The sequence below is a fragment of the Trachemys scripta genome, chromosome 8 (assembly GCF_013100865.1).
Source record: "Trachemys scripta elegans isolate TJP31775 chromosome 8, CAS_Tse_1.0, whole genome shotgun sequence".
Lineage (NCBI taxonomy): Eukaryota > Metazoa > Chordata > Testudines > Emydidae > Trachemys > Trachemys scripta.
Window position 1 is genome coordinate 25,355,171 of NC_048305.1, and position 68,961 is coordinate 25,424,131.

The 68,961-nt window shown below is 40.6% G+C and overlaps 1 long non-coding RNA gene across 1 annotated transcript; it reads left to right on the forward strand.

Annotated features, from left to right (window-relative positions):
• Positions 1-16,777: 16,777 nt before the first annotated feature.
• Positions 16,778-40,033, forward strand: LOC117882266. Its single transcript, XR_004646966.1, has 3 exons — positions 16,778-16,857; positions 39,206-39,412; positions 39,976-40,033. It is a non-coding gene; the product is annotated as an uncharacterized LOC117882266 (long non-coding RNA).
• The last annotated feature ends 28,928 nt before the right edge of the window (positions 40,034-68,961 follow it).

Here is a 68,961-nt window from a genome sequence, read left to right on the forward strand (position 1 = left end):
CCATCCAGCTGATAGGGCAGGATGCCAACAACACAAACAGATTGAATCAGTATGGGAACATCTCTGAAAATGACCAGTATAATCACAGATTCCAGCCCTGCAAACACTGTGCCCTAGTATCCATTAATGAGGGTAGGACTGTTTGGCAGTAGAGTCTCTTTACAACTCACATGGACCTTTTGCTGCTGCTTGTGTGATTTGAAATTTTCTATACTTACTAATGACTTTAACATCTGATTATACTTTTAACATCTGCTTTATTGATACCTGATCTTTGCACACTACAACTCTCATTGTAGTGTGCAATGGTATTGTAGTTTTGGGTGCACAAGATGGGTAACATGCACCCTGATGAAGACTGTGCGATACAGGGTTAGGCCAAGATTTTCAAACTGACTAGTGATTTTGGGTACCCAACTTGAGCAACTGGAAAGGTGCCTGATTTTCAGAGGGTGGGTGCTTAGCACTCTCTGAAAATCAGGCCCCATTAAGGTCTCTCTTATTTAGCACCCCAAAAATTGAGGTGTAAGTCATGTGTTTGCACTGGAGCATTTAGTGATTTAAATAAGAGAAGAAACAGTGAGGAGGAGACAGTCTTTGTTTTAGTTTTAGGGGAATCTGTGTGCATTCAAACTTGCCAGACCGAGGGTGTGTGTGTGTGTGTGTGACGGGCCAGAATCATCCAGCAATTGGGTGTGGTGGGCACTAGCGGTGCTCATTAGTTGTTTGAAGCTACTTGGGTGATTTCCATTGTGGGCAAACAGCCTGGAAAGACAGACCCACAATCACTTCCTGAGAATGTAATGAATGGATTTGGGGAGGAGGAGGAGTTTATAAATAAGAGGAATGGCAGCCAGAGTGGAAAACTCACTGATGGAGCAGTGCAGGGATGAGATGTTTCAAGGATTTTGCCAGTTTGTTGGATTAGACTACGGGAGAAAAGGAGGAGGATGACTAGAATTTGCTGCAAGCTGTGGAAATTGCAAAGACTCAAAGGGAGTTTGAAGGAGACAGTGGGACTGTCATTTTTCCCCAGACTTATGGAGCTGGCATGTCCTACAGAGAGTTTGGACACCATTCCACAAAGACTGGGAAGGATAAATCCTGCCAGAGAAGAGTTCTAGAAGATTGCATGTATGTGCATGTACATGATCATATTTTGCATTTGAACTTGTGATAGTAACAAGTTTGAAAAGTTTTGTGCTTTGAAGTTGCATGTTGAGCTAGAGGTCAGGCTCTGAAGCCCAAACATAAACCTATTAAATAACTTATTAAATAAACCTCTCTCTTTTTAATTAAACAAACTTGTTTTACTTTTTATCTGAACTAACCCAGTACTTTGATTCAATTGAAGTGATTGTTAACAGCAATCAAGATAACAAGGTCTTGTTTCTGTTTCTTTAAAGGAACAGCAAACTTAATTTTCTGAGCATGTACAGTGATGGGACTGTGCATTGCAGAGACACATCTCTGTGGGGCTGGAGTTCTCTGATTTGGGCTGGGAGAATCCTGAGGAGTTTACTGGCAAAGCAGACATGCTGGTGTGTCCTGCACTGAGTCGGAGAGGGTTAGTACAGTGTCTCTCAGCCCTGGGTATCCCCAGCAGCTTGTCACAGAGCATACACACAGTAGATATCATCAACTTTAATGCTACAACAATTCATCTGATAAGTGAATCACTTGCCAGCTACTTGGAATCCTTTACTTAATTTTCTATTTCAATTTAATAACAAATCTTTGACTTGAAAAACATATTCCTTCCCTCTTATATTTCTGGTGTGTATGCATGTTTTAGAAGATAATTAGATATTGCAGTAAATGTTGCCTGTGTTCTACATTAGGATTATTACATGTGGCCATGAAAAAAGCTGATTTCATTGTTTTATCAGAGTAGAACTGGTCCTTATAGAATCTTAACTATGTATAAGTGAAACAGAACTCTGCTGGGCACTCATTTGGTAGGTCGTTTAAATGATATATTAATAAAATGAGTCAGATGTATTCACAATAAAATATAAGTCCTTAAATTACAGAGCAAGGACAATTTTGGACAAAAAGAAATATAGTGAAATATTAATTATATTCATAAAGGTGTCCAAGTAACTTCGAAAAGAAATATATTCTTCTCATTTGGATTTGGGGCTGACTGTGATCAACTTTAAAGTACAACTGGTGAGTGATTTTTCAACTTTTTCAGCTTTTCTTCCTTTATATCTATAATTGTAAAATCTCTATTTCTGTAATACTGTCATAATAATTTATGTTCTTATTTTAATAAAATCAAAGTGGTCTGTCTAGCAAAGAAGCCAATTTTTTTGTGATTAGATTTTGAAAAGCAGAAAAGATATCTTACTTTATAAAGCACTCTGCGGGTTCTAATGTTTGACTGTTAACAAGAAAATAAAATGAAAAATATTCAAAAATAAAAACTGATATTGATTTTAAAGTATCTGAGAAAACAAATTTCTCTAATATTTAAGGACAATTTTTTTCTAGTAAAACTATAATACGTTAAGATTATTTTACCTTTTGATGAAAAATAGAAACATTCATGAGGACATTAATGTCATTATCACTGTATCTCTTTAAAAATAAACAAAAAAACTTACTTATGCAACTGTGGGATTATTGACTTGGAGGCTATGTCTAGGTATCAGAGTAATGTCATGTACAGTTTATCTTATGAACAAGTAGCTCTTTAAATCTAATTTAAATTTAATTTTAAAATTCTCTCATGATTTTGAGATGTCAGATTCTGATCTTAGTTACACAGGTGTAAATCATTGTTTTCTCCTGATTTACACCCGTGTAACTGAGATCAGTGATTATTTTACCATGTTACTGTCTGTGCCATTAAAAATACTGCTAATAATCCTTTGCGCTCTTAAAGTATCTTCTACCTGAGGATCTCAAAGCACTATACAAATATAAATAAATGGCGCTTCATCACAACCTTGACAGCTGTTATATGTTATAGATGAGGATGTTAAATGCAAAAACCTTTCTAAGCCCAGCCATCCCAGTGGAGTGGACCATGGCAGAGTGGCTGGCCCAGAGTGCCTTACAAAACAGTGAAGACTGCTGAGGGAGGGTCTCTGTGAAGCCTCCAGGTAGGGCTTAGAATGGTGCTTGCACTTAACATCCTCATCTATAAAATGGAGATAGTGCTGCTTAACAGCTGTCAAGGTTGCGATGATGATGTATGGTTTCCATCCAGCACATTGCACAAGTAGCTCAGTGAGGCTGCAACTCAGTCCCATGTCCTAGGCCAGTGTTTCCCAAACTTGGGATGCCACTTGTGTAGGGAAAGTCCCATGCGGGCCAGGCCGGTTTGTTTACCTGCCGCGTCTGCAGGTCTGGTTGATCACGGCTCCCACTGGCCACGATTTGCTGCTCAGGCCTGCTTGAAGCAGCTCGGGCCAAGGGATGTACTGGCCGCCGCTTCCAGCAGCTCCCATTGGCCTGGAGCAGTGAACTGCGGCCAGTGGGAGCCGCGATCGGCCGGACCTGCGGACGCGGCAGGTAAACAAACTGGCCCGGCCCGCCAGGGGCTTTCCCTAAACAAGCGGCGTCCTAAGTTTGGGAAACACTGGCCTAGGCCAATGTCAGGGAATTGGATTTCTGCACCTCAGGGCCCCTTATCATACTTCTTCCATGTGAAGCCTGATTATTTAGGGACATAGTCACACCTCACTATTTTGTGTGTGTGGCTAAGGATATAATTCCCTTCTCTCTTATAAGATCCAGCCATCATCCTTCTGTTGACCTAGCCATCGCCACTCAAGGAGATGGATTACCTACCTTGATGGGGAAAAAACCTCTTCCATTGATATAGGAAGCCTCTACACATTGGGCTTTACAGCAGAATAGCTTGTGTCCTGGAGAGCAGTGCCTCTGTAGCACCCAGCGTGTAGACAAGCCCTTATTTTCTAGAAATAAAAATCATTTAAGGGCCCAGATACCTGAAGCTCTCTGCTTGAGAACATATTACTGAGGCTAAAAATACTTGCAAAACAGGGTAACAGATAACGCTAATGAACCAAATTTTATTCAACAGTCTTGAGATTTTTTTCAATGACTGCACAAAAGCGTTAAATGGGAATGGCCGAGGGACAGGCATTGAATCAATATGCACCAGTAAGTTTGTGAAATCAATTTTTTGCTCTTCACATACACGAAAATTGATGCAGCCAATGCTGTGTAACTCCTATTAATTGCCCAGAGTGACACAAAATTTATCAATTACTTATTGACTTCTTTGAAGCCATAGGGAAAAAATGGCAATGGCTGCAAGGTTAACTGTGTAGCACAGAAGCATCCTGACTGACTGAATGTGTAAATATAAGCACAGCGGACTGTTGAGAGCTGCAGAATTTGTATCTGTCCTGTCACACACACATTCACTGTTAAAATTTTTACAACTTTGCCTTTGCAAGAAAATGGGGTAATCGTATTATTATTCTCTGAGCTTAGTGTGAGGGAAATTCCTAGGGAAAACTATGAACATTGCGTGATGTTAATCACTCACAAAAGCATTTGTAAAGAATTTAATGGTGACTCTATGTACAGACCTGACATTTTGGCCCCTTTAATAAGAGAAATATGCCTAGAAATTAAAATCAAATGTGCCTGGTGATTTTGGGGGCTCAGTTTCTAGGTGCCCACCTTTGGAGCACTACACTTAAAGGGCCTTGTTTTTCAGAAAGAGCTGAACAGCTGCCTTCTGGAATTCCAGCCCTATAAAGTATTACAAGTTGGGCACCTAAAATCACTAGTCCTTTTTGAAAATCTCAGCCTTGGCCTCTTTCTGTCTCTCCTTATGCTCCCATTCCAGTCAATGGTAAAACTCCATTTAACTTCAGTGACAGTTGGATTAATCCCTTGCCTTACCCCTCTTTTATCCTATATTTACTTTCCTCTTATGTTTTCTGCGTTTCACAGATTCACTTGGCCTAAGACCAGGGCCGGCTCCAGGCACCAGCTTAGCAAGCGGGTGCTTGGGACGGCGAATTCAAAGGGGCGACACTCCGTCCGGTATTGGGGTGGCATATCCGCGTCTTCGGCGGAAATTCGGCGGCGGGTCCCTCATTCCCTCTCTTCCTCTTTGAGCTGCCACTGAATTGCTGCCGAAGAGGAAGAGAGGGAGGACCCGCTGCCAAACTGCCACAGAAGAAGCAGCGCGGTTGAGCTGCCGCCAAAGTGCCGCCACTGGTTTGGGGTTTTTTTTTTGCCATTTGGGGCAGCAGAAAAGCTGGAGCTGGCCCTGCCTAAGACTATCTCCCTCTTATCTGTAGTAAGAGTTAGGATAAGAAGGGAAAATACCAAATTACCAGTAGCTATATTTTAGTCCTAATACAGTACTTCAGCTCCCTTCAGATGTGTACGTGTATAGATGAGTATAGAGAGGCTGTTTTCACTTAGATTGCCTGACCTCCATACTTAAAAAAAAATACAATACAATATGATCCCTTTCCAAAGAAGCATGGTCTTGTGATGAAGGCACTGGATCATGACTCAGGAAACATAGGTTCAGTTCCCAGCTCTGCCACAGCTTTTTTGAGAGACCTTGTTTAAAACACGAATGCCCTGATTCATCTTCGCATTTAATTTCAACTTCAGTATCTCTTAAGCATATGCTTAAAGTTATTCATGTGCTTATGTGTTTTGTTAATAGTGATTTAAGAAAGTTTTTAAAACTAAACAAATATTTATGTGCTTTGCTGAATCAAGGCCCCAGAGACTCTGCCTCAGTTTCCCCTCTGTAAAATGGGAGTAATGATATTTTCTTTTTTCCAGGCTTGTCCATTACCAGATTATGATTCCCTTACTCACACCGAGTAGTTCCTTACTCCACAAGTACTCAGTGGGACTACTTATGGCATAAGAGACTATTCTTCAAGAATAAGGGCATCCCAATCTGTCTCTTAGCATTCTTGGTAAGGGTCATTACTAGCATGTTAGAAGCATAATGCTTCAGATCTAATGGTTTTGAACGTTGGTAGAGGTGAAACTACTCATTAAACTACTAAGAAAAGAAAAAAGTTAAATAACTATATATATATATATCTTCCAAGGCATAAAGAAGATGCTGTGGAATATTAGCTAAACATAAATGTGACACAAGATAAAAAGAAAGGTTGCAAAAAGCAAAGGGAGAAAAAGGCTGGTTTAGGGCTAATAAACTTTCCACTGAAAGATATACCTGACATTTCAAAGCGAAAAAGCACAGACTTACTTTTTGCATCTATAACAAATCACAAATTAACAGAGCTTATTTTGCAATAATAAATTATTTGAATTTCTAATGTATTATTCTACAGCATTTTTGTCATAAGAGACATTTCTGTTTTCTTTTGCTGAATATAGTTAAAAATGATCATTCACAGCCCCTCTGAGTCTAGCTAATCTTCTTCCTTTTATCTCTAACTCACTTCTAACACCTCTTTGAGGTAGTAAATCTATCCAATACCCTTGGTATAAATGCAGACAAGCACCTTGCAGTAAGTTCATCAGACCCTCACATTTTCCCTGCTTTCTAGCATAGAGGCTACATTTCAAAAACTGGTTGAAAATAATCCTCTGTAATAAGATTTTAATGGTAACAAATTATGGCTAGCCCTTCTGTGTAACAGTTAAATCATCAACACACAATCAAAGGAGATAATATATTCAAGGGGAAATTAAACAGATATTTGTAGGTAATGTTCACCTATGATGAATGAAATATATAATGTATGTGGAAGCCATTGATTAAATTAGGGCTCACAGCAGAGATGAAGACAGAGATAAATTTAAGTCACTTGAGACAAGCCTTTTTTAAAAAGGCTTGAATATATAAAATACATAGCATAATCAATAATTTAAAGCAACATCAATAACAGATATATAGGCAAAACATAGCAGCTCCACCTCCAGCTGTTCAGAGCACTGTACAATAAAAAGAAAATCCGAGTTTGGTGGGAAAAGGACTTAACATATTGATTGCGGGGGAGAAAGGAAAGAGCTAGAACCAAGAAGTGTCATGATGAGCTATTAGTCTTAAGGGTTGAATAGACAAGAGAGAGTTGAAGCTGAAAGCTCCTTCAACCTGCTGAATGGTTTTTCTCTCCAAAAGAAGCAGATTTTTTTAAAGGAATACATAGGCATCTATGGGGATCCACACTTGTGTAAACTGCCTTCTATCTTCTGGAAAAACACTTTCTAGCATAGGATATTTTGGAGTAAATCTCATCCCACGTTACATGCTAGCCAATGGGTAATCAGAAGGTAGGTAATGGAATGGGTGGTTTGTCAACATGTTGCTCCAGGGCGCACAGTGTGCTAAATATTGGGTTTGCTCCAAATAGCCAAGCAAGGGGGCAGCAAGTTATGCTGTGGGGTGTGTACACAGCAGCTGGAAAGTGTAATTTTCAGCTTGGGTAGATGACATACATGCATTAGCTCTGCTCAAGCTAGCGTGCTAATAATATCAGTGTGACTGGGGCAGCATGGGCAGCAATTGGGCTGGATACCCAAATATGTACCAAGGGGTTATGTGGGACTGTACCCAGGTGGCTAGCTTGAGCCATCACCCATGCCACTGTAGACACTGCTATTTTAACACTCTGCTCGAATGAGCATGTGTGTCTCTACCAGGGCTGGGAATTACACCTCCCAGCTGCAGTGTAGGCACATTCAGCGTGTCCCCTTCCCAATGTGTCTGCCTCCATATGCTGTCCCATATCTTATACTTAGATTGTAAGCTTTTTGAATCAGGGACCATCTTTTTGTTCTGTATTTGCACAGTGCCTAGCACAATGGGGCCCTGATCCATGACATAATGTACAGAGTAAATAATAATGTGCTTTCTCAGCAGTAGCCACGGAAGCAGATTGTGAATCCCTTACTTCCACTGGTAAGCAGTTACTCATATGGGTTGACCTATTTGAGTCAATGGGACTACTTATATTAGTAAGTGCTCACCAGTGGCACTAAGGTGTTCACAATCTGGCCTTCACTTGGATACATAAACGTGAAGTTGCCTAGACAAATTGTCGCAAAACTGCTGGAGCAAATTTAGCAGCCATTGAAAAATGTGCCAGTTGAAATCTTACTAGAACCAAGGCACACATTTTTAATCAGAGTAATTAATGGTTGGAACAATTGACATAGGGATGTGGTGACTTCTCCGTCACTTGAAGTCTTGAAATCAAGATAGGATGTATTTCTAACACACATATTCTAGCTGAAATTACCATTGTGGACTTGATGCAGAATCCCTGGGTGGGATTCTGTGGTCTGTGTCATTCAGAAGGTCAGACGACATTATTATAATGGTCCCTATTGGCCTTAAAATTTATGACTCTATTAATCTTACTAGAAATGCTGCTCTGATTCTCATTTACACTATGACCTGTATGTACTATGTTGGCAATGTAAAATAGATGTAAAGTGAGAGCAAATGTAATATATGGCCACTTTAAGACTCCTATGCACAGATAGAATAGTGTACAGGGGATTTAATGTAAATAAGAATCAAGCCCACAGTTCTAGTCCATTTTCATGCTTGTTTTCAAATTATTTGAAAAATGGATTCCCTTTCAAATCTATTTCTTTTTTTTAGCAGATTCTGGTTTCTTAAAATCCCAAACTGAAAATCATTCTTTCTATTCTAAAGGTAAGGGAAAAGCCACTGATGCATTTTTGTCCTTGTTTTTATTCAGGGCCAATATTTTGAACCTAAAGATGAATCACATTTTAATCTTTTGTGCTCCTATTTTACTTTGAAACTTTCCCCAACTTTAAAAAAGTATTCATACTTGCATTGTGGAGTCAAATTTTTCAGTGTGATTCTAGGTGAATAGGATTAAACAGCTGAGGTCAAACTACTTACTTAATCACTGTACATTCTTGATGCAAGTCTATTTCATACAGCATTCTTTCCAGTCTGAAGATTTAATATTCTAAGAGAAGAAAAATGAAAGGCAAATATCATGACCTTTTGTATCTCGATGACCTGCAACTAGAGATGGGTTGCAGTTTAAATACTAAATTAATTCCTACCTTTATAGTATCCATAGGCACTTGCAATATGCACCTGGGACATTCAAGACAGGAGGTTTATACTGTAATATCCTCCCAGGGAGCAGAGTTATGAAAATTGTCAGATTTTCGTTCATAAGTTAAGGTACTTCCTGATGAAAATTCATGAATTTGATCAAGAAGGAAAAGTACCATGTCTGCTGTAAGCAAAGTTGTTGTTTTTTGTTCTTTCTGTATGTGCAATTCCCCCTCTCTCCAGTGGTAAATGGATGGTTGATGGTACAATTTCATTATGGAAAAAAAATCAGAGTTTTCCACACCTTTGCCTCAAACAAAATGTTGTCATTTAACCCAAATATGAAAGTGTCCATGTCAATTTCCTCATAACACTCTTCAGCAGGATGAATGAGCAGAAAAATAGCTGCTTCACTTGTGAATCCACACCAACCCAGTATGCAGATATGGAGAGGGGTGAAGCCACACCACCGTGATGTCATCCTCTCTGATCTCACAAGCTAAGTAGGATGAAGCAACAACAGTATTTAGATGCTGCAGGAAGGGGTGGTGATCATTCAACAAATGATGGTCTGCTGTCTGAGGCGCTGATTCAGGAAAGCAACTCTAGTCAGGTAAGCACTTTGGCACGTTCTCAAGTGCATCCTTATTTAGATAACACGTAAGGATGTGTTTCACTTAGGGTACTAAATTCTCATTGGCTCCAGTGGGATTTTAGCAGATGCTGAAGTGCTTTCCTGAATGAAATCCCATTGAAGTCAGTGGGACTGGAGCACCTGCTTTAAATTAAGCACACCCATAAGTGTGTGAATGGGAATGGACTTAAGCACATACTGAATAGGGGACTCAGTAAAGCATTTAATCAATCTCATTGACTTAGGTCCAATTGACTTCCAGAAAAAAGAATTCCATCGACATAGTGTAAAATAAACATCAGGAACACATAAACTTTCAAGAAAGGGCCTTTTTCTGAAAACATGTTTTACTAATGAAGGATGCTTTCTATATTTAGTGCCTGGATCTAATACTGAGTGCAGTTGCATGCACTCCACACCCTTTAAACCTTTCATGTCTGCTTTACCCTGCAGAATTTTATTGATGACTTGGGGATGCCCCTCTGGATGCAAAATGCAACTTTCTTCTTCAAGTGCTTGCTCATGTTGATTCTATTCTAGGTTTGTGCACGCCCACATGCAGAGCTGTCCAACATTTTTGCCTTAGCGGTATCCATAGGGTCAGCTGTGGTGCCCCCTTGCGTACTGCGCCCATGCACTGATATATAGGTGCCACCATCCCTATGCCCTCTCAGTTCCTTCTTCCAGCCGTGACGGTTGGTCGGACTGCCTTGTCTTGCAATCGCAAGAGCATTAGCGGTTCTTCAATAGCCCATTGTCTGTTTTCTTTGTGTGTAGTTTAGGTTCTTAGTTAGCCTTTAAGTTAAGTGTTAGGTAGTTTGGTCATTAGAGTCCTGGCTAGGACTTCGCCTCAGAGTGAGGCATGTCCCGCTCTCCTGGTTTCAAACCATGCTCGTCATGCAACAGGCTGATGCCTTTTAGTGACCCCTATGACAGTTGTCTGAATTGGTTGTGGGGAGTCCCAAAGGAAGGACAAGTGCAGAATCTGTAAGAACTTTCTCCCTACAACCCAAAAGAAGCGGGATATCCACTTGAGGGCCCTCCTCATGGAAGCTGCGCTTCATCCTGTGTCAGAGCCTCCCTGCTCGGATCCCATGCCAAGCACATCGGCATTGGAGTGGAGCGCACAGCCAGCGCCGGGCTCTGCCCGGCACTGTTCCACCTCGCTGGTGCTGAAGACGCAACAAAAGAAGACGAGCCCCCCCAGCACTGGAAGGGAAAGGGGCCTCAGGAGAAGAACCTATGTCAAACTATGTGACCGCTCCAGGGCTTCATGGAGTACCACTAAGGTTGGATCCCCCTGCCAGCAAGGGATCCTCTTCTGATTCCCGGGAGTGGCAGGGGACCCCGGCATCTCCTAGGGCCTCATTGCCCGAAGTGGCGCCAGTGGCTAAAGAACAACAGATACAAAAGGCAGGTAACCACTTTATCTTCAAAGGATGCCATTACAGGGAGTGAAGCATCTCCAATAGCAGATTATGGTGATCCCTCAGCAGACTAATGCTAGACATGAAAGCCAAGATTTAAAAATGTGACTATTTGGGTGCTTCAAATTTTTGGGTGGCCAACTTGAGACCCCTCAATTTCCAAGAATTCCTGAGCACCCTCTCTCTGAAAATCAGACTTCTATAAAGTGTCTCAAATTGAGCACCCAAAATCATTAGTCACATTTTGAAAATCTTCAATGAGGTTCATCTTGTATCTTTCTCTTTCTTCTCACAGTTCTCAATTGATTCCTTCTAGCCAGTTTTGTAAATATCCCATTATTTACAGAGTTGGGAACAGGGCCGGCTCCAGGCATCAGCTGAGCAAGCAGGTGCTTAGGGCGGCCAAGGGGAAGGGGCGGCACGTCGGGCTCTTTGGCGGCAATTCGGCGGAGGGTCCCTGTCCCTCTCGGAGGGAAGGACCTGCTTCCAAATTACCTCAGAAGAAGAAAGCGGCGCAGTGGAGCTGCCGCCGATCGTGATCGCGGCTTTTTTTTTTCTTTTTATTTCCGCCGCTTGGGGGGGCAAAAACCCTGGAGCCGGCCCTGATTGGGAAGCAGATGTATTTCTCCTTGAAGCCATCTTGAAGAATGGACCATTTCGTGGCTTAGTCATAAGAGTCTTCCAAGCAAATCAGTCTTAGTTCTTAGCAGACCTTCATCTTGAAAATGTCCATCTTTATGAACCTGAAGGCTCATAAAGGCAGTTGAACAAGGTGAGACTTCAATTTTATTTAAAATTACCTGGGTGTACCATTCATAGTTGTTATATTTTGAGATATCATACCCCTCTCTTCCTGTTTCAGTTTCTAATAATTTATGATCTGTAGTTAGGTGCAATTGAATTTTTTTGTCTTAAGGAATTTGATTGAAATCCATGTGAGAGACGTATGATTGTGCAACAGTGTTCTGTACAATTCTCCTCCAGAATTCCAGTTCTTCTGACTGTTCTGCTATATAACAATAATTTGCCCACTCAGTGAGATCCCAGAATCTATACATGTTAAATCCCAAATGTTCTGTATTGACAAGAGGAATACTTGCTGTATTCAGAGTATTAGATTACACAGAACTATGTACAGTAATTTATATTCTCTGTACTGTTCTTTATATACCCAGCATCCCTTCTCTCCTGCATGGGCACACTCCTGCATCTGGCCCATAGTTATCAGTTATGTATCCTGACCTTAAAAAAAAATAATTAGGAGCAATTTATATTGTGTTTCTGGGCAAAGAGCTGGAGGGAAAAGGTAACTGGCCACCAGGTGTCACATTTGTCTATGGTGAGACAGGGCAGCATTAGATGATCTCAACTGGTGCAGATGACTCAAACAGAGAGAGAGAGAGAAAGAGAGAGTTTAACATTCAGAAGATCTTTTTAGGTCCTCACCTGGAAGGTCTAACATAGCCAGTGTTGCAGTTATGTGCTTTCTTTCCACTTGGTTCCAGGTAGAGTCCTAGCAAGGGAGCTATGCTCTCCTAATTTTGTGTGTAGGGAGACCAGAAAAACTGGTTATATGATATTCTAATTGACGCTGCTGCAATCGATGCAGCAGGGATCCATTTCGCAGGTCTAGTGAAGACCCGGTAAACTGATGGCAGAGTGCTCTCCGATCGACTCTGGTACTCCAGCTCTCGGAAAAGAGTAAGGGAACTCAACCAGAGAGAGCCTCCTGTCAACTCGGTGCTGTGAAGACACCAGGGTAAGTTGACCTAAGCTACATTCACTCCAGCTACATTATTAATGTAGCTAGAGTAGTGTAACTTAGGTTGACTTACCTCCATAGTGAAGACAAGCCCTGAGCAAGGAGGAGGTAGATTTTACTACAGCAAACGTGTGCCATTCAAATGTAAAAGCAGAATCTAACTGTACTTTGGTGTCTGGATCCAGGAGTGACAGCTATAAATATGAACCACTGACAGACAGATGCTGCTATACAAGACATCATTTTATTTTGGTTGAATTGTATTTTTAGAAGTTCCTAGACATCCATTCCACTATACATGCAAAAGAAAAAAATAGGGATTATATTTTTGTATATCATATTTTAATGTTCCCTCTTTACTTATATCCTATATAACAGTGCAGCTAAACATAGCCTTCAAATAATATACATAGTGCTGCAGCTAGAAGTCCTTTAAACATGTTAACACATGAGACTTGAAAGAGCTTTTCTTAAAATTTGCTTAGTGGGTCAGGTTTTCAAACTCTTTTATTGGAGACAGCTTGTGTCTGTACATCTGTTTTATGTGACATAAAACACATCTCTCAGGCATTGTGTGTGAAGGCAATCCGTACATAACCCCCTTAAAGGAAGTAATTTCAGCTGAATCCTGAGATCCCTTTAGTCTGCAGTCTGAATTTTGCTTGTAAGGCTTGATTGAAACCCATATGTAGCTTATGAAATTCTTTTTGTCTAACTTATCTATTTATTATTATATATTTGTATTACTGTAGGCCCTAGGAGTTCTAGTCTTACTATGTCCATTACTGTAGTATCCAGGAGCAATATCTTGTGATATGAATTCCAGCTTATATTAGAATAAACTTACAGTTGCCACCATCTTGTTGGAATCAAACACTGAGTATCATTATAATAATCTGCAATTTTGATTACAAATATGCTATGTTGGTAACAACAGTGTTTCTCACTTCAGCTTACAAGTATTCCCATCTCAGCCACTTCCTCACAACTAAATACAACAATCCACAAGTTAAAGAGGATTGGACAGGTGGAGAATATCAGAAATGGATTCTGATGGGGTCCTGTGATACTCTTACATGACTTTCCAGTCTGCTTATTGATGGATTAGCACAAACAGGCAAAATCCCTGGAATAATGATGCAGGCACGAGTTCAGTAAACAACCGAACCAGATTTATTTATTAGTGGAAAAAGATACCAAGTCAACTCCCCTCTTGCTGCTGATGTTGCTGTAACAAAGCAATTTCCCTCACTCCAAGAGGCAGGAAATAGACCTACCCCTGAATGTCCTCGCGGAATTTCTTCCTGAGTCCAATATTAGTTGCAATATTTGTTATTTTTCTTAAAGCCCCAATTCCTGGGGTCATGTAGTTACATGAGAATTTTTGTTTTGAAAACATGAACCCTAAAGGCTCAAAAACCAGAAGGCAAATGAAAAGGGCCCCAAATAATTCCCTACTGAATTATTTTAAAACTCCAATTATTTTTAAGATATGATTTTGGGGGCCTGATTCATGACTTTTGAATGCTTGGGGTTGGTGGTACAGTGAGCCAGGAGTTCCTTCTTCTATGGGAGGATCTACACCCTACAGGAGCTGAGAACCATTCAGTCAGCCAGCACCATAACCCCATTACAGTACTTCATACGAAGGAGACTATAGAACCATAAATGATATCATGAGCCAGATTCTCTTCTCCTTTGGTGTTATACCAGTGTAACTCCACAGACCTCAATGGAGTTTGTCTGGATTTACACTGATGTAAGTGAAAGCAGAATCGGGTCGTCTTTGTGTACCAATAAATAAACCGTGAACTTAGCTTAGTTTGTTAAGAAAACAAACATAGAATGAGAAATAAATGGGTATTATTGAAGCAAGGATCAGGCGCTGTGTCTCAGTTTACCCATCTGTAACATGGGTATATTAATACGTCGCTTAAGGAAAAGTCCTGTTGAATTTAACGGAAAATGGTAACTGTACTTTTTTGAGTTTTGTAGACCTGTCTACAGAATTCAATAGAAAAAATATGTCCATGCTGTATACTATAGGGAAAAATTATTCACCATTGAATACTATAGGGGATTTTCAGTAGAACTCTGTTCAGTTTGTATAGAACTCTGTGGGGTTATTCTTAGTAAATTCTATAGGATTTTTCCATCCAACTCATTTTAGAAGATGAGACTGAGTTAATTAATGTTCATAAAATGCTTTGAGATCCTGGTGTGGGGATCTGTGGGCCTTCCACACCACTGTACGACAGCTCTGGTGAAGCAGGGAACAGAAGCCTATAAGCCCTACGGGTTCAAAAACCACTGAGTGTCCTGCCTACAGTGGTCCTGACTTGTGGAGCCTACTGCATTCCCTGATTGGCCCACACTCACTATTTAAGTCCCAGAGAAAATACCTGGAGGCTGTCTGTGCAACTAGGTGTATCCCTGGCTTGCTGCTGCAAACAGACCTTGCGGTGTAGTCTTGATACCTTTCCTTACTCCTGGTTTCTGACCCCAATGACAGTTCTTGATCCCCTTCTCTGCACCTGACTTCTTGCCCGGCCTCTGTTTCACTAACCCTAATTCAACTGACTCATTTGGCTCCCACCTAGTGCAGCTCTTTGACCTCAACTCCAACCTGATTCTATGACATGACATTGGTACAGACTGTTGCTTCTGGCCTTGATGCTTTTGACTGAACTTGGACCACATTTTCAAGTCCCTTCCAACCCAGGCTCTGGCCTCACCAGCATGCTTGTAGGCAGCTCCTGACACCTGGAAGTAAAGGAACTTATATAAATATAAAATATTAATTCTTTAAAGAAAAGGAAAGTTGCCTTTTCTGAAAACAACTGTGAGAAGAGACTCCAGTATAAATAGGGCATAGTGAAAAGGAATGATTGAATCAATTGTTCCTACTCTTCCTTCTTTTAAAATTGAATTATTCATTATTTCCTAATAAAAAACAAAGACTAAACCATTCTTCTTTTTTTTAAGACCTCATTGAAATTGCATATGAAAAAAAAATCTATACATAGGAAGCATCCACAGATTCTCTGACTGATTAGCATACTTTTAGACTCTTGTGTTTTGTGTCTTCTGTGGGTTTCCATTTGAAAGCAAAATCAGATGCAGTTTCTCAATTGAAGTTTAAACCTTATCACTGTATTTCTTTAGATGTTTTCAAATGATAGCTTCCTGCCATTTTCCTTTTAGAGTTGTGATATTATAATTTTGTTCTATTTCAGATTCGGTCTTGTTCTCATCAACTTGCATTAACCTAGATTGATAGAGTAGAAAAAAATACAGTGCATGAATATAAAATATTTTAGTCTCTCCAAAGCCTAAATGTGTTACTTGGAATGCTATAAAATGGAGTAACATTACTATAGAATAATGTATTTCTCAGTGGGTGGTTAGCATCCCTTCCATGTGTGAATGTAACCCCTAGTGATAGTAACTGAGAATAGTGGGCGTTATGCATGTGTATTGGGGCATATCCCAGTAAACTCTAATTATGTTTCATTACAGAATATTTTCAGGTAAAAAAATTGGTAACTTCTGCATCAGAGTGGGTTACAGGAATGAATGCTTGCATCCAATTGGAACTGACTAGATAACAACTATAGGGACATCCAGAAATATTTAAGATGATGTGGGTCACATTTCTCACCTAGAAATAATCTCTCTGAAACTCTTCAGCTATTCATTGTTCCATACAGGAAGGAACATAGCTGGCATGGGACACTGTCATTGTAGAGGAAGATGCAATCTCTCAGATAGCTAGGGCCAGTCCCATGGAGGGCTTTGAATTTTGGGACAGAGACCTTGAACTGCACTGTCCATTCAATGCACAGCCAGAGCAAACAACGGAACGCTGAGGTAATGTGTGATTTGTGTGGCTAAACAAACAGGCTGCTGCATTTTGTACCTTTTCATTTTCAGGTTGTCTGGATTAATTCTTACAAAAGATTTGAAATAAGGAAGCCTGGAAGGCATGGATTGATGGGTAGGTGTATCTGATAGAATGGCTTTCTATATATAAATCAACATGATTTAAACTTGGTAATTTTGGGTCTGTCAGGGCTATGAATGAGACCTGGATCCCCATTGAGAAGGGGGAATCTCCTATCCCAAGGGCATGAAGTCAGTAGTTCTAGTTATTCTAGAAGTCCAAAGGATATTGGACTTTAAATCTTGCACTGGCTCAGTACTGAATCTTACCCAACTGGAGCCTCTGGAAGGGGTAAGAATGGTGAAATTCCACATTAGAGGGGAAAAGGAAGGAATATTTCTTCAAAATGTTGCTTTAGAATAAATGGTGGCTGTTTGAATCTGCTTAGTTGAGTGGAATGTTAGAATAAGACTCAGGGGAACATGGAATAAGTAGGCAGTAAGGCAGTGAAAGGTGCATGAAAAAAATCATCGCATAATTCTGCAACTTCTCTTGAGGATTTCACCTTCACACGAGGAGTGGGTTTGTGTATATGGAGAGAGTGAGTGTGTACATGTGATACAGTGTGTATCATTTATACACGTGCGCACATACACATACTTTTGTAATTATGTTGTAAAAGTATATTTTAAAATATCATTTAAATAATAACAAAAGTGTTCCTTTGCCATTTCATAAGCTTTAGAACTTTTTTCTGTGTGAAAAGAATAAACTTCCTCTGGCTTGCAGTAGCCTGTGAGTGTTGTCTTCCCATGTTAAGAAAAATTAAAATTCATACCAGCAATATCCAACCTTCACTGTGGTTAGTGAAAGAATATTCATTTGCATCTTTATATGATCATCCCTCTATTTTGCACCAAGGAAGCAGCTGTTGCCTTGTCCATTGTGTTGGGAAAACATTCTTCATTTCTATTTATGTTCAGAGAACATCTTGTACAATATTTTTCTGTCTTAATTTATGACCTATAGCAATAATCATCATCATTATAATGCACTAATAAGATTAATTATGGTTATTGCATGTTGTTGTTATTGCTGTCATAATCATTGTGAAGAAAAGTTTAAATATTAGGAATCAAGAATTCTAATATCACCATTCTAATTAATAATCTGTGAGTACTTCCACTGTAAACCCCATTTATGAAGTGTTAATAATGGGGGGAGGGATAGCTCAGTGGTTTGAGCATTGGCCTGCTAAACCTAGGGGTGTGAGTTCCATCCTTGAGGTGGGCCAGTTAGGGAACTGGGGTAAAAATCTGTCTGAAGATTGGCCCTGCTTTGAGCAGGGGGTTGGACTAGCTGACCTACTGAGGTCCCTTCCAACCCTGAAATTCTATGAATGATTTCAATTCAAAATTCAGTTGACAATTCATACATAGATTTTCAACCTCCTTTGTCCCCCCTCCATATTATTTTTTGAGGGCTGCAGCCATTTTTGAGCTAGAGGAAAACTGGTTGAATTTTGATAAACATGATTTTGTTAGTCCTTTCTGTAGCTAGTGTTTTCCATTAGTGGTAAATTTGATTGAGAGTTTCAAAGCCTCCTAGAGGATTTAGACACCATATTCCCATTGACTGAAACATTTGAAAGGCTGCCAAAGATCCTACAACTTTGTTGTGCACGGGCATACCACTGTATCTGGGGAAAGCTCTATTGGCTTCAGTTTATATATAACACGTGTGTGTGTGTGTGCGCGCGCGCGCGTGCACATATGAGAGATGGGGTGGACTCACCCTGCTAGACAGAGAAGGGTTAACTCCTCACTGTGGTCAGAGGAAGCCACGACCCCACGTCCCTACTGGGCATGCTCCGGATGTAGCACCAGTATAAGAGGGAGCAGCCCAGCTCTCTGGGCTGACCACTGGAGCCTTACTGGCTCCAGCCCAGGAACCCCAGAAGCCAGAGGTGCTGAGACACAAGCAGATGTCCAGCTACTTGCGGATGTCACAGGGAGGTCTGAACTACAGGGAGTTGCATTGGCCTAGAAACCCGGAGACCCCGAAAACACACACACCGCCACCAAGAGAAGGAAGTAGCCCAGTGAGGAACTAGCCATTGTCCTGAGGAGGGTCAGTATGTGGTGGGCGGCTCCCCGCTGACCCACTGGTGGACACACTCGCCACTGACAGGGCTCTGGGCTGGGACCCAGTGGAAAAGGAAGGGCCCGGGTCCCCCTACCTGGCTGCCACACTCTCCCCCCAAGTGGTGGCCCCCAGAAATCCCAACTGGCTGCAAGGCCACACAGCCCTGCCTGGAGGGCAACTCTATTGACTCCAGCCGCTAGGCCATACAGCCCTGCTCAGAGGGCAACTCTGTAGACTTGGGCCACTAGGCCTCACTGCTCTGCAGAGAAGGGCTAACCCGCTTGATGTAGGTTATGGGACTTGACTGTCTTGTGTATCAGGGCGACTACATAGACTTCGGCCATTGGGCTGTAGAACCAGGGCAACTCTATGGACTTCAGCCCTTAAGTTTCATTGCCTAGAGACAGAGGGCAGTTTGAAGGATGGGGTGGACAGGATGGGATCTCCCCCTCTCCCCGGCACAGTGTTTCTATGTCTCTCTCTCTATACGAATTGAAGGGGAGGTGTGCATGATAGAAGGGCTTTCAGTAGGGCTTTACATGAGTTCAGGGGTCAACTCACACAGTCGTTCGTAGTATTAGGACCTATTTGTGTAACAAAAGTCAGCAACTAAAATGATCAGAGATGCAATGGTGTTATTGTAATATTTTTAACATCTATTAGCAATATTCTGATCCTGCAATCTCCTCTGCCCAGGGAACTCCCACTGATTTGATGAAAACTCTGCATGAAATTCCTGATCCAAAGCCCACTGGGAATCTTACCACTGACTTTGATGGGCTTTGGATCAGACTCTGGAAGGGGAGGTGGGGCTTGTGAGATTGTTCCTATAATGGATATTTCATTCTGTGTGGAGGGAGGGGGTTGGAAACAGTTAACTTACTTAGTGTTTGAGCTTGGGTTTGTTCAAGGTTTAGGACATTTCTTATTTTAACCCAAAACTTTTATCTTTGTCCTTATCTTTCTTTTTTGAGATGCAGGCAGGGCTAATATGAGTCAGCGCTTCCAGGATCACTCAAATGTATATTTTTCTAAAGGTTTTTTTATTTTCCCCATCTACTAGAAATATTAAGACAATCAATATTTATTAGTGTACCCCAGACACAACCACCCTCCTTGCACCTTCTTATTTGTCTTGTTACCCTATCCACTATTCGCTTTCAATGGATAAAAATTCTTCAGTCCTTGTTAGATCTCACTGAGTTGAGGAAAGTTTTGGGTGCTGTTCGTATGCCGGATTGGACCCTTCAGTTCTGAATCAGGCAAAATGCTTTGAAATCAATGAGCAACACCAGTAGGATTTGGCCCCAAATTTTTAGAGCTATACCATTATTTATAAATAAACAAAAACACAGTAATGTGTTACTAATGTTCTTACTTATTTCGTATTAAGGTGCAAATATTTCCACAGTTATATTTACATACATATGTATATACACACCCTTTACTCTTTACATACCTATACACTACAGTATGTCTGTTCCCAGAATCTGAAAACTATATTTAGTATTGAACTGTAAAAGAAGAGGTCTGCATTTTCTTTGATCTTGTACTTTGCTCACATAAAATAAAATAACATAAAAGCCAAAGACAGACAAACAGGAAAAAGGTAAGCCAATTAAACTTAAAAGAAAAGGATCAAAACTATTCAACACCGGAATTCAGAGAATGTTCAAAAAGTATAAAACAAAAATATAGGCAGAAATGGCCTGTGTGAATGAGAATATGATGCATAGGAGAAGAGTAATATTAAAACATAATTTTGGTGAAAACACCGAGAAATAAAATAGAATGGTGACTGCTGTTCCCTCTTTTGTGAATATACAAAGACGTCTGCATACAGACATAGTCACTGATTATAATTAGTTGAAGATTTTATTTCCATCTTTTAAATGCAAATTAATGGTTTCTATGACAAAAAGAGTCCTTGACACCTCTTGAAGAAGGATTCAAGTAAAATGAATAATCAGTTGAGATGAGCAGCCAAAAGTTATAATGAAAAGATAGAACCTTCTTTCCAATAAAGCAGACTAACAGTGTTGAAAGATAACACTAATTTCAAAAGACCCAATTCCTTATGAATAGGTAAAAAAAAATCTAATCATTTTCTAGTGAAATGTAATGCTTGGGTGCACATGGTTGGAGTCTGGGTTTTCCAGTGCTAGCTGCTCACTTCTCAATTATTACAGAGGACTTAATATTGATTAGTAAGTACTGTACAAAAATCTAAATTATTGTAACATTGGAACTAATTCTGTAGTCATGTCTTTCAAACACTACCATGTGCTTAAAAATGGACAAAAGCCTTTGATTTAATTGCTTTTCTAGGAAGGTAATTATCTTCATGGACTAGTCTAACTCATGTCGAATGCTCGTTTGAATGATGTATTTACAAAGCTTATTTTCTAACTTGGTTTTCTTTCTCTCTCTCTCTCTCTCTCTCTCTCTCGCTCTCTTTCTCTCTCATATATCTGAGGCAAATTAGTGGTGTGATTTATCTTTGTTTTTCTTTTCCCCATTTATCTGAATTTTTCCCCCTTTTTGTTTCACACATGTTGCAGGCATTGTTGGACAAACCTCAGGTTCCAAAATGCACTGACTTAACTTCTCGTGCAATTCTTGTTGGTTTCAATAGAGTATAAGTGAGTGCAGAAGTCTACCCTGTATGTTCTGAGGTTCAGGTTGAAATGCTTAACTCAGCTTATTTCAAGGGCTTGATCATGCAAAGTACTGGGCATCATTGACTTCCATGACAGGTGAGGGCACTTGTTTGAGGAGGTGTTCAACAATGTACAGGATTATTCCCCAAAACCTCATGAGCTTGTGCTTTCTTGAGAGTTTTTCAGTACTTCTGGGATCATGGATAGGCTGAAAATACCACAAGAACATCTTTCCTATTAGTATTTAGGTATTGCTGCTTCTAGTCATGGCGAAAACCAAGAAGCATGCAGCTAACATAAAAGAGAATCCAAAATGTTCAGGTTCATTCTTAATGTGTTTGATCTCTAGTTTCAGTCTTGGAAATAAAACAATGGCTCTACTTGGAAATGGTAATTATGTTGTTTCAAAAGGCTTTCCCTTGGCCAAGTCCTGTATTATTCGGTGGCTGCTCTGCATATTCACTGGCATAAGGTTTGTCAAAATACTTTGTCCCTTGGACTTTTTTGTCCCACAACAGAGGGCAATCAAGGAGACACTCTTAATCTGGGGAATCAAGACATATTGCTTTTGACAATGGTTTTGAATGTGACTATTCAGCTGGTAGTACTGAATGCTGAACTGCAATTCTCAAGAGCCATACAACTCTGTGTGCTAATATCATAGTTCAGTGAACCATTGCAGCTGTTACATATTTATACTTTTTTAAAATACTACATTGTGTAACAGATCAGGCTTTCTTTCTGCTAGAATGTTTAGGGAAATAAGTATTGTTTCTCTTGAATGTATGTAATGATAAATTGTGTCTCTGCCAAGGGATACTCCAGTGTTGAACATTGTGCCTTTTTATTGTCTACAAACATATGGTAGGCAACTAGTCAGTGCCTGGAAAATACAATGGTTTACATGCATTACTAGACTTAAACTAGTGCCCAAGAGAATGAAGTACAATAGGCAGCAGACTGAATTCTACTGTGTTGCTGATGTCGGTGTATTCCACCTTTGAAGGTCTGTGACATTGGTGACTGAGGGAGTCATTGCTTGATCAATCCACTCTAAGTTATTTTTCAAGTCAGATTTTTGTGCCCTACAATAATTTCAGCACAGCACAAGCCAGTTCCATACTGCGAACACTGCAGTATACATACATTGGGGTGAGACTCTATGCTGCAGCTCTTACTGAACTCAAAGCCCAAGCTGCTGGTGGTGGTGGGTTCTGAAATACTCAGCTGATCTTGGGTTGCTCTGAGGATTAGAAAAGCCCCAGCAGGCCTGTAAGTTATGGCAGCCTCCGAGCTGCACTATGGCCCAGAAGCTCCACAGGGCTTTGCTCTGAAACCAACTATTCTCCTCCAGCTCTGAACCTGCTTCTGGCATGCCCCCTTGACTGGACTTGTGAGGGGGTCCTTAAAGCTAGTCTTTTGGCTGACTTCCACCATGCCTGGGCCAGACAAATCCTTCCCTTGCTGGATGGGTTGTTTAGGATGCAGCTCTTTTAGCTGGAATGGGAGTGAGATAGCCACCCTAGTTGCCTTCTCACCACAGGGCAATGGCGTGAGTTTGGGCTGGTCATACAAGTTGAGATACAATGTAGTTTGGTTTGGATTCTACCTGAATAACTGTTAGCATTTACATTTAATTTGTTTAATGGCACATGCATAATAGTCATTTCACTAGCAAATTTATAGTATGATGCAAACTGGGTTGGCCAAATTAACACACAGGTGTATTGAGTATCACTGTAAAGCAGTGCATTATATTATACAATACCTGATTCAGTGGGCTACCCACATGCTTAAAGGGTATGTCTACACTACGAGATTAATCTGAATTTATATAATTCGAATTTTGGGAACAGATTGTATAAAGTCGAATGTATGCAGCCACACTAAGCACATTAATTCGGCGGTGTGTGTCCATGTACCGGGGCTAACGTCGATTTCTGGAGTGTTGCATTGTGGGTAGCTATCCCATAGCTATCCCATAGTTCCCGCAGTCTCCCCTGCCCATTGGAATTCTGGGTTGAGATCCCAGTGCCTGATGGGGCAAAAAACATTGTTGCAGGTGGTTCTGGGTACAGCCTCACCCCTCCCTCCATGAAAGCAACGGCAGACAACCATTTTGCGCCTTTTTTCCTGGGTGAACACTGCAGTCTCCATACTACGGCAAGCATGGAGCCCGCTCAGCTCAAGACAGCAGTCATGAACATTGTAAACACCTCGCGCATTCTCGTGTAGTTTATGCTGAGCCAGGACCAGAAAAAAGAGGCAAGGAGGCGGTGGCGACAGCAGCGCAGTGACAAGCGTGATGAGGACCTGGACATGGATACAGAATTCTCTCAAACCGCGGGCCCTGGTGCTTTGGAGATCATGTTGTTAATGGGGCAAGTTCTATCCGTGGAACGCCGATTCTGGGCCCGGGAAACAAGCACAGACTGGTGGGACCGCATAGTGTTGCAGGTGTGGGACGATTCCCAGTGACTGCGAAACTTTCGCATCCATAAGGGCACTTTCATGGAACTTTGTGACTTGCTGTCCCCTACCCTGAAACGTCAGAATACCAAGATGAGAGCAGCCCTCACAGTTGAGAAGCGAGTGGCAATAGCCCTGTGGAAGCTTGCAATGCCAGACAGCTACTGGTCAGTCAGGAATCAATTTGGAGTGGTCAAATCTACTGTGGGGGCTGCTGTGTTGCAAGTAGCCAAAGCAATCACTGAGGTGCTGCTACGAAAGGTAGTGACTCTGGGAAATGTGCAGGTCATAGTGGATGGCTTTGCTGCAATGGGATTCCCTAACTGTGGTGGGGCGATAGATGGAACCCATATCCGTATCTTGGCACCGGAGCACCAGGGTACCCAGTACATAAACCCCAAGGGGTACTTTTCAATGGTGCTGCAAGCACTTGTGGATCACAAGGGACATTTCACCAACATCAACGTGGGCTGGCCGGGAAGGGTTCATGATGCTCGCGTCTTCAGGAACACTAATCTGTTTAAACGGCTGCAGCAAGGGACTTACTTCCCGGACCAGAAAATAACCGTTGGGGATGTTGAAATGCCAATAGTTATTCTTGAGGACCCAGCCAGCCCTTAATGACATGGCTCATGAAGCCATACACAGGCAGCCTGGACAGGAGTCAGGAGCTGTTCAGCTACAGGCTGAGCAAGTGCAGAATGGTGGTAGAATGTGCATTTGGCCATTTAAAAGGTCGCTGGTGATCGTTACTGACTCGCTCAGACCTCAGCCAAACCAATATCCCCATTGTTATTTCTGCCTGCTGTGTGCTCCACAATCTCTGTGAAAGTAAGGGGGAGACCTTTATGGTGGGGTGGGAGGCTGAGGCAAATCACCTGGCTGCTGATTACGCGCAGCCAGACACCAGGGCAATTAAAAGAACACACAAGGAAGTGCTGTGCATCAGAGAAGCTTTGAAAACCAGTTTCATGACTGGCCAGGCTACAGTGTGAAATTTCTGTTTGTTTCTCCTTCATGAAAACCCGCCCCCTTTATTGACTCATTCTCTGTAAGGAACCCACCCTCCCCCTTCCCCCAGCTTGCTTTCAAAGGAAATAAAGTCACTATCATTTAAAAATCATTTATTCTTTATTAATTGATTATAAAAAGAGGGAGAGAACCTGGGTGGGGTTTGGGAGGAGGATCGTCAGGAAGGAAAAAGCCACAAAAAAAAAGGTTTAAAAAATGACAGCCTTTTGCTTGGGCTGTCCACTGGGGTGGAATGGGAGGGTGTATGGAGCCTCCCCCCGCATTCTTACTCGTCTGGGTGAGGAGGCTATGGAACATGGTGAGGGAGGAGGGGGGGTTATACAGGGGCTGTAGCGGCACTCTGTTATCCTGCTGCCATTCCTGAAGCTCCACCAGATGCCGGAGCATGTCTGTTTGCTCACGCAGCAGCCCCAGCGTTGCATCCTGCCTCCTCTGATCTTCCTGCCACCACCTCTCATCTCAAGCGTCTCTCCTCTCCTCACATTGGTTCCTCCTGTCCTCACGTTCACTGGCTTCTTTCCTATACTTTGAAACCTTGTCCCTCCACTCATTCGGCTGAGCTCTTTCACTGTGGGTGGATTCCATGATTTCTGCGAACATCTCATCTCACGTCTTCTTTTTCTGACACCTTATCTGAGATAGCCTTCGGGACGGAGGAGGGAGGCTTGAAGAATTTGCAGCTGCCGGAGGGAAGGAAAAAAGGAGAGAATTTTTTAAAAAGGTACATTTTGCAGAACAATGCTTATACTCTTTCACGGTGACCAACACTATTCACATTACATAGCACATGTGATTTCTGTGCAAGGTCGCATTTTGCCTCTTAATATTGAGTTCCTGTGGCTTTGCTGCTAGAGATCACAGACGCAGGTCCGGGCAACAGAATTCCGCTTGCATGTGGCCATGGTAAGCCATTGTCTTTCGGCTTCTTCACCCTCCTTTCCCACATACCAAGCAAACCCCATTGAGTATTGCGGTTTTCCTGTTAACCTTCAGCAGCAGAAAACAAACTAACCACCCCCCATCCAATTCTCTGGATGATCGCTTTATCCCTCCCCCCACCGTGTGGCTGGTATCAGGGAAGATCCCTGCTAGCCAAACGCGAAAAGCTCTGGGCCAATTCCCCCCCCCCACACACACACTGCGCTTGGCTAACTGCAGGGAAGGATTTCTTTTCAGCCACAGGCAAACAGCCTAGTAGGAACGGCCACCTCTGTCCCCTTAATTAAATTCCTGTATTTCAAGCAGGTTACCATGAGCGATATAACTCTCCTGAGGATTACACAGCGAGATAAAGAACGGATGTTGCTTGAATGCCAGCAAACACCGGGACCATACGCTGGCAGGCTTTGTCATGCAATGATACCAGATTACTTGCTGCAAGCATGGCGCGGTCAAGTGTCCTACCATGGAGGACGGAATAAGGTTGCACTGCCCAGAAACCTTCATGGAGATGTCCCTGGAGGATTTCCGCTCCATCCCCAGACACGTTAACAGACTTTTCCAGTAGCTGTACTGGCCGCGAATGCATCCCAAGTCCTCAGGGCAAAGTAATCATTTAAAAATGCTTGCTTTTAAAACGAGTTTTATATTTTAAAAGGTAAACTCACCTGAGGTCCCTTCCATGGGGTCGTGGTCTTGGATACTGGCTTGGGAGGGTTGGGAGAGTACTTCAGTCAGGCTGAGAAAAAGATCCTGGCTGTTGGGGAGAACGGAGTGCTGGGTGCTCTCCACAAGCTTGTCCTCCTCCTCCTTCTCTTCCCCGTCCGCAGAATCCTCAGGTGTAGCTGATGAGATTATCCCCGCCTCGGAATCCATGGTCAGAGGTGGGGTAGTGGTGGTGGCCCCCCCAGAACTGCATGCAGCTCGGTGTAGAAGCGGCATGTCCGTGGCTCTGACCTGGTGCGACCGTTTGCCTCCTTTGTTTTTTGATAGGCTTGTCTGAGCTCCTTGACTTTCATGCAGCACTGATCTGAGTCCCTATTGTGGCCTCTCTCCATCATGCCTTTGGAGATTTTTTTCAAAAGTTTTGGCATTTTGTCTTTTCGAACTAAGTTCTGCTAGCACTGAATCCTCTCCCCATATAGCAATCAGATCCAGTACCTCCCCTACGGTCCATGCTGGTGCTCTTTTTCGATTATCGGCCTGCATGGTTACCTGTGCTGATGAGCTGAGCTATCTGTGGTCACCTGTGCTCTCCACGCTAGGAAAACAGGAAATAAAATTCAAATGTTCGCGGGGCTTTTCCTGTCTACCTCGCCAGTGCATCCGAGTTCAGATTGCTGTCCAGGGCGGTCACAATGGTGCACTGTGGGATAGCTCCCAGAGGCCAATACCATTGAATTGTGACCACACTAACCCTAATTCAAAATGACAATATCAATTTTGGCGCTACTCTGCTCGTCGGGGTGGAGTACAGAAATCCATTTTAAGAGCCCTTTATTTCGAAATAAATGGCTTCGTTGTGTGGATGGGTGCAGGGCTAATTCGATTTAACGCTGCTAAATTCGAATTAAAGTCATAGTGTAGACCAGGCCATAGTTAGGCACATACTTAAATACTTTGCTGAATTGCAGCCAAAGTCTCTTGGTGGGACAGTGCCCCTAGATGGAGACAGCCCTTAGAACCAATTTGGGTATAGTTACTGGTTTTTGGTACACCAAATCCTTCCATGATTTTTATAAATTGAAGAAGAAATGACTCTTGAGAGCAGCAATGGCAGCCGAAATAATTATACTGATGAACTAGGAAAGCGAAACAGTGTCATGCAGTGATTTATAGACTGCTGCTTTCCTGGGATATTACAAAATATGAGAAAAATCCCTTTATAACTATTAATCAGATTTTCTGTGGTAGCCATTTCTGGAGATGTATTGTGTGTATTTGGCATCTGGGATGGCCCGATCTCTGCATGCCTGTCATGTTTGTTCATTTGACCTATTTGTTTCGGGAGTTGAGGTGAATATTGAATTTTGGTGCAGGGTTTTGGTTTTTTTCTCCTAACCTGCCTCTATTATCTTCTTACCTATACTCTTTTGTTATAAATCGGGCATTATATAATGATATGGTTGTTTTATTTATGTAATAGGCTCTCTCAGTACTCTATTTTCCATACTAGGAAAGATACATTTGCATTTTCATGTTAAGAGAATTCAATGAAAGTAAAGTCAAAGAATGCAGATGTCTCTGTGGATGTGGCCCTTACTTTATTCATATCAGATTAAAAGTTGTAAAGAATTTACAGTCATGTTGAATCTTTTTATTCACCTGTTATCTCATGTCTTGAATAAATTGTGAGCTCTGAAACAGGGACTGTCTTGAGTAGACTTATGTGTGTCTAGCACAATGGGGCTCTGATCATTGTTAGAGTGTCCAGGAGTAGTCATGATCATCATCATCATAATAATTCATAATTAGACCATTTTCTTCACGTTAGCATCTTTTTACAAGTCCCATTGAGAACTCCTGGCCAGATGTCACAGGCTGTGATAAGAGGCGTTGTGAGAATAATTTTCAGACTAACATCTGAAGAAACTGGGAACATTAGGGCAAGATGAGGAGGAAGAGGAGGAGGAGGAGGGGGAGGAGAAACCCACTTGCAAACCAGAACAAGAAGGAAGCAGTGAAAAGTATAGGTAAGTGTGGCTACGACAGAAAAAAATTATGCACCTGGTTCCTGGAAAACCTATTCATATTACACAGGATGAACAAACATGATATGTCAGCAGTCACTCTCTGTCAGGACAAGCCCTTTGCAGAGGATAGCATTGGTGGAATAGCGTCAGTACAAATGAAACAAGGTGAAGGATTATAAAGCACAAGCTGTGCACTTGACCCAAGAAGTTGAGAAACAGCTAATGGTACAAAATTTTGTCTGATCCTTTCTTTAACATTTAGTGCTCTGTCATAAGATGGGAAAGCAAAAAATGAGACTTAGTTTAGGTTACATTTCCTTAGAATCCTTACTTTGGTCCCAGACCAGACAAAATTCCTAATGACTTCAAGGAAAGTTTTGCCTGGAAGACTGAATCCTTTGTCTATGCTCTGATACTGTGTGTCTGTCACTGGGGTCTCCCCGAAAATAACTAATGAGTGTGTTGGGGTATGTTTGACAGGAGATGAGTTATTGCTAGACAAGAGAGGGGATGGCAAAACTTGATGTTTCATTATGAACCAGGTCAGTTTCACTGAGTTTCCATTGAGATTAATTTGGAGTAATGGAGTTACCATGAAATTGCAATTCAAAGTGAGCTTCTCAGGTGGCTCTTTGAGAGATCCAAATCCAGCATGTTGCAAAGAGCAATGTATGAGTTTTGCACAGTTTTAGGTTTCTGAAGTTAAAGTGTAGTCCCTTAACCAGATTATAATGCTGCTCTTTGTTTGTGCATTTACTTTTCTAAATTTTGGATTAGAGGCTAGCTGGGCAGGCTAATTTATTTATTGGCATAAAGTTGTAAATATGAGCCATATGATTTGTCATTCTTGTTCTATTATATTTTGGGGTTAAAAAAACAAACAGATCTGTTTTGTAAAGTCTTGCCTTGATTTTCCATTTCAGCCACACTGTGAATTCTAAAGACTTTAATCTTTTTATGTACAATTTAGGAAAAGGCAAATGCACTTGGAAAATGAGAGCACTTTGCCCGTATGTGTGAGATGAACATGAACAACAATAAGTTAGCTCATTTATATAATGACACACCAATTTGTGTTTAGATATGAAGACACTCTGCTGTTGGAAAGGTCTCAAATAGAATGGTAAACTGATGATGAATCCTGAAAATGTATGATCCAATATTTGCATTTCACCTCCACACCTAGCACAGAATGATTTCAGAATTCAATAAAATCCACAGCAAAGTTGTAGTACCTCAAACTTGACTATAAAGGAGGCTTTTTATGTGCAATTTCACAATCACTCAATAGGTAAATAGAACATATTTGATTTAGTTGTGCCATTTTTAAATTGTGTTACCTGACAAATTTAGTACAGAATACATAATTAGATCATGCTAGTGTATTTATGATAATGAATGTTGCATTTGCAATACTTGAAGTCTCATGTTAGACAGGTATTTAATTTTTTATGGCTATTTCTGACAGGTAACATTTTTTATCTTGCACATAAATCTGTCCAGGAATTCTATTTCTGCTCTCAGCTCATATATAGTATATTACAAGTTGACTTTTAACTTGAGGATTTGAGCAAGTATTTTATTTTACAAAAACGTGAGTTTAAAAAAAATATTTGTCTAATTAGTTTTCTTATCATGCAACTTTATTTACAGTACAAGACAAGTCTATGGGCATAAAAAATTATGGGGTTTTCCCAAACATTATTTTGTTCAAGAAACAAAAGACTTTTGAAGTACAAAAAAAATTGTTTGTAATGTTTATTTAGGATTAATGGAGTAAAAATGAGTGAAATGGAAAAATCTGCCAGTTTGGATCGGATAAGTTTAACTTGGTTCTGTGTCTTTGAAATAGGCATATCGTTTTCCAGTTTAATTTCAGTAGGCAGTAGAGAAGCAAAGAGCATGTGAGGATGAATATAAAGAGAGAGACTATAAGGGTCTAAACCTGATATGTTCAGAACACCTTTCATTCTCAGGAGATGGTCTGCACCTCCCGGAGTTGGGCCCCTTGGTCGTGATCCTAAGTAGTACTGAACATCTCCTACTGACTTCAACACGCTTGTGATTCACAGCTCCTGTTGATTTCTATTGGTACTGTGGGTGCTCAACACACCCCTGGACCATGCCTTTCTAGCCCAATTTTCAAAGTTGCTGCGCACCTGCAAACACAATTGAAGTTCAAAAGGACCAGGAGAGTAGATCACAAGCACATCGTTTATTACTAGATCTGCAGTGAAGATGATGCCAAACAGTTGGATTCATGGAGCCAAATTCTGCTCCCAGCTATACTTGCATAACTCTTTTTGGCTATTGGTCTCCACCTTCCAGTCACCAAAAGTGCATAAATGTAAGAAAATAATTCAGTCATTTTGCAGAAAGCCATTTTAAGATATCATGTAAAGCTTTGAGCCAATCTTCGAGATGGTTGCTGTAACTGGGAACGAAAATGAGAAAGGAGGTCACACAGAGAGAAGCTTATCATTACATGTCCCTCTAGCTAGGAATGGCTTGACATGGTACCTTTGGATTTAACATAGCTCCTTATTCAGTCACAGATGGGCAATTCAGAACAGTGGAAGGTGATCCTTCCCTGCAACAGTTTAGTGTTCTGCCTCCATAGAGCTCCTGTCCTTTGTAGGTTCAGTAATCAAGGGCCTGATCCAATGTCCAGTACAGTCAATGGAAAGCCTTCCATTGACCTAAGATTGGCTTGGGTCAGGCCTTAAGGGAGAAAGTAAAGGGCTGACCTAGTAGCTGAGAATTTTAATAAACTTCTCTTTCTTCAAAATGTTATAGAAGGCACACAAGTTTATCATTGGGAGCTTGAAGAGTGTGCATACAGGTACATGGAAGAGTAGGTTATCTAAAAATAAGTCTGAGAAGGGGAAGATTATATTTATTATAAAGCGATTGGGAAATGTTATGTGTCTGTGAATCAGATACTACATCTTTTTTCTTATGTGTGGAATAGCTGGAGAAACACTGGGACTTCTTTCCCTGTGTGTTTTGCAGCCCAACCTGTAAATGAAAAAGTCTCACAAACCCATGAAACGGTGACACAAAAGTGATATTACCTTTAGAGACTAAAATATCTTCATTATATTTTATTTAATCAAATGAAAGCCTTTTTAACGTCTTAAAAAAAAAAACCACCCAAACCAAAGGCAAAAAAACAATTAGCATAACTTCTCTGGGACCTTGAGCACAGATACTGTACTCTCCAAGATCACATGCTGTCAGAATTTACTGCCCTTATAGTCTGAAACATGAATATTTTATTCTAAATACTTTGGTTAAAATCTGTATCTCACGGTATGGTAGAATTTAATGAACGTGTTTTTCCCAATAATTTTATATCTTTTAGTGCTTTAGTGAAAAGATGATGGCACTTAATTCTAAGATGTGTCAAGTAAATGTATTGTGCTGATTATTTAAATTGTACTTTGAATCACTAGTGCCATATCTCTGCAGTTAATTAACAACTCCTGCATCTTGCTTTTTTCCTAGAACAGTTCTCCTAGATTTTGTTTCTGAATTTTATAACTCTTCCACTCACCATTTCTTCTAAGTTTCTAAGAATTGCTAAAAAAATTCAAAGGCAAACAATAGTGCAGAATGGTGACGGTAGACAGCAAATGGGTGGTAGAGGGGAGGTATAATGGGAACAGTTTCAAGGATAACTCAGCCATTATCCGATGGAAAAATTGGCCTTCAAAAATATTTAGATGCTGAGATGGGGATTACCATTTCAGCCTAGTACATAAGAAATAAGAAGTCCGGGTTATTGCTGATAGGAATTATGGAGGACACCTTTGAGAATTCAAAGCTATAGCTGACAAAACCTCTCTGGTGAAGTAGTAGTTGCCCCTCACATTTCTTTTAAACTTATAAGGTGTCAGACCTGGTCCTGCAAAGACTTCAGAATGAGAGTAATTTTACTGAGATGAGTAGTGCTATTTAAATCACTGGGGCTACTCACATAAATAAAGATACTGTTGTGCTTGAATCTTTGCCAAATAGATCACCCAGTTTGTTAGTCTAAATCAGGGATGGTGAAACTGCTTTGATTAATTAACTTTTGCTGAATCCAAATGGAGCCTTCATTAATGGTATGTGTTGATCTCTCAGGAGAGAATAGGTGAAATCCTGACCAAATTGTAGTCAATGGCAAAATTCCCATTGACTTCAATGGGGCCAGGGTTTCATCCAGCATTTTTTGAGAGGCATTGGGTTGGGAGGCAGAGTGTCATTTGTCAAAACTTAGGGTGAGTTCATAGCTTGTGCTGAATAGCTTGCACACCTGAGGGTTACAGCATAGTGGGAAGAGCACCTTCCAATGCCCTCCTATGCAGGGTAGTGAAGTTGGCAGCAGGGATGGAATGTGGGTGCAACTTTGACATACCACTGAGCCTGCACAGAGGAGGAAATCTGGAGTAGCTCCTGCCTGGAGCCAGGTGGGAGCCAGCTCCCAGATGGGACATCACTAATCACAGTTCAATCTCTGGGGAAGTGTAGCTCCTGATATTCTTCCTCAGGGGTCTTGGTAATGCCACTCCAGCCGAGAAAGAAGAACCGGGGGGGGGGGGGAAGGGGGAATGAATTTCCAGTTAAATAAAAACCAGTTTGAAACAAAATACCATGTTAAAATAAACAAACAAACAAAAAACCTAGACAAAACTAAATGCATCTCTGTTATTCTAAGTCTATTATTCAATGTCCCAGAGGACATAGCAGGTAAGAAACAGAAGTCCAAAAAGCTGCTTCAGCAGCTCAGAAAGTAAACAGCACATTCAACAAAACAAACTCAGCGAAAGATTTCAGCAGGTTGGACAGAGTGTGGGGCTCTTTTGTTATTTAGAAAGATAACAGTCAATGTAGTGGTCACAAAATGTATACTGGAAATTGCTGAGAGGATAAGCAGGGACAGAATTGTTCTAACCCTCCCATGCTCATCTCTCCAACCAAGCCTCCCACTCTCCCTTGAGGCCTGATTCTGATCTCACACTTATTTTACACCAATGGAAGGACTCCATTAACTCTGAGTTACCTCTTACTCACATTGGTGTAACTGAGAGCAGAGTCAGGCATTGATTGCTTCTCCCTCATCTCGGAGAGGAAGGATTTACTAGGACTTAGGAGATCTGGGTTCAAGTCTCAACTCAGCCACAGACGTCTTGTGTGATTATGATGTTGCACCCCATAATGCTTTATAGAAATATGCTTATGAGTGTAAATATGACATAACTGGAATATGTTTTATGCTAGATATGCCATGTAACACATCTTTGCAAAGGTTATGATCTACTGAATATATTCATCCTGTTTGTATGCATGTATCATTTTTATATCTGAAGTTATGAGCATTGGCTCTATGTTTGTATTTAAAGAGTTTGCTGTAGGAAGCGCATAAGACAGATTTGGTCAACACAGTGGGAAGGGGTTATTCAAGTAATTGGGAGTACTTAACTAACAATGGACTTTGGAGATGCCAATCCTCATCTGAGCTTTCCTGGGAACATTCAACCTAACAAGTAAACAATGGTGTCACAATCCAAACAAAAGCACATTCAAACAAATGGAAAAACGCCAATTGATTTCAGCAAGCTTTGGATCAGCCCCTCAATTTATCTGGGCTTCAGTTCCCCTCTGCATAAAAAAGATGATTGATAATACACCCTTTCCTCCACCCTCTGTCCATCTTCTCAATTTAAATAATAAGCATGTGGGCCAGGGACTGTCTTTGTGTTTTTAAAGTGCCCCCTAGACCAGGGATCAGCAACCTTTGGCCCCTGGCCCACCAGGGTAGGCACCCTGGCGGGCCGGGCCAGTTTCTTTACCTTCCGCATCTGCAGGTTCGGTCGATTGCGGCTCCCAGTGGCCGCAGTTCGCAGGAGGTAAACAAACCGGCCCGGCCCACCAGAGGGCTTACCCTGGTGGGCCGTGTGCCAAAGGTTGTCGATCCCTGCCCTAGACCAATATAAGCTCAGCGGGACTGGTGCAGAAGTCCACCACAGCAGGTTTGTCTCCCTAGCGGGGCAGAGAGAATAGCTGGAGCAGGAGCCAACTCTGCCAGCATTATGCCAGCAAAGAGTTATTCTTCACCAGCAGAATGCTCTGCTAACCCTGACTTTTTCTATGGGCCACTTAAGGCCAGAATTAGGCCCCTTTCCATCATTTATGCAGTACATAGGAGCCTGAAGGAAAACAAGAATCTGGCATATTAATGGCATCACTTGGGACCACACATGTTGTTTGGATTGGCAAAACTTTTGTAAATTGAAGTACATTTTTTGCCAGTAGCATGTGGTGATACAGCCACACAGCCCTAAATATAATGGGCAAACTGTGGGCCATTGCTCAGAACAGTGAGAATTTGCTCATTTGAATGCTCAGCACATCTGAAAATCAAGAAAATTATTTTGGTGCCTAAATATGGACGTAGAGTCTAAATTCAGACATCTACTTTCGAAAGTTTTCATAGAATCATCAAAATGTAGGGCTGGAAGGTACCTCGAGAAGTAAACAACTTCAGCCCGCTGTGATGAGGCAGGACCACATAAACATAGACCATCCCTGCCAGCGTTTGTCCAATCTATTTAAAACGCTCCAATGATGAGTTTTTCGCAGCCTCCCTTAGAAGCCTATTCCAGAGCTTCACTACCTTTGTAGTTAGAAAGATTTCCTAATTTCTGACCTAACTCTCTCTTGCTGCAGATTAAGCCCTTTACTTCTTGTCCTATATTTAGTGGACACAGAGAACAATTGATCACCATCCTCTTTATAGCAGCCATCAACATTTGTGAAGATTGTTATCTTCTCCTTCCTCAGTTTTCTTTTCTCAAGGTTAAATATAGCCAGGTTTTTTTAACCTTTTTCTCATAAGTCAGGTGTCATGCTGACTTGTGTGGGACACAGCTAAGAGTACCTATCTCAGGTCAGACTGTGAAAATACAGGGCATGTACCCCAAACAGGTGGTATATTCTATCATAAGATTTCACCAAGCCAGTAACAAATGTGTGCTGCCAAAATACAATACTAATTAATATGAAGATAATCCCCTTCAGGCCCTCTAGTCCCTCATGCACCACCAAGACAAACCAGACTTCTGTGACAAATGATTATTAAAACCAGAAATCACATATATTAAGTTCTTCCAGTTCCAAGGAACCGGACACACACCCCAGGTTGAAAATATATTTTGAGATCCTACCCAAAAACCACACTGGTAGCCAATTCTTTATTAACTAAAAACTAAAGATTTATTCATATATAAAAAAGGAAGAGAGTTATTAAGAGATTAAAATGAAATCATATATATATTACAGCTGATTTCAGAGTTGGTGGATCAGGATAATAGCAGTGATGTTAAATCTGCTAGTTTGCAATGAATCTCTCTGGATCATCCAAAAAGATTGGGGATCATCAGTCCTTTGTTTAAAGCTTCCCTTTGTTAGAAATCATAGTCTGGAGATGTGGAGCAGGAATGAGGACAAAGAATGATGTCATAGTCTGCGATTTATATCTCTTAGTCCAGGTGCATGGAAAGTTACTGGCACAAACATGGACTCCTGGGTCACATGTGCCTTGCTGAGTCATGAGGCATTCATTGCCTCCATGCTGCCTGAAGAGACCTTGGGAGGGGTCCCTGGAAGAGCTGATTGTCCTTAATGGGCCATCAAGCAGGCTGGCTAGCCTTGATGTAAATCTGTTTTGGGGGTGTTACCCAGAAATCATCAGGTTTGAGATAAAAACACATAGCAAAGTTTCATAACTTCATATACAATGATGATACAAGCATATAAACAGGATATCGATACCTTACACAACATACTTTGTACAAGATTTATCACAATTGTGCATCAGTGGTGATACATGTAAACATGGTCAACTTTCTTTTATATAGCGTCACATCAGGTGTTCTAAATCTTTTATCATTTTTGTTGCTCTCTTCTGAGCTCTCCAATTTGTCCACATCTTTCCTAATTATGCAACCCAGAATTGGACACACTACTACAGCTGAGGCCTCACCAACACTGAATAGAGTGGGGTAATTATCTCCTGTGTCTTATATACAACACTACTGTTAATATACCCCAGAACGATATTAGCCGTTTTCATAGCTGCATCACATTATTGACTCTCATTCAATTTGTAATCCACTATAACCTCCAGATCCTTTTCAGCAGTACTACCACCTAGCCAGTTATTCTCCATTTGGTAGTTGTGCATTTGATTTTTCCTTCCTAAGTGAAATACTTTTCACTTGTCTTTACTGAATTTCATCCTGTTGTATTCAGACCAAATTTTAAAATTTGTCAACATCATTTTGAATTCTAATCCTGTCCCCCAAAGTGCTTGTAAGCCTAATAGTTGTTATGCAACTCAGTCAGCCCTTGAAAACTCACATGGCAAAAATGGACAAAAAAAATCAGTCATAATACCAAAAAGTAGGCCTGGCAACAACCAAAGAAAATCATAGAAGTATATGTGATGGACTTCCCCGGGGGTGCAGCCAGGAACTGGGGAACCCCTGGCATATCAATCTAGGTCCCCGCTCACACTGTGAGGTTGTGACAAGCTGCAGACCACTCCTGGTCCTGCACTCACACAAACCTTTACACACGTGGGGACACACCCAACTGCAGTTACATGAAGGCTTCACCTCAACCACTCATGAACTAACAATAGAGAGATTCCAGTGAGCTCAACCCTACAGCTCCACAACTTAGGACCCCAGAGCTGTACTGTCTTGCCCTGGTCAAAAGTCTGGCCAGTATAGGTTTTTACTCAGTCCGCCACTCCCTCAAAGTGGAGAGGACAATGCACCAGTTTTTGTCCCTATGCAGATTCCTCAAGCACTTCTAGCAAAACACACTGTTTTAGGTAAAAAATACAAAACAGATTTATTAACTACAGAAAGTTAGATTTTAAGTGATTATAAGTAGTGAGCATACAGATCAAAGCAGATTACCTAAGAAATAAAACAAAACACAATCTAAGCTTTATAAACTAGATAGGATTTGTATCAAGCTGTGTCTCACCCTGTTACCTAGTACAAGTAGGTTACTGCTTTTGCACACACGGGCAGGAATTCTTCTGTCTCATCTGGAACCCCCTTCCCCAATTCTGTCTCAGGTGTTTACAGGTATTGTGTTATAGGGGGAGTGAGACCCAGTGATGATGTCACTTTGCCCTTTTACATCTTCTTCCAGCTTGCTGGAAAGATCTTTTGCTATGCCATTAGTCAAACAGTCTCCATTGCTGCTGTGCTATCTCTGAGAGATTTCCTTTGTACACAGTTCCTGGGGTAATCCTTATGCTCTTTCTGAGAGGTTTCCATTGTTCACAGTTCCTGGAATAATCCTTGTGAGTGTTTGTATTCTCCTCAATGGGCCATCAATGTTGTTTGGCCTTTTTATTGTTGTACCTGAAAGACTGCTTGTAGGTGTTCCCAACTTCATAACATGTTTCAGTGGCACGCACATAGCAAAACTTTGTAACTTCATATACAATGATAGCACATACAACTTAACAGGATATCAATGTTCAACCGATTAAAACTTTAAAAATGATACCTCACAATGCATATTTTGTACAAAACTTATCTTAATTATATCACCATGGTGAATATGGGGTGCAAAATGTCACTTTTTTAAAAAAATGGAGATATTCTATCTCCTAGAACTAGAAGGAACCTTGAAAGGTTGTTGAATCTAGCTCACTGCCTTCACTAGCAGGACCAAGTACTGATTTTGCCCCAGATCCCTAAGTAGCCCCCTCAAGCATTGAACTTACAACCCTGGGTTTAGCAGGCCAGTGCTCAAACCACTGAGCTATCCCTCCCTCCTTTAGGGCACAGAGTTTCTCAGAGGAAAATGTGAGCAAACACAAGAGGGGGGGCCATCACATACTCTGTTTTCATAATTGAGTGGTGGCCCCATCTGCAGAATTGCAGATGAAATATGGATAATCTTAGGGCTATAAATGCATGTGAATGAATGAGAATCCAATTCTGTTGACTATCTGATCTTCCTTGAAGAAGGAAGGAGGAGGTTTCCTAGCTATTTATTGTTATGGTCTGTTTATATGTAAGCCATCCACATGCTATTATGGGTCTGAACTTCAAAAGTGAGATCTGGATTTATACTTCCCAATTTTCTGGGATGTTCAGATCTGGGGTTCACACTTTCTACCTATCCCAGGTAGAGGGGCAAGCTGTGGCGTCTGGGTCAAGACCAGAACTTTTTAAAAGTTCATTGGGTTTGGAGCCACAGTTTTGGCTCTGGTCTGTCTGTGGTTCAGAAGTTGGGTTAAGTACCCAGAAGTTCAAGTGCTTAGTTGAACTTATCTATACATCTTGAATCAGCAAATATAAGGTTGGAAATCTTGCAAGTGTGTGTTCGCTCATGAAATACCTGAGATTATCACTGCCTGTCCCAGCTGAAAAAGAAAAATACACAGGCATACAAGAGAGATTAAAATATAATATTCTCTTTCTTTCATCATTTTTTGTTTAAATCCAGGTTCATCCTGCCACAAAATAAATACAGAAACAAAAAGCTGCAGGTCCAGATTCTTTGTGCTGGAAAACCACCATCAGTTGCCTTCAGTGGAGTTAAACCAAAGCTGAATTGAGGACCAAATTATTTGCTGGTGAAACTTTATTTGTTGACTTCCATTTGTGTCAACTAGCAAGGAATTTGGCCTTAAATGCAGATTCGGTTTATGAGGTAGGTAATATGTAGGGTCAGTTTTTATTTTATCTGATCTGGTTGGACCATCCTGTGATGGTGCACCCCATAAGGCTTTATGGAAAGGTGCTTATGAATGTATATATGACATAACTAAAATATTTTTATGCTACATATGTCATATAAAATATCTCTGTAAAGGTTATGATCTACTGAATCTATTAATCCTGTTTGTATGCATGTATAATTTTTGTATTTGAAGTTATTAATGTTGGCTGTGTACTGGCTTGATTTTTAAGTAGCCTTTGTAAAGCATTTGGTCAGCTTCTTTGAGAAAGGAATGTGCAAATTAAGTGCCCAATCAAGAAGCACTTAAGGGACAATCTTGGAAGGCTCCAATCCACGTAAGAAGTCAACATGAGGACATTCAAGGTAGCAGGTAAGCAATGGCTGCTGCCTGTAAAAACTGGGTCATGCGTGGACATATGACTTGCCCATGTGACTCCAAAACTCCATGTTGGAGCTGGACTTTGCATAGGAGAGAGGAGGGGGTCTCCATCCACAAGAGAAAGTCTACTTAAACCCCTCTATTTTGTCTTCAGCTGGCTAAAGAGAGAGCCTCTCCATCCCCAAGGATACCTGAAAGAACTTGGAACAAAGGACAATAATTACTGGGAGTGTGAGTGATTGCTGGGCCCAGACTAGAAGGAGACTAGTCTCTAAAAGGAAGCTTATTGGAATTCCTCTAAGGGTGAGGTTTTTATCTGTACTTGGTTTTCTTACTGTGTTAGACTCAGACTTGCGTATGTATTAATACCTGGGAGGGGCCAACAGCAGTGCATATCTCTCTATCAGTGTTATAGAGGGCGAACAATTTATGAGTTTACCCTATATAAGCTTTATACAGAGTAAAACAGATTTATTTGGGGTTTAGACCCCATTGGGAGTTAGGCATCTGAGTGTTAAAGACAGGAACACTTCTGTAAGCCGCTTTCAGTTAAGTCTGCAGCTTTGGGGAACGTGGTTCAGACCCCTGTGTCTACGTTGGAGCAGATGGGCATGTCTGGCTCAGCAAGACAGGGTGCTGAAGTCCCAAGCTGGCAGGGAAAGCAGGGGCAGAAGTAGTCTTGGCACATCAGTTGGCAGCCCCAGGGGGGTTTCTGTGATCCAACCTGGCACAGGTCCCCAATATTAATCTTATTCATAGAATCATAGAATATCAGGGTTGGAAAGGACTTCAGGAGGTCATTTAGTCCAACCCCCTGCTCAAAGCAGGACTAATCCCCAACTAAATCATCCCAGCCAGGGCTTTGTCAAGCCTGACCTTAAAAACCTCTTTATTAAAGTATACAACCACAACTACAACTATTGTTTTCTGCTCAATCATTTACGTTACTTCCATGCTTATAATCTTACTTTTATGATTGTATGGTGTTTTGTTTTTTAACTTTATGCATATGTTTAGCCAAGAAAACAGGAATAGTCATATTAGTTTTTTCTCCTCAACCTCTTGTATAGTTCAATTACAAATGTAGAAATTTAATACTGAGTTAAAAATAGTATTAGCCAATGTCTGCTTTAATGCCTTTTATTATTATTTTTCTCTTTTAATTTTAAACCATCCCTTTGAACAGCTGGAGGCTAATAGGAGCACAACTGACAAGAATTCAATTATCTCATTTAACTAGAGACCAGCGGTTGAATTGCTTGAAGCATTATTTAGTAGCATTACAGTCCCTAAGCCTTAAACACTTCAAGATGAAATATGAGTAATCCTGTGCTATTTCCACTTTGTCTTAGATCTCTAGCTACAGTATTCTTCTTACAGCTTTCCTACTTATACCCACACTATTGAGGGAGGAAGAAGGAAAGAAAGATACAAATAAAGTAAAATAAGAACATCTATCCCAAGTGAACTCTCCTCTACCAAGGAAAATCAAAGAGCAAAACATTTACATGCCTTAATCCTTGTGTATGTCTTGGTGTGCGCACAGGATTCAACCTGAGTTTGGGGCAAAGGTGGCTGCCTGACACCTTTGCCATATTTGGGACTGCCAGAAACCACTTTGGCTGCCAAGTGTAAATTAAAGCAGCTTCAGATTGCTTTGACTTACATTGTCAGGTAAAAAGAATGAGGAGTACTTGTGGCACCTTAGAGACTAACACATTTATTTGGGCATAAGCTTTCGTGGGCTAAAACCCACTTCATTACATGCATGCAGTGGAAAATACAGTAGGAAGTATATATATACAGAGAACATGAAAAAATGGGTGTTGCCATACCAACTCTAACGAGACTAATCAATTAAGGTGGGCTATTATCAGTAGGAGAAAAAAAACTTTTGTAGTGATAATCAAGATGGCCCATTTCAAACAGTTGACAAGAAGGTGTGAGTAACAGTAGGGGAAAAATTAGCATGGGGAAATAGTTTTTCCTTTATGTAATAACCCATCCACTCCCAGTTTTTATCCAAACCTAATTTAATGGTGTCCAGTTTGCAAATTAATTCCAGTTCTGCAGTTTCTCATTGGAGTCTGTTTTTGAAGATTTTTTGTTGGAGAATTGCAACTTTTAGGTCTGTAATTGAGTGACCAGGGAGGTCGAAGTGTTTTTGAACGTTATAATTCTTGACGTCTGATTTGTGTCCATTATTCTTTTGTTTAGATACTGTCTGGTTTGGCCAATGTATGTGGCAGAGGGGCATTGCTGGCACATGATGGCATATATCACATTGGTAGATGTGCAGGTGAACGAGCCACTGATGGTGTGGCTGATGTGATTAGGTCCTATGATGGTGTTCCTTGAATAGATCCATGGACAGAGTTGGCAACGGGCTTTGTTGCAAGGATAGGTCCTGGGTTAGTGTTTTTGTTGTGTGGTGTATGGTTACTGGTGAGTATTTGCTTCAGATTGGGGGGCTGTCTGTAAGCAAGGACTGGCCTGTCTCCCAAGATATGTGAGAGTGACGGATCGTCCTTCAGGATAGGTTGTAGATCCTTGATGATGGAGAGGTTTTAGTTGGGGGCTGAAGGTGACGACTAGTGGCGTTCTGTTACTTTCTTTGTTGGGCCTGTCCTGGAGTAGGTGATTTCTGGGTATTTTTCTGGCTCTGTCAATCTGTTTCTTCAGTTCAGCAGTTGGGTATTGTAGTTTTAAGAATGCTTGATAGAGCTCTTGTAGGTGTTTGTCTGTGTCTGAGGTATTGGAGCAAATGCGGTTGTATCTTATGCCCAAATAAATTTGTTAGTCTCTAAGGTGCCACAAGTTCTTTTTGCTGATACAGACTAACATGGCTACCACTCTGAAAATTGTCAGGTAGTTATCAATGGTTCAGTATCAAACTGGGAGGACATATCTAGTGGGGTCCTGCAGGGGCCAATCCTTGGTCTGAGTACTATTCAATATTTTCATTAATGACTTGGATAACCAAGTGGAGAGGGTACTTATAAAATTAGCAGATGACACCAAGATGGGGAGGGGTGGGTTGCAAGCACTTTGGAGGACAGGATTAGAATAAACAATGGCCTGGACAAATTCCAGAATTGCTCTGAATTTAATAAAGATGATATTAAATAAAGATAAGTGCAAAGTACTTCACTTAGGAAGGAAAAATCAAATGCACAACTACCAATAGGAAAAAACTGGCTAGGTGGTAGTACTGCTGAAAAGATCTGGGGACTATAGGGGATTACAAATTGAATAAGAGTCAAAAATATGATGCAGTTGCAAAAATGGCAAATATCATTCTGGGGTCTGTTAACATGACTGTAGTATGTAAGACATGGGGGGGGGGTAATTTTCCCGCTCTACTTGGCACTGGTGAGGCCTCAGCTAGAATACTGGGTCCCATTTGGGGACCACACTTTAGGAAAGATGTGGACAAATTGGAGAGAGTCTAGAGGAGAGCAAAAGAAGTGATAAAAGGTTGTGGTGTCCCTAGCCTCTGTTTGTCAGAGGGTGGAGATGGATGGCAGGAGAGAGATCACTTGATCATTACCTGTTAGGGTCACTCCCTCTGGGGCACCTGGCATTGGCCACTGTCAGCAGACAGGATACTGGGCTGGATGGACCTTTGGTCTGACCCAGTACGGCCATTCTTATGTTCTTATGTAAGGTTTAGAAAACCTGACCTACAAGGAAAGGTTAAAAAAACTGACTGTGTTTAGAGAAAAGAAGACTGAGGGTGGACCTGATAACAGTCTTCAAATATGTTAAGGGCTGTTATAAAGAGGACTGTGATCAATTATTCTCCATGTATAGTGAATGTAGAAAAAGAAGTAATGGGCTGAATCTGCAGCAAGAGAGATTTAGGTTAGATATTAGGAAAAACTCTCTAACTATAAGGGTAGTTGAGTACTAATTATGCTCAGTCACCAGTCAAAATTCTTGACTTCGTGTTGCAGAACTAATCAATCCAAATGAATGAATAGAGTATATTTACTACAGCTGATTGGAAACTGGAAAAAAAAATTGGATGCATTTTTCTTTTGAGATTTTGTATTCTTTGAAAAGATACTTTAAATTTCAATACCCAAATTCAGGGGAAGGGAGTCAAGAGTGGAGCTAAAACTCTGAGATTCTATCAGACTAGCTCCCACTGTCTAATCAAGGGATTACTCTATCGAAGTAATACTCCACTGCTAAATATAAATTTTCATCCAGGTCCCATTGGGCCAGTCTAGAATCTGAGTTCAACATTTTAAAATAACATTTAATGCTTGGCCTTTATTTGAACATTCCTCTAGTAAAAAATAAAAAGTCAATTCCAGATAACACAAAGCATACTGTACCCTATCACATTCCAGTGAGATAGTCTAGGAAGCCGGCAGTGCTGATAAAAAGTTAAGCCTTCTCCTTACTTAAAAGAGATGAATTGCCTGTATAAATCTTCAGATGTGAAGGGACACAAGGAGATGAGTTCTCCAGTGTCTCCGATTAAATACAATAAATTAGTGGAACTACACTACTGAGCTTTAATCTTGCCATCTAAGAAAAGTTTAGGACTTGTATGAGACTATGAAATGTAAATGAATTGCAGCTCTGGCAACCTTGAATCTTAGTTTAAAAAAAATATGGTAGAGGAAAGCTTCAGATAAAGCTTCAAGAAGGAACAGGTGGAGTTATGTGATTCACATTCATATTAGAGGCGAGGTAATCTGCAGGAATTTCCTGGTATTGATAAACAAGAATAAAGATCCCAGTGACAGCAGGTTGGTATATCAAAGGTATGCATGTGACTAGTTAATGACTGAAGTGCCTATATGTATGGAGACCCCCATACTTTCATACTGTGAAAGAGAGACCTTTACCACCACCTGAAGTTCTGACTAATCAGGATGAGGGAAGAGAAGTGAGCAGCCCCTGTGCCCCCAGAGCCCTGGCTGGAAGGAGGCCTATGGCAGGACAAGTGGCATATGTTGCTGATGCTGCAAAGAACAGGCCCAAACATAGATTGGAACCAGAGCTTAGAGATTGGCTGAGGAAGAAGTCCAAGTGCACAACCAAGCTGGCAGAGAGATCCAGATTCAATGGAGGAAGCCCTGGCAAGTACAGATGCCTGGTGAGGCAGCGGAGACTGGCACTCACCACTCCAAATTCACACCACACCCAAGCATCAGTGACCCTGGCAACAGGAAAGAGGAACCCTATTTTGGACCTAAGGGCTTGAGTCTGGAGTTCATTTTGGACTCTCTCTCTCTATATATATATATAACCTTCTTATTGTGACTCGTGTGTTTCTCTGATTGCAAATGTCCCTGCCAGCACTACTCCTGAACTGGTGCATCTTATGCACCATCCCTTACTCTAGTCTTATACAGAGAGTTGAAAATTCAGTGTGTTCTGATTCCAAGATAATACTAATCCCACTTCAAATTTAAATGTTTCAGGTATAATTGAAACATCAAATTGTGTTTTATTTGTGATAGGCTAATGATTATATACATGCACACACACACACACATTTGTGCACACTATTAATTTCTGTGTAAATTCCTGTCTTCCCAAAAGTAGTGGATGGAGAGAGAGAGATTTGGGTCTAAGAGATTTTTTTTCCACCCCAAGAAGCATGCATTGGAAACAGTTTAGCACACCAGGGTGGCTGCCCTACATGTGTATATAGGCACAATCTCACTATAAACCTCATTACTGGACTGATGCTCAAGCATGCCTTGACTTAGGAGGATGGGAGATGTAATGTGTTTGCTAGAGATCATAGAATATGAGGGTTGGAGGGGACCTTAGGAGATCATCTATTCTAACCCTCTGTTCAAAGTAGGCCCAATCCCCAGATAGATTTTTGCCCCAGATCCCTAAATGGCCCCCTCAAGGATTGAACTCACAACCCTGAATTTAGCAGGCCAATGCTCAAACCACTGAGCTATCCTTGCCCCCATACCCCTGTTCTCCACTGGAAGGAGTTGAGTGTCTGGAGAGAGAATACAGGCTTGTGTTTAGTACCACCTGCCCTGTTTCTACCACCATCAATTAATGGACATTCTCCTTCAGCTCGTATCACAAAGACCTGTGTTGTTAGCCTGGGGATCTGTACATATGGCTACACATGTGTAGTGTGCACTCACAGGCTGAGAGAAAGGTATTGAAAGTTTAGCCAATAGAAATCAATTAATAAGGACATGAATGAACACTCTCTTTTTAATATAAAAGTGCAATATTTAGAGAAATCTGAAGAAACATTCTGGTGCAATCTCCCCAAATACCAATATATCCTTAATAACAACATCCTCAGTCCCCACTACAGCAGTACTATGCCCTTGTATATTTTCAACAAAGAAGAAAGACTTAGCTGTTCCTACTTCTGATCTTTAACATTGGTCTATTGGTTAATTTCATTTTTATTTCATTTGGTTTTTAATCGCAGCATGTCCATCTCAGCTTTATGTGCATACAGGCTGGGAATGCTATGAATGAGCGGAAGAGCAGACAGGAATGTCCCCAAGCTGAGAACCCCTTCCCGGGAGGTTAAGTTTTCTTTGGAATCACTGTAGGCACCCAACAAGACAATTCAAATATACACCTGCCAAAATACCCTTTAGCAGAGCACTGGAGACTAGCTAATTAGAGGTACTTGTACAGCCCACGAAGATAATGTGGCTCCGCCTCTACTAGGGTTGCCAACTTTCTAGTCACACACAACCGAACACCCTAGCCCTGCCCCTTCCCTGAGGCCCCGCCCCCGCTCACTACATTCCTCCTGCCTTGGTGGCTTGCTCTCCCCCACACACACTCACTTTCACTGGGCTGGGGCAGGGGGTTGGGGTATTGGAGGGGGTGAGGGCTCTAACTGGGGGTGTGGGCCAAGGTCCCTTTTCGACTGGGTGTTCCGGTCGAAAACCAGACACCTGGTTACTCTAGCCTCTCCGTCCATAGATGGGACAAGCAGTGGAGCAGAAAGGACCTTACTGCTTAAGGAGGCATAAAACCTGTCAGAGGACTTATTTTCTTTTGAGATTCACTCCTCTACGTACTGGTTCTTTTAGTGTAGGTGGTTCTTCTAATTGTCATGCCTGTACTGCTTCCTTTCTCATAGTCCATGCCATCTTCTGACAGGATTGCATTCCCATTAAAAGTTGATCTTAAAGAGGAAGGCAAAGCTGCTCACTCTACCTACCAGTGCAATTCTGTAAGGTTTTCCATATGTGCTGCAGGATTTTTCTATTTTATTCCTAGCAACCTCCTCCAAACAGGTGCTAAGTGGGCTCAAAAACTTGTTGTCCTGCCCCACTGTTGATTTATAGCATGTTCATCTTGGATTTCACATGGCTCCCTAATGAATATACATGCTGTGAATGAAAAGAGAACCAACTTTTCATTGCCAGTGATAAACATCTAGGCCAAAGCATTGAAATATAGGTGCCCAAAGTTAGCTCCAAAATTCATAATTAGTCCTCTAAGTGAAAGGTGATTTTCAGAGGTGCTAAGATGTCACAAACCCCACTGACACCAGTGGGAGCTGGAGATGCTCAATGCGTTTGAAATCAGGCAACATTACTTACATTGTGAGCTCTTGGTGACAGGTACTATTTTTGTGTTCTGTGTCTGTTCAGTGCCTAACACAATGGGGCCCTGGTATACGACTGGGACTTGTAGGTGCAACAATAATAATAATTAATAACAACAATGATAATATTGTAGGTGCCTAAATACAGACTCAGGAGCCTAACTTTGAGCACCCAGAATTGAAAAGGCTGGCCCTAGGTCCTAATTCTACAGCACCATTGAAATGAATACGGTTCAAAGTGAGTAGCAGCTACAGAATTGTGCCCCCCAAAAGTAAAAGTTAGATGATCTTACTAACAAGAGAGAGCAGGAGTAGAAGTGTGTTTGGTTGATATTTCTCACCAATCTATACCAGCCAGCACGACATTCCTATCAGGATATACATTGCAAAGACAGTGCCAATAAATCTAGATTGGCTTTCAGCCAAAAAAAGTTATCACTGCGCTCAAAGATCTTGGCTTCTCCTCAGGAAATAAAAAAGCCTCATTCTCATACATTTCTAGCTGCACAGTTTACATTAAATTAAAATATATGTTTCATCCATTTAGTAGACTGAATCATAAAAGCTGTATACTGCTGCACTAGCTCTTTGCTATGCATTTCAATGACAGGTTTGTGACTAGACCAGAATTTTAACTGCACTTCAAATATTTTTTTTAATTCATTACAGATATTTTATTTTATTTTTTTTTAAATTGAGGTAAATAGAGTATACGCTTTTAATAATTTCTATGAAAGAGGGTTAAAGCGAGAGAAATAGTGAAATTGTATGTTTTCAGATTGGGAAGCATAATTATTTTGCCAAAACACGATTCAAATAACTGTCTAAATATTTGGAACATCTTCAAATAAAAATCTATCCAACCTGCTTTTGACATTTAAATTAATTTGAGCAGAAAATGTGACACACAGTTCAAAAGAAGGCGTTAGTTAAACCATAGAGTACTATGTTGTTCTCTACCCAGAATTATGATTTAGCATTCAGACAGACTTTTGAATGTTGGTGCATTTTTACCAGCTGCTTAGCTAGTCAGTCTAAGCCATTGAAACAAAGTGACAGTAAGAACTGTGCAAGGCTGTTTTCACTGATGGTGAAATCAGCAAAACAAAATAGACACAAGAACAAAATATGCAAATTGCAAACTTTTTTCACATCAATGTCTTTCCCAATAGAAAATGCAGTGTCTAGAGCAGGAAATCTATCATTTGTTCATGGAAAGACTCAAAGATTAAAAGTTGTTAAACTCATACAGTTTGCACTCATGTAAAGTGGGATGTTGTCCCTTTAAGAATCTTAAGTATAAAGGATCATCCTTTTTGGTGACATCATTTCCCTGCACGTGTGGAACAGACATACATTCTAAAGATTCCATGGCCAGACACCAGTCCTTACAGTTAGCATAAGGGAGAGATTTTCTGCTTTAAAACTTGAGCTACCTACCATATGAGTCAAAGGCAAATCTGTCAACCACATAGTTTACGTAGGACCTGAGATGGATGAAGCAGAAGAGAAATGACTAGAGCAGAAGTGATAGAGCTTTCATGGCAATTCAGACCAATTATGACACACAGAATATTTTTAATCCTGTGTTGTGGCTATGAAGAAGGCAAAGAAATGTTCTTTTGTCTTCACTATTGCATCTGTGCCACCTTGCACTGTGGAACTGTTCCAGGTGGTAGGTAGCCTGGTTAATCTGGGCTGTTTGCATTTAATTATGGTGTCAAGGTAATCTTGCTGGTAGGAACTTACATATCACTTTGATGGTAAACTCACTCACTTACTACTAGAATGACTTATCTGCATCTGTAGAGACAGAGTAATGACACAAGGGAACAAATGCTGTGTCTTTTCTGTTTCGGTCACAGCTGGTGTTAGCATATATTGGGGGTTCATCATTCAGCAGAGGATGCGACAAGGGGGATGCAAAAGTAGTTTTAACCACCTTTACACTTCTCTGGTCCTGGAGTCCACCCCAGCCCTTAGTATAACCTAGAGCAGACTCCAGAGATTCTTACAGCCAAGATTTCCTTGGCCATGCTCCCCTTGGCCATGCTCCTTAGGAATGGGAGGTAGCACAAGAACTGCTGCATCACCCAGGGATTCCCTAAGAGAGAGACCCTCCATCAGCTAGCTAAGTTGCCTTTATAGCCAGTGTGAGGGCCAGAATCTGTTCATAAAGCTCCAACTGTTTTGAAGACATGGATAGAATCATAGAATCATAGAATATCAGGGTTGGAAGGGACCTCAGGAGGTCATCTAGTCCAACCCCCTGCTCAAAGCAGGACTAATTCCCAACTAAATCATCCCACCCAGGGCTTTGTCAAGCCTGGCCTTAAAAACCTCTAAGGAAGGAGATTCCACCACCTCCCTAGGTAACCCATTCCACTGCTTCACCATCCTCCTAGTGAAAAAGTTTTTCCTAATAGCCAACCGAAACTCCTTGTTCTGTCATCTGGTACCACTGAGAACAGTCTAGATCCATCCTCTTTGGAACCCCCTTTCAGGTAGTTGAAAGCAGCTATCAAATCCGCACCTCATTCTTCTCTTCTGCAGACTAAACAATCCCAGTTCCCTCAGCCTCCCTCAGTCATGTGTTCCAGCCCCCTAATCATTTTTGTTGCCCTCTATTGGACTCTTTCCAATTTTTCCACATCCTTCTTGTAGTGTGGGGCCCAAAACTGGACATAGTACTCCAGATGAGGCCTCACCAATATTGAATAGAGGGGAATGATCACGTCCCTCGATCTGCTGGCAGTGCCCCTACTTATACAGCCCAAAATGCCGTTAGCCTTCTTGGCAACAAGGGCACACTGTTGACTCATATCCAGCTTCTCATCCACCGTAACCCCTAGGTCCTTTTCTGCAGAACTGCTACCTAGCCATTCGGTCCCTAGTCTGTAGCAGTGCATGGGATTCTTCCAGCCTAAGTGCAGGACACACCTGGTCAGAAACAGAAAAAATATTTTCAGCAAAAAAATTCAAAAGAAACAACAAATGTGCAGTTCTTGAAAACTCATTCCCCACCCTCATGCCCCGAAAACGGACACATTTGTGTTGTCAGTTTCTCCAAAAACTGGAAAAATTAGAAAGAAATGAACATTTTCTATGAAACTTTTCATTCCTCCCCTCTCCCCCAGTAAAAAAGGCCATTTTTAATGGAAAATAATTCTTTACTGAAAACTTTTGACCAGCTCTATTTTGCTATTTCCCTTTTGATGTTTTCTGCCATTGTTTAGCTTTGCTTATACTTGTACATTCCTCCTACTCTAGCTCCTTTTTTGTACATACCAGAGGAGTGTGCAGAGTTCTATCACAAATCTACCTGTGATAAATCTGACTAGGCAAAAATTGCAGAGGATTTTTTTCCCCATTATATTTCTGGTTAGCAAATGCAGGAATTCTGTGTTACGGGGGACTCACATTTCAGAACAGGATAGTCTAATGGGAAACAAATTCTGCTCTAACATCAGTAACTCCTAGCCACCCCATCCTGAAGAAGTGAGATGAAGCTAAGTATATATTAAAGATTACATAATAAAACCTGCTGCCATCAAACCCCAGAAGCCTATTACTCACCTCCACTATTAGTAGGCATTTAGAGTTTAGACTTCACGCCATAAAAAGCTCAGATTTATTTAGCTTACTTGAGCCTTGAAGCTTGAGTGGGCTCCAATTTGGGGCATGTAAATTTTGCTTCCTTTTAAACTTAAATAATGATTCAATTTTTAACTCTTGTCATAACCTTTCCACTCCTTTTGCATACAAAGTGCTGAAGTACACATACTCGGTAATGTTTCTAGTAGGATGTAGTTACCGCACAGCAACCTCAGGAGAGCTGTGCCCGTGACGGCAAATGCTTCACTTGCACATTCTGTCCATTTATAAATGAGATGTGAAAACAATTCCTGCTCATCTCCACATTCCCAAAGAGACTCACGTGTTAGTAAGCAATAGAATGAATGTGTGCTTAAGCCTGTGTTTCAAGGCAGTTTCCAATACATTGGAAACGTGTTTCTAGGGGTGGATGCTACTATTTAGAGAGTTTTAATGTAGAGATGCAAAAAATAAGCTGTGTAGAGAGCAGCTAATGTTCGATTCACATCACCCGTCTTAAACAAGGCAAGGGAGTCCCCTCCAACATAGGTAGGACTTGCTGGGAGACTCACATTGCCGGCCATTGGATGTCACTGTTGCTCTGCTCAACTCCTGCTTCTTAGCGTATGCACAACGTGTCTCAAGTGGCACGTGACCAGGATTCATCACTGAATTTGGTCCACTGGTTGGATCATTGGCTTCCCCAGCCCGAGCTGGGAAATGATGGGGACTGTGACATAAACACTGATTCATGCCCCCAACTCCTGCTGAAAGAACATGTTTCTAGTGAAAATAGTGTTTATTAAAGAAGGCAAAAGATTGAGAAATTGGCGGTTGTAATTTTTGCTTGAGTTGATCAAGGAAGAATGGGTCAGGTTCATCCCTTATGTACCTTGAAGCCAATGGTTTAAAGTAGCTTGAAACAGGTCAGGGAACTCTCAGTGTACCAACCCTGGAGAGGGGAGCTGTCCCCCATGCCATGGAGAAAAGGGGGAGCCCTCCATGTTCCTTCAGCAGAGGAGCGGGGAGGGAGCTGTGCTTCTTCTCCATTCCCCGTTACTTTAATCCCTCCCTGTAGGATCCTGACCTGACAGTTTGTTAAATATATATATGACAGGATCATTGTACAGGTGAGATGGCTACAGACGGGAGTTGAAGTAAGAGGGAATGAAGATTGGAGGAAGCAGAGGGAGAGCTCCACCTCCTCCGGGACTGGTACAGGGAGAGTTCCCCTTCCTGTTTCAATCTACTTTACGCTATTGGGAATTGATCCCTTCTGCCTGTTGCTGGCATCCCAGATGGCTATTGGGTTTTTCCCAAAGATGTTTGATTTTTGTGCATCTGGGCTCATTGGCTTTTCTTTCAGACTGGTTAAATGTTGTGCAATATGATTTTTGTATGGCACTCTGATGCCTTCTATAGGTGCCTTGCAATCTGATCAAAGCATATAAAACAACAATAAGAGTCAGGGGCATGTTAAGAACAAAGCATGCCAGCAAAGAGTGTCTCCTTTTTTAGGCATGTGTGTGTGGATTTACATCCCAAAAATTAGAGCTATAAGAAAATGCAATAGGTGTAGATAAATCTGGGCTCTTATTACAGTTGGCTACATTTTCCTTACACTTTACACTGGTGGCACTTCACTGAAATCAGCTTAGTTTCCCAGTATATCTGAAAGGAGAACGTAGCCTATTATCCCACTACATCTTATTTGAAAAATGAATTCAAATTAGTTTGGAGCATTGTGTCTCTCAGGTAAGTTGGTAAATGAATGTGTATGGGAAGTTGTCTAGTAGATCATTGTTAGGCCTGGTTTTATTTAACACCTTAATAATCTGGAAGAGAAGGTAAACAGCATACTAAATAAATTCATAGATGATATTAAATGTTGGAAGAGCTGTGAATACGTGTGAGGTCAGATAATAACACAAAGAAAAGTAGAGAGGTTAGAAATTTGACAGGAAATAAAAAAAGAGACAGCCTGAAAGCATGCAGGCAAATATACATGAGAAGCAGATATTTAATGGGAAGGAAGACAGCAATACTTTAAGGGAACTGGGAGGAGAGTAGATAGCATATTAAGTACGAATTTAAAATGCAGAATGGAGGAAAAAAACTAATGGGCTTTTGGGAATTATACACAGAGTCATCAGATCATAAATCAGGAAAATAATAGTCTTTTCTATAGCAATGAAGAGACCACCCCTACAATGCTTCCTTAGCATTGCTAACTCTTGCAATTTTTATTGCAAGTCTCACAATAGTCGGGGTTATTCCCTTAAAGACACAGCTCTTAGAGTCAAATGATCACGTGAGAATCTCAGTTTTCATTAAAAATTAAGATTCTAGCTCCCATAATTGTAGATAAAAACTTGAAAATATGAATCCTAAAGGCTCAAAATCTAGAGGCTAATAAAAAGAACCCAAGCTTCTTATGTTTTAAGCTAGTCTCATGATTTTTTGGATCCTGATGTGTAAATTTTGAACATGTAGAATTGGCAGTACTGCTTCCTTCAGTTCTGGTCATCTCAACAATTGAAAGCTGTCAACAAATTGGAGGCAGGTTAGAAAAGATCAACAAAAATAATTAGGGAACTAGAAAGGTGAATTTAAGAAGAAAGAATTCAATAAGAGTAGTTAGCCCAAATGATGACTGTGAGGGAATATAATAACTATTTACAAGTATTTGAAAGGAATACACTTCAGAAAGAATGATGAAATGTCTAAGATGTCCAAGGTGGTAATTCAGAGTAATGGGATGACATTAAGCAATAGTTAATTTAGAGGTAATAACAAGAAAACTTTGTTATCAAGAGGGAATGGTGAGTGGAGTAGATTCCCCAGGGATGCAGTGAAATGACTGGCACTTAAAACTCAACACTGAAGAACATACTACAGGAAATAATCTGGCATGGACATGGAGATAGATGAGATGATGTTCTTTCCATTCCTAATTCTTGACTAGGATGTTCTGAAGCTTTTGAGGTTCATACATTACAAGTTATCTTTCCTTTTTATTGTCTGGTGTTTTTTCTAAAAAGAAAGAACAAACCTTAAAATGAATATTATTGCTGAGGAGTATAATGATACATCAGAGGCCAGTAATCCATTGCCAACAGGAGGTTATATATTAGAGCCATTCTTGGAAATATGTATTAAGAAATAGCATTTAAAAACAGATGGATCAGGATGTTAGAAAAGAGAGAGCTCTCATAGTAAACTTACAAATTCAACTAGGCTTTGCAAAACTCTTTAGAAATTTCATAACTGGGAAAAAAGTGGCAATGCAAACAGAGTCTGGTAGAGAGCCCTGATAATTGAAAACTGGCATCTTGAGTCAACGGTGCCGCCCTATTGAGTGTTACTATCTGTATGTAGTCTCAAAAAAAGAAGGAAATAGAACTCCTGCTTTTTTTTATAATAAGAGTAGGTGGAGCTGAGGAGGGAGATGAAGGCTTATCCCTTTTTTTTTTTTTTTTTTGGAAAATTGTGGCCTTCTGGCCTTGGTGTTTGACATTTTGTGTGTGTGTGTGTGTTCAGAAGAATGTAGGAAAATGTCTAACAGCTGGAGACTTAAAGTAAAAATATGAAGGCACCTGCTGTAATGGGGCTAATTTTGCTACCAGGAAAGTGGTACTGACTGTTGCATAAGAGACAGACAAAATAGAAGATTGGAAAAAGAATGATACTCCAGATTCTGCAAGTTGAAGAAGAAGGAGTCTTCTGAAACATCAAAGCAGCACAAAGTATTGTGTCTGTAGGTAGGTGAGTAGGGAAGATGTGGGTTTACCTTAGGGTATATAAATTAGGAGCAGGACCAGAAAGCTTGTATATTCAGTTTCCCAATAGATTTAGAGTTATGATCTCTGAATATATATAATACAAATATTAGCTCCCAACAGAAATTAGATTATCATCGAGTCTATGGGCCACAAGTATCTGTAAAAAAGACACGCTTTGGTATATTTTTTATTAATGTGTTTTTGTGTTTATAACTTTTCTGTCTGACCAAGTTTGGACAAGCAGTTACCTATATGCGTGATCATATTTTAAAAGCCCAATTTCTAACTGAGATGGATGGTGTCTTTATCTGCTTTAATCTGGAGCATCTTTGCTTTTGACCATGTATAAATTGCATTACTTTCCAATTAATTTCCGAAGACTCATTTGTAGCACTCTACCACATGTGTTCTTCTCTTCCATTATTTTCTCAGTTATGTATATTCACTCAGCATATATTTTATATATGGTTTGTCATGCTTCATGAAGGGATTTTGTCTCTCATGGCAAACATAATTGCAATTAATGTGTCAAGTAGCCTGTTGCAATGGTGTATGCATGTGTAAACAACAAGTTTCCCACAGGTAAAGGAATGCATGCTGGATGTGGAATGGTTAGAAAGGACCCTTTGATTGCACCAATGAGGATTGCACTCAGAGTTTAGGCACATTTAACTTTATGCACATTAGTAGTTCTGTTGAAGTCAGTGGGCTTATGCTTAAAGTTAAGCACATGCTTAAGTGCTTTATTGGACTGAAGACAGGAATATTAATGAGTTGGAGCCATTTTATTGATGATTTATGGTTGTGTCAGATTCAGAAATTAAGGTGGTAAGACAGTGTCTAAAGGAATGCTAGAAGGGTTTATTCTTCTCAGAAAGGTTACAGAAGAGGAGAGAAAGGTTAAAAAAATAAAACACCCGAGTAACTCTACAAAGAAAGATTCAAATTAATGACTGGTGCAAGCCCCCAAATTGAGATCTGATCCATATGCCAAACATCTCAAAAATTAGAGGGTTTCAGCCTGGAGTTTGGTGCAGCCAAATGGGAGTCATTTGCAACATTCAGATTTTGCAATTGTCTTGAGCCTCTCTGTAATGAGTATATGGAGGGAGAGGAAATGCAATGCAAAAATATTACCTACAGAAGTCAATGGGAGGCTCTTGGTGCCAGTTGGATTGGGCTCATAAAGGTTTTAAGTGAGGGTGATCCAGTTAAATTAAATACCTGGGGGAGTTGAATAGTTGAAGGGAGTGCATTAAAAAAAAGTGTTATACCTGCAAATCAGTTTAAGATTGGCCTGTATTATTAAAGCATCATGTTAGTGCACAGTATCAGTGAGGGAGTAGGAAATGCTATTAAACTACAAGGACCTTTCTGCTACTTTTACTGCTTTGCCAATCATAGGATTCACATAGGTATTCAGTCTAGGCTGAGGGATAGATGTTATTTAACAAACATGGGGACAATAATGTTTCATGGTCACATATAGACACATGCCAGCCATCAGCTAACCACACATTTGTGGCTTGGGTGTAAAACTCTTAAGGGACAAAATCTGATCTTATTTATTGCTAAGATTTTGTCCACTTGTTTTTACCTTCAGATGAAGAGACCACTACTTGGTTAGTGAAAGGATAGCATCATCTGCTCAGCCAATAAAGAGCATGTCTAACATTACATTCTTCAGAAGGTAATGAGTTACATACACCCAAGCCAATATATTAAAATCTACTGACCTGTTTTGGCCAGGACTGGATATCCTGTACCGATTCCTCTCAGTGCTCAGCACAGACCTCTTTGGCTGTGTGGCATTCAAAGAAGATGTTGCTGATGCATGAAACAAACAAATTGCTGGCTGTTGTGTCAGAAATTGCAACAACTCCTGATGAAAAATTGCTAGGTCTATTTTATTTCAAAGCAACCCACAATACAGAGAATCTCTACTCGGGAACTTTAACATGAATAACCCATTCCTATTGATAATAAAATGATTTTTCTCCCCCTACATCCTTTAAAATCCAAATAACAGCATGCAAATTGAAATATGCACCTGGATCAGAATGCTGTCAGATATCAACTCTCACTCTTGAGGACTATTTGTAAGCATAGAGAAACATCCAGAAAGTCGTAATAAATTGCTGTGGTACGCTGTTCTGGCAGCCGTTAATAAATCAATATGAAGGGGAGTTCTGAAGGGCAAAATGTTGCTGTCAGTGGGTGTCCGATTTAATTTTGCTCAAAATTAATATTTGGGATATGATAAGTGAGCTGGCAGGAACAGATTTCATGATTAATTCTGTAGAGTCAAAAATGCTTTGATGGCACTTTAATAGCAGCTTCACTGATCTAAAAGTCTCTGAAACTAGCTCATATACTTGAGTTCCCAAATCATATTATAAAACCTTTTTTGTTTGTTTATAAATAATAAATGAAATGTTAAAATAAATGTTAAAAAATGTAGGTTCAAATACTGCTCTCAGTTACACCCGTGGAAATATGCTGTTGACTTTAATGGAGTTAATCTAGATTTACATGGGTGTAACTGAGAGCAGAATTTGGATCCTGGTTTATGAACACTGCACTCCTATGGAGAACAACTAAGTCCAGATCTGCAATGGAAATTAGGAGCCTAAGTACCTTTGTGGATCTGGACCCTAGTGACTTAGTGACTTGGATGCCTAATTCTTTCTGCACTCATCCCAGTGTAAATCAGGAGTCTATGGAGTTATGTTGGGGAAAGTGAGAGGGGAATCAGGCCCTATATTTTGTCATCAAATAATATTTGAAGATGTATTTGTGCAAGATGTCTAGCTAAAGTAGAACTTGGAATGTATAGGATCCCTGTTGTTTTTAAATCAACCTTGATATTAATAAAAATAATACTTAGCAGTTGTACTTAGTAGGGGAGACATTTCATCCATGGATCTTGGAAGATTTTGCAAACATAGTTAATGGACGACACCACCATCCTGTCTGTCACTCAGGCCCATAAACTGCATGTCATCTTAGAACTGAACCTCTCTATAGGACCCAACATCCAGCTATGTTTAAATCTTGCTGATTCTTTCTGCACAACATCTGTAAGATAGAGCCTTTCTCATCAATTCACACAGCTAAAACTCTCATCCAGGTTCTAATCATCTTGCATCTTATTTACTGCAACATCCTTTTCTCTGGTCTTGACAAATGCAAACTAGCCCCACTCATATCCATTCAGAATACTCCTTCAAAGAACATTTTCCTAGCTCATCATGCTGACCATGTCTTGTTCTTCGTATCCTTCCACTGCCTCCCCCTTCTCTGTCACATCAAACATGAACTGCTTGTTTTCACTTTCAAATCCTGTCATCGTAGTCAATCCCCACGCTACCTACTCTCACTTGCTATTGATGCTTGCCTTCGATCATGATGCCCACCTCCACTTCCCGCTTGTTAAATTTTCAAACAAGCACCTTTGTGTTTTCACCCATGCTGTCCCACACGCTTGGGAGGAGATTTCTGTAAACATCCAAAAAGCCATCTCATTATCCATCTTCAATCCCGCCTCAAATCTTTTCTTTGCCATGATGCCTACAAAACAAACTTGATAACAATTAAGCAGCTGATGTGCTGAGACCAACTGCCTGTCATGCTGACCAATACTCTATCATTGTTCGCTTGTATTCCCCTGTCAGTTTGTGTGTTTCTATCTGCTGTCTCTAGTCTTATACTTAGATTATAAGCTCCTTGGGGTAGGGACCATTTCTGTGTTCTTTGTGCAGCACCTAACACAATGGGGTTCTGCTCCGTGATTAGAGCTCCAAGATGCTAGGGTAATACAAATAATAAAGAATAGTAAGAACTTACAACACCCTTGTTAAATTCATGCCTCAGCACTCAGTCACATTTCTTTGACATAATTGAGTGTTTTGAACACAGATATGGGTGATTATTGTCATCAGTGGCACCTGATACCAAATGGAAGTCAGACTGTGTCATGTCAGACCACTCACATCATGCACAAGTGGGCAGAGAGCTGAACATATTTCTCAATGGTCAGCAAAAAAGCATGATTCACACCTGGTCTATTGAGGCATGATGTTGGATAGAACTCTCACATATCAAGACCATCTTACAAAGACAGCGACTAAGGTCAAAATGCACAACAACCTGCTTAGAAAACTGGCCAGAATGGCATTCAGCAGTTGAGTATTGCGCTCCAGTTTGGGCTTGCTCATCTCACCCAAAGATGATCGACATACAACTTAATTCCACCTTGCGTATTATTTCAGGCACACTTAAATCTACTCCTCTTCCATTTCATCCAGTTCTCTGCAATATTGCGCTGGCCAGTTTTCACAGAGAGGAAAGCGTAGCAAAGCTCCTGACAAAACTGCGTGATATGCCACATCCACTGTTAAAGACTTGTTTAATCCACCACATGGTCATCTGCCTTCATGTCGCCCATTGTGGGGTGAGGAATTTATGGTAGTGGACATGTGGTGAGCTTCATGGTCCGCAGAGAAAGTGACAAATAATTATCTTGTCTCGGACATCACTCATTGTCAACCTGGGTTTGATTTACCACAAAGGCAATGGAGCCTTCTGAACTGGTTTTGTAGCGGACATGGAATTTGTGCTGCACTGGAGTTTCAGTGGTGTTTTAGAGATAATCCATTATGTCAGTGCGGGCAGCCACAAAGCACAACACATATTGTTGAGGATTGCAAAATGACTGAACTTCCTGGAGGTCTTAATGCCTTGAACATCAAGAGGAGCAGAGCAAGCTGGGTCCAATCTCCCCTTCCCAACACCTCTGTGTTCCTCTCTCCCTGTACTTCCTTCCGCTCCCTCTTTATCCTTCTGGACTGATCGGCTGTCTCTTTTTCTGACCCAGCCTGATGATCTAAGTAGCTCAGTCAGCTTTCTCCGGGGGAACTAATTTGTGTCCTAGAGATCAGAGTGCAGGTTCACCTGTTTGGTGCCTGCACTCTGTCCCAAGCAGTGGTGTAAATGATGGCATAAACTGTCAGACTATGGGAGTAAAGAAGTCAAATTTATTTGGCACACCTATAGAATTCTGAGCTCTTGAGATAGACAACAGTAAAGAAATTTGGAAAAATAAAAATGAATCAATGGATTATGTGTGTGTGATGTATGTACACATGAATATTGCAAACAGGGAAAGACAACACATTTATATACACACATTTATACAATCCAGATGAAAATGCATGCAGATGTGTAAAACCTAAAAAAAGGATTAACTTCAGCAATGAAAATTACCCTCTTTATGTTTATGCATTTTTAAAATTTAGACTATTTCTAAGAAGTCCTGGAAACTAGCCATCTTGGTAGCTGTATTGCCAAGAGGTTAGGCTCCTTCTAATTAATGATCTAGGAGTGTTCGATGCCTAGATTGCACTCCGTGTACTTGATCTGTGTCCTGAAAGTTTGAGGTATATGGTGGATGAGCAAAATGATTTTGAAAACACTTTGCTATTAAAACATTGTTAATTTTATCATGAAATGAACCAGTTTGATGGATTTGATATAATTTCACTCCCCTGGCTCATATCTATTAAAATTAATATTATGGACCCAATTGTGCCTGACACAGCATGGATTGGGGAGATGACATCTGCAGAAGCAATCTCTTGAAAGGAGGAGCGGGGTGAAAGCAGTGTCCTGCCTCTGCCATCCCCATTCACCAGCAGAGCTTGCTTCTTGCAGAGGGGAATACATACTGCAGGTTTTCAAAGGATGTGGCTATGATTCCACTTCCTTTATGTTCCCAGAGTCTTGGGCCAGAGTCTCTGTTGGTGTAAATTAACAAAACTCCATTGGCTTAAATGGAAACTAAGCTGACTTATACTAGTTAAGAATCTGGCCATTTTTCTCTGTCGCAGACCAATGTTTCCATGAGCTCCCTCTAGAGTGGTCAATTTCAGTTCCATTCCTAACATAGCCAGTTGCCAAAGATTCACAATCTGGCCTTGTAACCACAAAGACATCAGCAGTTTAGATCCTTCTGAATCACAGCGCAACAGAAGACTTCCACTATTCATCTTGCTTCATAAAGCCATTAAGTGAGAACAATATAAAACAAGCAGCTGTATTGTCGAGTACCCAATCTCCAGCTGTCAGTCATGGAAAATGCATCATTAATTTCTGAGAGGTTTCTTTCTTGTATCTTTCAGTGAGTGAAAAGGTGAAAATGAAAAATACATTCTCTTACATAACTGGACCATTTTGATTATAAAACTAACCATAATTTTCTCATGTTGCCACAGAAACGGGCTGTAGTTCTCTGACTCATTCCATGAAATTAATGCAATCTTTTAATTTGAGACTGTTTGTTCGATGCAGGAACTTCAGAAGCAGCACTTTGATGTCTTTCTGTTGCCAAGGAAAAGCCTTTAATTAGGTCACCTAAACTTCATTTTCTTTCAGACTTTTCACTTTTACAATTCCCTTTTTCTTCTGCTTCCTTTGATGTTTCAAAATATATGCCAGTGATATTTAAGTTTATTTATTATGCATTGGCATTAAACTTTTGCTATTAACATTTATTCATACCCTTGAAAATTGATTAGTTAATTAAGTGCAGGAGGCCTCTTATGGAAAGCTATTCATTCATGTTTCATTTAGTATTCTACATGCACACTGTACAATACATACATATTTTTCAGCAATAACAGCTGTTACTTATATGGAATGGATTTTACAACCTCCAATGTAGTGGCATTTAAAATTAAACTTTTCTTTTGTACTATTAAGCCCATCTGTAAATTAAAATAAACTTTGACTAATTCAGTAAAAGGGACCAGCTTCCTAGAACCAAAGCTGCAAATTGCAACGTAGAAGCTTCAGACTAAATCTGGGTGAATGTTGTAATGATCATTAGTGTCAATAAACGGAGTGAATACAATTGCACTGCCTTTGCAACCCATTTTTATTCACTGTTTGGGAGCATTCTGAGAGGCAGGGTTTTGTTGACATGCATGTTTGAGGGAAACTAGTATTCACCTGAGTACATTTGTTCACATGTAGATACACATATTTGAGCTGGAAATGATAGAAGTTACTGTCATCCATAAAGGGAGCAGAAATAATACCAAGTGACCAGTCACATAGTTCTAATGATGAAATGCAGCCTGTACAGAAGGACACCCAAGGTTTACGCACAAACCAAGTCTCATTTAAATGCTCAAAGTAGGACTTAAGTGCACAGGCTTTGTGCAGGTGCCTTGCACTGGGTTCAAATTCACCCACAGTGAATATGGGATGAATACTTTCAATTAGCAGATTGTGAGCCACCCAGTGGCTGAAATTTATTTGCCTGAAGTATTAGCCAAAGAGTTGCATTTTGTACCTGCTGCAAAGCATGCTGAGGTCAGTGGGAGTATATCCATTGACTACTGTGGGATTTGGATCAGACCCTACATGGGCAAATTTATAAAAAAAAACCACTGTCTGTTCATGGGCAATCCATAAACAAAAGAAAAAACTAAATTCATCAGATAGATTGCTCATGGTGAATACTGTGAGCGCATAGGTGTTGGAACTAGGGGTGTGGGGCATACTGCTGCACCCCCTAGCTTGAAATGGTGTCCATCATATACAGGATTTACAGTTTGGCTCTCAGCACCGCCACTATAACAATTGTTCCAGCACCCCTGTGTGAAACTATGGGCCAAAACTTTCAGTTTTCCAGCTGTTTGTCCAGTGAACCAACCTCTTATTCTAGACCTGGATGTGTGTCTCTGTGACTGAATGCACAATGTTTTGATGTGACTTTGCTGTGAGTTGCCACCCATACCAACATTTTCAGTCAGGCCTGTCTTTTTTGTGTTTGTCCTAGTTAGTAAAAGGAAATTTGCCTCATTAATTAATCAAATACATAAATATATAATTTTGTCTAAGATCAGAACCACAAAATGAACCATTTCCTTTTCTTTTATGATCAGGGATGCTTGTTTTGTCACTCCAATTTTATATTGCATGATTTTTTTCTTTTTTTTTTTGCATTGTGATACCATGATTGGAATGTGGTGGAGGTTTGTCCTGCATTTTGATTTGTCAATGACCATCTTAAGAAAGAGACTTGTTTTTTTTTTCTTTTTTTTTAAAGATGCTCAATTTGCACCATGGAGTCATACAGAAAAGATCTTTTCATATTCCCATTCCTTCTCTCCCTCTTCCAGAGTGTGAATGTTCCCTGCAGAATATTCCTCAGTGCTTCATAGATTTGAAAGCCCAGACAGATGGAAAGCCAGTGGCACTTACCATGAAATAAAAATGGAACAAAGAATAAGATCACAGCATCATGTACTCTTGTGGAATAAGAGTTTTAGTTAGTGTGTGTGGCAAGCAAAAGGGATTGAAGTGTTGTGTGTCTGTGGGAGTTACAGAGGCAGCAAGAGGGGCAAAGGCAGAAAGTGATCATCAACAAAGCACCGAGGACGGTACTTCTATAGGAAGTGTTTTTTAGTTTCTGAAAGCTACAGAGCTACAAAGGAGGGGGAAGGAGAATACAATTAAAGACAAAAAAAAAAAAGACATATTTTTTTTATCCCAATAGGGTTCATGAGCCACCCTTGGGGAACTTTTGTTGACTGTACCTGACGCTTGTTGCATAATTTGGTGCATTCTAAAAAATGTGCTCTCCTCTGTCATTTCTATAGGATTCTTAGGGATCTGTGGCAGGAATGACAGTGGTACCCAGTTTAAAAGGGGAACTTGGACAGAAGCAAGGAAATAAATATGAATTTGGTATCCTATGTTAACAGTTCTGTCCAGTACATCATTGGTGGAGATTGAAAAAGCTTGAGATGAGTTGTTCTTGCTTTTCTTCTCTAACGTGCTTTGGTGATCTGCACAAATGCAGTCCAGCCTTAGAAATATGTCTTAGAGTAAATTTTTGAAAAACATTCAATCTTGATTTAAAAATTGCCAATGATGGAGCATCCACTATGACCTTTGCTAAAAGAGCCAATGGTTAATTACCCTCACTGATAAAAAATGTACATCTTATGTCCAGTCTGAGTTTGTCTAGCTTCTACTTCTAGCCACTGGATCGTGTTTCCTTGTACCTAGCTTACCAAGAGATCCAGATCGCTCTGTATCAGTGACCTTTCTTCATTATTTACCACTCCCTCAATTTTTGTATCGTCTGCAAAATTTATCAGTGATAATTTTGTTTTTTTTCCAGGTCACGGATAAAATAATAATAATAGCATAGTGCCAAGAACAGATCTCTGCGAGATCCCCCTAGAAACACACCTGTTCAATGATGAGTCCTCATTTACAACCACATTGTGAGACCTATCAGGTAGCCAGCTTTTAATTCATGTAATGGGGGCAATGTTAATTTTATATCATTCTAGTTTTTTTTAATCAAAATATCATGTGATACCAAGTCAAATACTTTACAGAAGTTTATTATAGAAACATATTACTTTTATCAACCAAAGTTGTAATCTCATCAAAAAAAGATATAGTTAGTTTGACAGATTCTGTTTTTCATAAACTGATAATTGGCATAAATGTATTATCTTTGTTTAATTCTTTATTATCTGAGATTGGTATCAGACACTCCATTATCTTGCCCAGGATTGATGTCAGACTGACAGGCCTATAATTAACTGGGTCATCCTGTTTAACCTTTTACCCACAACCTTAGCTTTCTTCCAGTCTTCTGGAACATCCCTTGTGTTCCAAGACTTATTGAATATCAACATTAACAGCCCAGCGAGATCCTTGGCCACTTTTTAAAAAGTCTTGAATGAATGTTTTCCGGACCCACTGAGTTAAAAATGTCTAATCTTAGTAGCTGCTGTTTAACATCCTTCTAAGATATTAGTGGAATGGAAAGAGTATTAGCACGAGCCACATGGTATTGATTCTGGTTTTTGGATTGGCACATGGTTAGGCGAGTTAGTAAAAACCATTCTGGTTTATTTACTTAGAGGATGTGGCTGCAGCAGGGAGAGGCTCTGTTCGTTGCTCTCTGCTGCAGTGAGGGGTTAGGAGCCACTTGCTAAGTTGTTTCCATCATGAAAGAACAGCTAGGATATTAGGAAATCTACCAATAGCCCCTCCCTCCCATATACCTCACTAACAAACACTGAATGGGAGAGTGATTCACCCAACATAGACACAAGAGAGGGACACCAGAGAGGACCAATAGTCCTTCATTGTAAGAATGGAGTTTGTGGAAGCAAGAGAGCCTGTAGTTCGTCAGATGTTTGGATACTCTTCCCAACTGTGAGTCTTTTAAGATTCCTGCATTGCTAGGTTGGTAGAGAGTCTGGTTTTATGTGCAGGTTAGCTACACACAGACTGGATGACTTATAGAGCTGGATTGTCCACTGCCATGCACTTTGTGCAGTCATTTACATGTTTGCAAGGTGGGTGTAAATTGCTACCATTCAGATTTGTGTAGCATCTTGTACCCACTTTATAGTTACTTGTCACAGGTGTGAGTAACTGCACCAGCGTGCAAGACAGTGGAGAATCTGGTCCATCTTTTTGCTATGGCAAAGCTGGCTTGCTGGGTGCTGTTACCTATGGTATGGTTAAGGTAAGACTGGGTTCATCATGCTTACTCTTGCAGTTTGGTTATCTTAATGCTGGAATTTGCACTTTAAATGTTATTCCCATTGTAGTCATAATGTAAGTTCAGAAGAATCCAAAACACATGGGATGTACCGATGGGGTCATGGTGGGGGACAAGGCTACACGCTAAAAAACCAACAGCAATAACTGTTAGTTCATACTTGCTTCTCTTGCTACTGATAAGCTTAAGCCCTTGGTATCTCATCACTAATAAATCACTGACAGCAAAGCATCCGCACAACGTAATAATTCTTTCATCTTTCATGGAGCGTCTGTCGTCTAATTGACACCTTTAGTCTGCAGTTTTTAGAAAACATGTTGCTCTTAATAAATGTTAACTAAGCATTAACCTGTCATTGATCTACAAGTGTGAATCAAGAGCGAAGCTGGCATGCTCTGTGGCATTTTAGACCTACATTTTGTGGCAAGGCCCTCTGATTTTTGCAGCTGTACTTTGCAGCAAATTGGGGAATATAGGAGCAATGTTAACTGATTACAAAATAGTTTGATAACTTACACAGCTTATAAGTAGGAGATACAGTGCAGGGCAATTGGAGAGGCTTTCAGGAGGAGGTAGCTATGGGTTTGGCCCTGAGTTTTAGTTTACACTGTGAAAGCTTTGCTGGTATAGCTACACAAGCAAACCCTCCTAGTGCAAACATAGCCTCTACTGGTGAAAATGTCCTTTTGCCATTAGAGCATATACTGGCTCCCCAAACAAAATAAATAAGTTATATGAGTACTGCAGAAGAGCATCTGTGGCTTATAGTGGATCACAAACTAAATATGAGTCAACATTGTAATTCTGTTGCAACAAAAAAAGCAAATATCTTTTTGGATGTATTAGCGGGAGTGTTGTGAACAAGACACAAGAAATAATTCTTCCACTCTACTGAGCACTGATAAGGCCTCAGCTGGAGTATCGTGTCCAATTCTGAGCACCACTCTTCTGGAAAGATGTGGACAAATTGGAGAAAGTCCAGAGGAGGGCTTCAAAAATCATTAAAGGACTAGGAAACATGACCTATGAGGAAAGATTGAAAATATTGGGTTTGTTTAGTCTGGAGAAGAGAAGACTAAGGGTGGACATAAGAGTCATCAAGTACATAAAAGGTTGTTATAAAGAGAAGTGTGATAAATTGTTCTCCTTAACCACTGAGGATAGGACAAGAAGAAATGGGCTTAGATTGCAGCAAGGGATAATCAGGTTAAACATTAAGAAAAACTTCCTAACCATAAGGTTAGTTAAGCACTAGAACAAATTACAGAGGAAGGCTGTGGAATCTCCCTCACTGTAGGTTTTTAAAAACAAACACCTGTCAGGAATGGTCTAGATAATACTTAGTCCTGCCTCAGTGCAGGGGACTGGACTAGATGACCTATCAAGGTCCCTTCCAGTCCTACATTTCTGTGATACTAGCTAAAGCATTTTTTTTGACATAACTGCATCTTCACTACAAAAATGTCATAGAAACTAAATCACACCCTTAAAGGACATTATGTTACTGACAAAAACTTGTAGGGTATACCAGGCCTTCTTCCCAGTGGCTCCATTCCTGTCACCAGTGCAGGAATTGGCCAAGGGGGAGAGGAAAGAAGGAATAGTGTTTTAAACCACACTTATATTGTTCCTTTGCTGGGGCAGCCAGCAAGCTTACTCTCCATGGTGTAAATTAGAGCAGCCTTCTGGGCTGATCCACCTCAGTGGCCCATACCTTTCTTATCCTTATTTGGTCATTTACATTGCAGAGAATGGGACTGTTGGTGAACTGTAATATATAAGGAAATAAGCTGTCTGCAGCTATTAAAAATGTCCTGTTTTTCGCAAAGATTCATTCCACTTAACCACAAAAGAAAGGCTTTTAATTAGACTTTTGAATCCCATTAGGAAAAACAAATACCAATATTTAACTGCTCATATATGACATGATGGAAAATTGCTAACATAATTAGATTTTTAATAGTGTTAATGACTCTTGTATCTTATTAATAAGAATTAAAGCTAATGTAATGCTATATGATGAAAAATTGTTACTGCCTGGTCTCCTATGGTTAAATCTAATACCAATCATGCCTATTTCTACAGTAAAAGATTTCAGTGGTAATTATGTCAGTTCATGAAGTCACATAGCACTATAGTATTTTATATCATCTCACCCTAATGGACATTCGACGTGAACATTTCCAGCTGATTCCAGTTAGCAGGCAGACTTTGGAGCACAGCAACTAGTTTGGTTCCTAGAAGTATAAATTCTCCCTCAGAAATGAAGATACTTGTAAAAACAGAAGCCATATTATAAAATTCTAATGGAGTCTAGTGGAATTTCTGCAAGGTGAGTCCGGGTGATGTAACAAGCAGACAAGAGACACATCTGCATTTAAGAGAGTTCACTAGTTAGGATAAGCTTTGGATAAACAGCCAACATTTTTGGAGCATATCAAAATCAAACTGGAATTCTGAACGTTTTGAGATTTGCCCATCACTAGTTTTGAATATTCTTGAGAAAATGTGCATGGAAATCACCTTGATCATATGCTTCTAAATAAGTAGTAAGCTGTATCTCAAATTCCTTCACTCAAGGGCCTGAGAGGTACATAAGAATGATGAGCAAAATAACTTTGCCATTGATTTTAGTGGATTTCTGGATCAGGCCCTGTGTGCTTTATCAATCATGAATATCATACCATGCTGATTAAACTCCCGAAGTCCTGTCCTGGCATGTACCGTGCTCTATACAAAACCTGGAAAGGATTTTCTAAGCAACACATCTCCTTTGGTTGTAACAGGGTCCTAGTCAATAACCTGGAAGGAATATGAATATGTCCATAACATTCTGTAACACATTTGTTTCCTCTGAAAGAAGATAGAGGACACATGAAGTAGTCCAACGGTTATTACACACAGGGTCCACAGTCAGTCTTTACATGCCATCAACCAAGCAGAGATGTCCTGGAGGCCAAATTTAGGCTGCTAGGGAAGAGACTGAAATCCAGGACCTCAATGGTGGCATTCTCAGAAATGCTCCCAGTTCCACGCGCAGGGCCAGGTAGGCAGGCAGAGCTTCAGAGTCTCAATGCGTGGATGAGACGATGGTGTAGAGAGGAGGGGTTTACATTCATTAGGAACTGGGGAAACTTTTGGAATGGAGGGAGCCTATACAGGAGAGATGGGTTCCACCTAAAACAAAGTGGAACCAGACTGCTGGCACTAAACATTAAAAAGGTTGTAGAGCAGTTTTTAAACTAGGAGATGGGGGAAAGCCGACTGCTGCAGAGGAGCATGTGGATCGGACAGAGACTTCTCTTAGGGGAGAGTCTAATGATAGAGAATCTCCAGGTTATAGTCAGGAGCAGAGGATGGAAGAGGATAATATAAGGGCCAGATCAGATGATAAACATTCACATAAAAAAGAATCTGACACATCAGAAAAGGGCAGACAAATAAACAGTGACAAGTTTTTAAAGTGCTTGTATACAAATGCTAGAAGTCTAAATAATAAGATGGGTGAACTAGAGTGCCTTGTGATAAAGGAGGATATTGATGTAATAGGCATCACAGAAACCTGGTGGACTGAGAGCAATCAATGGGACA